General features: G+C 34.2%; 6 protein-coding genes across 8 annotated transcripts in view; 4 read left to right on the plus strand and 2 right to left on the minus strand.

The window, feature by feature from the left end:
* Positions 1 to 13,187: 13,187 nt before the first annotated feature.
* Positions 13,188 to 17,162, plus strand: LOC131620694 (uncharacterized). Its single transcript, XM_058891839.1, has 8 exons — positions 13,188 to 13,685; positions 14,643 to 14,790; positions 14,911 to 15,061; positions 15,229 to 15,354; positions 15,460 to 15,540; positions 15,738 to 15,930; positions 16,008 to 16,278; positions 16,529 to 17,162. The coding sequence occupies exons 1-8, from the start codon at positions 13,470 to 13,472 to the stop codon at positions 16,795 to 16,797; spliced, it is 1,455 nt and encodes a 484-aa protein (XP_058747822.1). The 5' UTR covers positions 13,188 to 13,469; the 3' UTR covers positions 16,798 to 17,162.
* A 736-nt stretch (positions 17,163 to 17,898) lies between these two features.
* Positions 17,899 to 22,516, minus strand: LOC131620693 (membrane protein of ER body-like protein). 2 transcript variants are annotated; one of them, XM_058891837.1, is made up of 9 exons: positions 21,893 to 22,516; positions 21,475 to 21,606; positions 20,530 to 21,159; positions 20,268 to 20,429; positions 19,841 to 20,134; positions 19,149 to 19,553; positions 18,819 to 19,070; positions 18,640 to 18,701; positions 17,899 to 18,555 (listed from the first exon to the last, which is right to left on the minus strand). In XM_058891837.1, exons 1-9 carry the CDS (start codon positions 22,389 to 22,391, stop codon positions 18,100 to 18,102), a joined length of 2,892 nt encoding a protein of 963 aa, XP_058747820.1. In that variant the 5' UTR covers positions 22,392 to 22,516; the 3' UTR covers positions 17,899 to 18,099. The 2 variants fall into 2 exon arrangements, with proteins under 2 accessions (XP_058747820.1, XP_058747821.1); XM_058891838.1 differs by lacking the exon at positions 21,475 to 21,606 and having other exon boundaries at positions 21,893 to 22,515.
* Positions 22,517 to 42,845: 20,329 nt separating this feature from the next.
* Positions 42,846 to 43,763, plus strand: LOC131619270 (uncharacterized). The gene is made up of 2 exons (XM_058890383.1): positions 42,846 to 43,319; positions 43,455 to 43,763. Exons 1-2 carry the CDS (start codon positions 42,846 to 42,848, stop codon positions 43,761 to 43,763), a joined length of 783 nt encoding a protein of 260 aa, XP_058746366.1.
* Positions 43,764 to 44,812: 1,049 nt separating this feature from the next.
* Positions 44,813 to 45,367, plus strand: LOC131619271 (uncharacterized). Its single transcript, XM_058890384.1, has one exon. The coding sequence runs from the start codon at positions 44,813 to 44,815 to the stop codon at positions 45,365 to 45,367; it is 555 nt and encodes a 184-aa protein (XP_058746367.1).
* A 10,322-nt stretch (positions 45,368 to 55,689) lies between these two features.
* LOC131617364 (uncharacterized) lies at positions 55,690 to 57,066 on the minus strand. Its single transcript, XM_058888670.1, has 2 exons — positions 56,454 to 57,066; positions 55,690 to 56,141 (listed from the first exon to the last, which is right to left on the minus strand). The coding sequence occupies exons 1-2, from the start codon at positions 56,684 to 56,686 to the stop codon at positions 55,844 to 55,846; spliced, it is 531 nt and encodes a 176-aa protein (XP_058744653.1). The 5' UTR covers positions 56,687 to 57,066; the 3' UTR covers positions 55,690 to 55,843.
* A 6,345-nt stretch (positions 57,067 to 63,411) lies between these two features.
* Positions 63,412 to 72,089, plus strand: part of LOC131620695 (uncharacterized) — a 9,436-nt gene continuing 758 nt past the window's right edge. The window contains exons 1-19 of one of the 2 annotated variants that reach the window (XM_058891840.1): positions 63,412 to 63,747; positions 64,082 to 64,210; positions 64,304 to 64,471; positions 64,718 to 64,801; positions 65,074 to 65,124; positions 65,254 to 65,310; positions 65,387 to 65,469; positions 65,557 to 65,677; positions 66,014 to 66,073; positions 66,158 to 66,391; positions 66,708 to 66,861; positions 67,678 to 67,805; positions 67,958 to 68,005; positions 68,093 to 68,223; positions 68,303 to 68,385; positions 68,535 to 68,638; positions 68,772 to 68,842; positions 69,028 to 69,335; positions 69,442 to 71,953. In XM_058891840.1, coding sequence (XP_058747823.1) covers positions 63,532 to 63,747; positions 64,082 to 64,210; positions 64,304 to 64,471; positions 64,718 to 64,801; positions 65,074 to 65,124; positions 65,254 to 65,310; positions 65,387 to 65,469; positions 65,557 to 65,677; positions 66,014 to 66,073; positions 66,158 to 66,391; positions 66,708 to 66,861; positions 67,678 to 67,805; positions 67,958 to 68,005; positions 68,093 to 68,223; positions 68,303 to 68,385; positions 68,535 to 68,638; positions 68,772 to 68,842; positions 69,028 to 69,335; positions 69,442 to 69,599 — 2,388 coding nt within the window. In that variant the 5' untranslated portion in view covers positions 63,412 to 63,531 and the 3' untranslated portion in view covers positions 69,600 to 71,953. Of the gene's footprint in view, positions 63,748 to 64,024; positions 64,211 to 64,303; positions 64,472 to 64,717; positions 64,802 to 65,073; positions 65,125 to 65,253; positions 65,311 to 65,386; positions 65,470 to 65,556; positions 65,678 to 66,013; positions 66,074 to 66,157; positions 66,392 to 66,707; positions 66,862 to 67,677; positions 67,806 to 67,957; positions 68,006 to 68,092; positions 68,224 to 68,302; positions 68,386 to 68,534; positions 68,639 to 68,771; positions 68,843 to 69,027; positions 69,336 to 69,441 lie in introns of both variants that reach the window. The other variant, XM_058891841.1, reaches the window with a different exon arrangement.

A 72,089-nucleotide genomic window follows, 5' to 3' on the forward strand; every position in this document is an offset into this window, starting at 1 on the left:
ATCATGATGAACATAATAGAATCAAGTTTCATTCAAAATAATACACAAATGCTAGAGTTCAAAATCAGAAAACTTAGAGCACTTCCATAAGTGATTGAATGATCTAGACAGTTTACTTGGACCTTGGTGAAGCTGCTTGAATGATTAAAACACTTTGAAGTGGTCTGGAATGTCCTGCCCGAATCCAACTGCAAATGATTGAAGTGAAAATGGTGGATTGCGCTTGGAGTTGTTACAAGTGCAATATGATGGATTGAACTACTTATATGGGGTGTATGGAAGGTGTTTGAGTGGTTGTTTGACACAGAAACAACTAAGAACTCAAAAATTCTAAGTTTATGCAAAGTGGAAATTTAAGGTTTCAAGGGAGGTTGTGATTAAAGCTTCTTTTCAAGAATGGAAGTTAAGCCTTTATGCCTAAAATGGAATGATCTGGTGAACAAAGTCTTAATCACTTGGATAATGGCTCAAAAGAGTGTGTAATCCTCTTATTAGAGGGAGATTTACAAGCAAGAAGGTATGTAACACAAATATTTTGCAGATTGGAATGGATTTAAAACTTGGTTCTTCATGGAAAATGACTTGTAATTTAAGAATGGAAGCCTAACTTCATTCCTTCGAAACTCCTGGCTCACAAATGCTACTAAGGAGTTCTAGTACTTTTTGGAAAGCTCTAAACATCCTCTACAACTTTCATGTTTGGTGTTTTCTCAAATTCTCAAAGAATCATAATGAAAAGTGGCCTCAAAGTCACTTACTTTTAGAGTTCAAAACTGTTTTGTAAAATTTTCTAAGTGTTGGAGAAAAAGTAGGCAACTTCATGGCTCCATAACTTAAAATTGATTCACTTCTTGGTAAAATGCTCACATTGACAAAGTTGTAGATCTTGACTTTTTCTTCAAATGAGGCTTTGGATCACAATATTTGGCACAGTATTGAGGACATTATGACCATTCAAAATTGAGTAAAAAAACATGTATTTCTCCATGAAAAAGTCAAAACCCTAATTGTTGACTTTTGGATATTTGATTGATTTTCTTGATTTTTATTGATCAAATGACTTCAATAATCATATATTCATGATCTTGATCTTAAAAAGTCCATGGTTGACCAAATTCCTCATAAGTTAAAGGTGATCTTGAACAGTTGACTTTTTCCAAATGAATTGAATTCTTCTGAGTATCAATGGAATCAAGATTTTCTAGCCAAATGGATGTTATTAGTGTATTATAATGAGGCATTGTAGATCCTTGAATCATGAATTAAGTCATGGAACCATGCAATGACCAAAAGTCAACTTCCTAGAGAATTAGGTCAAAAATTGGTAGGATCTCAGGGTCAAAAGTTGAGGCACAACAATATGGAACTTCACACATTACTCATACTTATAATTCTTTTTCAATAATACAAATGGTTCTCAAAATTTGGTCTATTGAGTGTGTTTCATTCACTTGAATAAGAAAGGAATAAATACTAGTTCATATGCAAAAGATGGTTGAAATAGGTTGGTTGTTGCTATACGAATCCATATCACACTGGCTACACTTTGTAGAAAATTGAAGTTTATGTTAGCGCGGTTCAACATAATTAAGAACTTCCTTTTCCATCTTTCCATTTATGCCTCGAAACTAGAAGGATTCCTCATTTCTCGGACGTTTATCTTCCATAAAATTTCTCCAATACCTTAGTAAATGCATCAGTCCACCATTTGCAACATGCAAAAGAAACATGTCTGGTTGTGCTATGAGCCATGTCGACGTAAACTTGACCAACGCAAAAAGACCACACAAGCCTAAAACTACCATTTCAAATCAATCTCCTTCCAGAGGAAATCCATGAACAAATATAATATATATTCCAAGCAACATCATTAATAGTGTGTAATAAACAAAGGAACCATCGATCAATAACATATGCAAAATATACCTCAAATTGATGAAACAATTCCAAAGATATCTCCTTCAAGAAATCAATCATTGTTAGGTGTGAATATGGAGTAAGAAAACAATCTAGAGGGGTTGAATAAACTTAAAAACAAAAGTCAACCGATTTTTCAGAAATGAATTATCTGAGGTTTTCAGAATTTGCGGGTGAAAGATTTTTAGAGCAAAAATATGGAAATTATACTTGTATAGAAACCGTATCACGTAAGCACTTAAACACTTCACAAATATCACAGATTCAATCGTACATAATGTATACAATTGATTCATTTGTATTCTTTACGAGGTGTGTAGATACAATGATTCAATTTTAACGAACTCTAAACTCAACAAGTTTCTAAGATTTTAATCACAACTAAAGCTCAATTAAGCTCCAATTCTAACAAAACCTAACCTTATGTAATAAATCTCTACCAATTAAATAAATGATAAACTACTTTAAGAATTATAAACCTAAGCATGCAATACTAAGAAAATTAAATGCAAGAGTTTAGATGACTTTTGATTTAAACACGATACTTCCGCTTGCCATAATTTAAATGTTTTCAAAACCTTTAAAATATAATTTTTGGAATTGGGGATCTATTCACCCCCTCTAGATAATTCGACTTCGTCTAACACATTCTTTTCCCCGAAATTTGTCAACACCAGTGATAGCATCCCTAATCTTGCAACAACCTGACAATCTTTAATCACTCTTCAAGAACGGTTAGTCTCAAGGCAATGTCTCCCTCAATCAATTAAAAATCTCTATTTATCAAGATCTAAAATCAAAACAAAGATTGAAGAAGAAAAAATTTGATTGCAACAGTTTTTTAACTTTCAAAAGTGAGAGGGTGATGATTTTGCAGAAAATCACAAATGATTATGAAATTTGTTACATGAAAAATGATGACAAAAATAATTTATATATGCTTGAGATTAACCACAAAAATGAGTGAAAAAAGATAGTTAGATTTGAGTCAAGTGCATTGCATGATTTGAGTCAAATAAGCAAGTAGAGTGAAACAAGATCTCATTGAGAAAGTGACCCTTTTTTTGTGATTTGAGTGTGATTCGAGTTACACAGATTCACGATTCGAATCACATATAAGAAATATCATTTTCCAAGTTTTTTAAAAAGGTTTGAGATTCCACTTCCCACAAGTCTAAAAAAAATAACAATTGATTCATGCATGCTAAAAACGAATAATGAAACGATTCAAACTTGATTCAAGTATGTGAAATCATTAGAGACACTCAATAAACGATAATGAACAAAAGCGATAAGACAAGAAACAAATTAATCATATTAGGAGTGCTCCCCCGGAATGTGTTAGAGACACAACATTCTCCCCCTAGGAATATGCAGCTTCATTCTCTCCCTTTTTTATGCTTGGCAACCTTTCACTTGGAATTGAGTTGACTTTGAACCAAAATAAAAAATGCTTGTGATTCCCTTGAAACATTTCACACAAAACCACAACATAAAATGCATGAAACAATTATAGACTCATTACAACTTTCTCCCTATTTGACAATATCAAAAAAAGATACCAATTGTCATAAGTCTAAAAACCCAATAACCAATCACAACAAATAATTCCTGATGAACACATGAGCTAAATAACTAAGAAGAATATACAACAACAAATATCAGATACAAAATAAAAAGATAAACATGTTACATGCAACAAAATGCAAAATAGACATGCGACACAAACATTTAACAATATTATTGTTGTAGTCGGACGTGCAAAACGTCTCCGACAACTCCCCTAAATTTTGAAGCCACGCAAGACTCTGTGGGGAATTTATTGTTTTATTTGGATTTGCAAAGCGGCTCCGACAACACCCTTGAATTTTAAAAGTGCACAAGACGCATTGGGGAACTGATTGATGTAGTTGGACGGGCAAAGCGTCTCCAACAACACCCCTAAACTTTGAAGGTGCGCAAGGCGCTGGGGGGATTTGATTGCTTTGGTCGGACATGCAAAGCGCTTCCGAAAACACCCCTGAACTTTGAAGGCGCGCAAGGCGCCAAGCGATTTTATTGCTCTAGTTGGACATGCAAAACATTTCCAACAACACCGCTAGAATCTAGAGGCACGCTCACCACTGAAGGGATTTTATTGCTTTGGTCGAACGTATATAGGGTATCCAATATCACCACGGGAATCTTTAAGGAGGGAATCAACTGCATTAGTTGTATCGCAGTTTGATGTTACATGCATTCACACTTTGGTGCCCTAAAGAGGGGACAAGAAAGATATAAGAACAACAAGAATATAATAGTAATATATGTATATATATATATATCAATAATTTATAAATACATTAATTAAATCTTGTGTTCAGCCGCAAGTGTATACCGATCGCTCTCCCTCGGATGTGCTCTTCAGGTGGCTTGGTTGTCAGTTTTTATGAAGGGATGGACCTTTGGTTTTGTATATGGTCGACTTCTATCAAACATGTTCGGGGCACCATTCTTTGCATTTTCCTATTGGCAATTACCCGGGAATCTGACCGCCCTAAGGTATACGGATCGAATCTGATTGGTGTTCTTGGGTTCTTTAAATTACCCTGCGTGACGCTTTGGTGATTGTATTTGGGCCTTATTCCTCGCAGTTAATGTAACACCCCAAATTAAAATTATGTTATTTAAAATATATATTTATTAAAATTATATAATTATTATGCTTATTTGATTATTGGTGGGGTGTAAGACCTTGAGTTAATATATATATATATATATATATATATATATATATATATATATATATATATATATATATATATATATATATTAGACTAATTAAATAATGATTTTATATTGTTAGCAATTAAAATATTAAGGAAAATAAAATAAATTAGGAGGTGTAGAGACTTTAAGGGCATTGAGGTAATTGCATGAGGATAAGTGAGGGCATATGAGGAAAAGCATAGTAAGAGTCTAGTGGTACTAGAAAAAGGGAAAAGAGAATATCATTCCGTTTGTACGTGAAATTAATAAGAAGAAAATAGCGTTAAGGCAAGAGGAGGCTTAGGGAAATAATTATCCATAGAAGTTTGGGAAGAAAAATTCTAGGACTAACAAGGTAGGGTGTATAATGATTCTCAATTATGATTGATATGTGGAAATGGTAGAATAGGGTTTTAGTTATTTTTGGATTGATAATGAATGTTATGAAATAATTGATGATGATGATGTTGTTGTTATATGATGTTTATTTGATGAATTTCGTTGTCGATATACGCGACAATTTTGCTTTTGGTTGTTGATAAGTTTCCCTCCATTGTTGAGTTAAGAGGGTTTGAGTCATAAACATGAAATTGATGATTGCATGATGTATGTATGATGTTAGGACCTCTAAATAGATGTTGTATGTTGTTATAATTGTTACATAATTGTAGTATTTTGAATTTTGAGAATTGGGCTTTCTACGGAACTGAAATCGGAGGTCCAGAAGGCCTCCAACGATAAAAAACGCAAAAAATTCTGCATTATGCAGTCACATTCGCGCTTAGGCCATGAGAGGAGCGCTCAGCGTGCTAGCTACTGTTTCCGTTTTGGTTGAAACTGTTTTGGTCATAACTTTTGATTTGTAAGTCCAAATGACGCCCCATTTGAAGCATTAGAAAGATAACACACTGAACTATAACATGATATAGATGAATTAATTGTTTGAGTATTATCTCTATGTCTCATATGTTTGGGATATTGATTGTTTATATGCTCTGTTGAAGAGTTATTACACTATTGTGATAATATTGTGTTATGATGACTTGTTATGATGATGTTGATGTTGGTGATGTTTCTATGGTGTTTATATTGATGATGATATTGTAATGATGTTTTAATGAGGTTGCATGTCCAAATATATACATGTTATGTTGATGATTATGTTGTTGATGACACACTTGACTAGCCGAGGTCGAACATATATGTGTTGTTGTTATTGTTGCATGTTGAGAGTCTATGCATCCATATTGTCAGAATTCTGATTCTAATTATGATGTGGCCTCGATCCTATAGTAGTGGTTCGAGTGCGAGTAGATAATTTCTATGATGGGAAGTTAGTGAAACGTTACCCATGATGGCGGTAACGATTTTTGTGAGGTGCTCTAGTTCAAGAGTGAACCACATCCTATGGTGGCGGATCCTCTATCCTATGGTGGTGGAACAAGGAGCGAAATGAACTTGTGTGTTCATGAATTGGCACCACATGCATTGAATCAATGTTGATGCATAACATTCTATGTGGCATTGCAAAATTTTGTTGATGCTATATGATTTGATGATACTTGTAGTTGTTATGTGATTTATATGTGAGCTTTATGATGGAAGTTGTGCATGAATTACTGTGATGATTTGGGGTGTGAGTATGTGATGTATTTTATGTTGTTGATCTACAATTTATAATTGTTACAAATTTATTCTTTCTTATATCTTTTATAATTGATTATGATTACTCACACCTTCACTTTGAATGTTGTCTCTACGTGGGTAACATGCAAATACTCAAGAGTAGCTTTCGTTGAAGTAAGTGGAAGTTAGTTGTGAAGACATTTCCTTTGTTATTGTTTTATTTAATGGTTTCTGCTCTTATCGTGTAACATTCAGCTGAGGTTGACATGTGTATTTATTAAACTACAATGTTGTTTATTTTGGAAACAATTTGTGGAACTATGTTTATTTTGTTTCGAGCTAAATGTTTTAAGACTCAAAGTGTGTTTTATTTTATAATAAAGATTAAATGACGATGATTCCGCTGCGACGTTTTCAAATGAGCATTGATGCCGTATAAGCATCATGAATGTGTATTGTTTGAGAAGTTGAATCTTAAATTGTGTAACCTGTGTTACGGAGCAAGATATTTATGTTTTTAATGAAGTGTGACACCCTTGTTTTAATTAATTTACTTGTAAATTATACATGGGATTAGAAGGGTGTTACAGTTAGGTGACCCGACATCCCTGAGCTCTGAGCTCTCTTTAGTGTGTTAGTGCTAACCAACTTTTTGTCTGAGGGATGATGGAATCCTAACTTGTTCGGCTCTTCCTCAAACAGAACATGGCATTCTGTGGTGTCAGTTAAGTTGGAGTGTTAGGAAGTGGTCGGACTTGTGTTGCTTGTTTTAATTAATTTACTTGTAAATTATACATGGGATTAGAAGGGTGTTACAGTTAAGGTGACCCGACATCCCTGAGCTCTGAGCTCTCTTTAGTGTGTTAGTGCTAACCAACTTTTTGTCTGAGGGATGATGGAATCCTAACTTGTTCGGCTCTTCCTCAAACAGAACATGGCATTCTGTGGTGTCAGTTAAGTTGGAGTGTTAGGAAGTGGTCGGATTTGGATACCAAATGATCTCCTAGCATATAGAATCCAGGATATTATTCATTAGGCGTATCCATTGGACCCCTGCTTCGTTGTTCAATTGGGTGGAGAACCCGGGTGCATCCGATGGAAAACCTATAGTATCCATAGGATGCACCTTAGTATTAGTTCGATGCCCCGATGTTAACTAAAAAATCGTGATACACGGGTGCCATTAACTATGAACTTGTGGCACCTATTTGATGCTACCCTCACGACCATCCAGACCGTGGTGGAAAACATTGGCATCTTTGCTTGGTCGGCGGGATTTATGCTCGGTCTTCTCAGAGATGGTCTTCGGAGGCTGGTGCAATCCTAGATATGTGTCTGATACCGTATTTCCACTGATACTTGGATTTTGGAGAGAAGTTTATACCTAGACGGTGGAACTGAGGCTGAGGCCGGTGACCAACCTAATTGGCGATAGTGAATCGCGTCGCTCGCTCCCAAATGTCGTTGTTTTTGAGATCTGAATATGCGGGAACAAAAAACTGAAGGGCGGGCTTAGATTTGCATAGATCGTTCAAATCAGAAGGATGCGTACGACTCCGATTCGAAGTAACGATAATGTTACACATTGGTGAGTTGAAGATAGGATCTGAAATCATGGAAATCGTAGGAATCGGAAGCCGATTCCCATATATTGCGTCATTGTTCCGTTGTAGAACCAAAAATGGAGAAGAATGCAAAAACTATGGTGGAACGAAGCTTCCCAAGTGATTATGTGATGCGGCACCGTGGATCGGAGGTTGTGATCACGATGCTTCTTGAACCGGAGACATTGATCTTGAATCGACATTGCTAATCTCCAATACGATGGATCAGAGGGGGATATCTGCATGGTTAGCACTCCAACATCTAACACATAATTTACTCTCAACCACCCCAAACTCCAGGTACACCCACACTTCTAGAGAAAATATTTAACTATATCTCACAATTGTCTAACACGAAAGAAGTGAATAAAAAAAATCAAATATAAATTTAACATGCTTTTGAAAACTTGAATCTTTTATATAATCTTAAACTCCCTCTCCCTTTAATTACAAAAACTAAATTATGAAAGAATCAATCGCACGTATATATTTTCAACCAATATCAATAATATGACATCTAAAAATTTAGAAAATTTCTTTACCCACCTCCCTATGGGGGTCACCCCCATCGAAAACCCCACTTTACCCCTGCTTCGAAAATGCATTTCCGAAAAAAAAAATTTTAAATTTTTCAGACTTCGGAAGTGCATCTCCGAAAACACCAAATGGGGGTGTTTTCGGAGATGCACTTCCGAAAACACCTTTTTTCAGATTTTGGGGGGTTTCGGAAATGCACTTCCGAATTATGCAGAAACTGTGTTTTTTTTTATTGTTTTGGAAACTCTCTCGTATTTTTAATTAAAGGAAGACGGCAAATAAAATAAGCGACATATAAACAGAAAATACTAATATGATAAAAATAGTAATATATACAAGCCGATCCGATCCAAATCCAAATAATAATAGTGTGCGAAAGATACAATCCGAAAACAAAACAAAAAAATAAACCCGGCCACTACTGGGTATGCCTAACCCTCTCTCCCTGGGACCTCCTCTGCCGCCTGTATGCCGCCGCACGGCTCGCATCAGTGACGATCATCTCCATCACGGCGACTGCCTCTGGACCGCCCTGATGAACGACACCTCGATCCAAAGCGTCCCGCCCAAGCATCTCTATCCGCTGGCAGATCGGCAGGAGATCAATGGCATGGTCATCCTCGACCTGCTGGTTCTCCAGGATCTCCTCGTGTGCTGGCCTAGGAGCGCCGGGAGCGTCGGGTGTCAGCAGAGGATGTGACACCCGATAGAACCATGTGACGTATCCCTCCACACTGTGCCAGTCCTGGGTGACCCGAATGCGACGATACTCCTCCGGTACCACATGATGCTCCCAATCCTCAAATATGGCAGTGAGCTGCACTCGGGTCACTGTGTCGGGATCAGCCTCAAAAGGTGACCTAGGTATCATCTGCACAAATCCGAACTGCCGCATGCACCGCTCAGGGAGATACCGGACCATGATGCTGGTCCCGCATGCCAACCAGCCAGAATATAAAGATATGCCGTCAAAGGGGATAACCTGAGTGTAGTCGCTGAATGGCCTCTAGGTGACGTCATCGTGCATCGTGCGGTCCAGGTACCCACGGTATGGTCCCACCGCATTGTTCCCCCTCTAGAGAACGTATCTGGCGGCCCTGGGCATGGCGTCAACGTACTCAGGATCAATGTGAAAGCCGTGGATCCGGGAGAAGTAAGAGATGATCCAGCTCTGAAACACAAACACGATAATGTAACGTATCGTAAGTAAATACGAAACATAAATAAATACGAAACATAAGTAAATACGAAACACAAATACGAAACATAAATAAATACGAAACAATTAAAATGAAACGTACCGTGAGTAGTGTGCAGGATCCGGTCAACTGCCTCGTCCTCTAGTTGGAGGCCTCATTTAGCTTCTGGTATAGGTATGCAAGAGTAGCTGCCCCTCAGTTCCACTGGTGAACGGTGGTCAAGTCCATGAAGTAGCGGAGGTAGGTCACGTCGATGTACCTCGCACTCTTGTCCACAAAGATCGCAGCACCTACCACACGCATGTACCAGCACCGGAGAGCGCAGCCACGGTGATAATGTGTAAATAGGTCGTCACCCGCATCCTCGGCTTCGGCCGCCGCCACCAGGTGGTGCTCGAAATAGCGGCTCAGTATGGTGAACCGGATATGAGGCCCAGATGTCGTGATACACTCATAGTCAGCAACTTCGGGCTCCATACCCAAATAGAGCGCCATCCACTGACTGGCTTCGACCCTCTGGATCCGGGAGTGGGTCAACAGCGTCCCCCTGATCGGCAGGTGGAGAAGACACTGCACATCATGCAAGGTGATCGTCATCTCCCCAACCGGTAAGTGGAAAGAAGACGTCTCCTTGTGCCACCGCTCCACAAAGGCCTCCTGCATGCCGTGGCTGATGGTGGAATACCCCGTCATGCAGAGCCCACTAAGCCCTGAAGCTCTCACCGCGTCGTTAAACCACTCGGCAGTCGGTTTAAACAGACTGAAAACCTTCCGGGCGTGGTTCACCATTTTCAACGGCTCTCTCTCCTGTTACAAAAAAACAAATAAAAAGTATGTTAAATAGACCGTTAAGAAAATATTGAATAAACGTCTAAATTATAAACGGTTAAATAATGTAGTCGGGAAAATTACAAAAAATACCTCTCCCTCCCAGATACGCCGAGCGACGTGCTCGCGGTAGGTAAGCAGTACGGAAGTGTCACTGGGCCCTCCCGGGTAGCCCTCCTCCTGCTCATCCTCCTCCCCGAGTGGAGGGTCAACATCCGGTACCTCCTCTGCCTCGTGGTATGACACTGCCACCTCCTCCTCCTCCTCTCGCTGGCGGGAAGAAGATACCCGAGTCAGACGACTCCTCGATCCAGATGTAGAGGTACCCTCGTCCATCTCCACGGGAACTCGCACACGTCGTCCCCGGCCCTGCCCCATCCCTGTGTCGACGCCACCTGCGCCGCCGCCCGCTCGCGTCTAGCTGTTGCAGTCTGGGTCTCTCTACCCTGTCTGATGCGTGCTTGGTTGTCTGACATGTTCCTGAAAACAATTGAAATCGATTAATATGCGAGACAACATAAAGAACTAAAAAAAATTGCACTTCTGATACAATTCGGAAGTTCATTTCCGAAACTAGGAATGGAGGTGTTTTCAGAAATGAACTTTCGAAACACCCCTGCGAGGAAGTTTTCTGCAACTTCCATGACAGACCCCCAAAACAAAGTTCAAAACTATGTTTACACATTCTAAACAACCTAAATATCAGTACCAACCTAACGTAATACATTTTTTGCTATTTGTAAACACCCTAATATGAATTTTAATCATAGATCTAAAACTCAAAATGCTTACCGATTGATGAGATTGGAGGGCTTTTGAATGTAGTATAGAAAGTTTATTGGAGCCTTTGATGTAGCCTTGGAAGTGTTTGCACAAAATTTCTCTGGGGTTGTGTTTGATGTTGAATTAGGGTAAATGAATGGGGGAGGGGGCTGTTTTGCTTAATCTGCAAAACGCGCAATATTTCGGAAATGAACTTCCGAAATGGTGTTTTCGGAAATGCATTTCCGAAATAAGTCAATTTTAAAAAAAAAAAAAGGCGCTTTCGGAGATGCATCTCCGAAAACACCTTTTTCTTGCATTTCGAAAATGCATTTCCGAAGTCAGGGGTATATGTGGTTTTTCACCAGAGGTGACCTAGAAAGTTGGGAGGTGGGCAAAGAATTTTCCAAAATTTAACCTAACTTTTTTTTATTTGTCTTGAAAATCAAATATATCTCCTTATACACTTACACTTTTGATTCTACAAGTTGCCATTTCTTATGCAAAATGACATTGCCACTAGAAAATGCACCTTTTTTTATATTTTTTTATATTTAAGTTTGACATGCAATACTTATATGGAGCTTTATTTTCACGTTTAAAATGCTTCCATACTTCATTTTGTATCTATTAACTAACTTGGTTAAATGGCCAATCTTTGTACCATACTTCAAGCCATCAAATGTTGTTTCGTGTGCTTAAATATGCATTTGTCTTTGCATTATGATTCCCGACTCAAAATTTAGCAACCTCTGCATTGACGTCGTTACTTGTTAAGTATTCCTCATCATTTTTATAATAGTAAATTATGCTTGGAAATAAATATTAGTAATTAATTACGGTAATATTTTTGGTCTATATCTATATTCTTATAATAAGGAAGGAATCTTTAAATAGACAATTAAAGTCTTTTTCTTTTTTTTAAATACACTTTAAAATTAAATAAACGATGTCACCTAAATTTGATTTGCCAAACTAATGCTCAAAATAAATACGGTTACCCAATGGATCATGGTTAACTATTTAATAAAATAGGGAGACCTTTTTATATATAATAATTTTTAAATGGGGTCCCTTATGATTCAATTATTAAAAAATATTTAAAAGTCTAAAGTTCTAAGTTTAGTAGTTTTAAGATTGAACTGACCCTGATTTGAAATTTTAAACTTGCAAGTATATTTATACAATAATTATTGATATCCTCTAATCAACACAAGTTGGTGAGATCATTCCTCATTGTTCCATACTTGTTCAAAATTCATACCAAGTTGACTCAACCCAAAATTCAATATTGGTTGATAATGCATAATATATGTTTCTTAATCTTTCATTATTAATTCTATAGTCATTCAAGAGGGGGAAGAGACATTCTTACATGTCATCAAATTTGTTGAGATAAAATTGATACAAATTTCAAGTTAGCAATTGATTATTGAATTACTCTCAACAATCAAGAATGATACATAGATATATAAAATCAAGCAGCTCTTCAAATAATTTTGGTTTAAGTTCTATATTTTTTAAATTATAAAATAAAAATAAAATCTATTTTTTGTCTATTCATATGATCAATATCAGATGACTAATATTATTATAACAACGCGATTATGTGATAACATTAACCGCAGTGGATTCAAATTCGAAATGAAGAAAGAACCATAAAATTAAAAAAGCTCTCCTAAAACAAAAATTCACACCACCAAACCCTACTTATACATATTCCTAACTTGGAATTGAAGCAAATCATGAAATCAAAATCAACAATCTTATCAAGCTAGACCCATAATAGGTCTATCCAAACAATTTCAAATTGACACATCTTATACAAAAAGCTTGGTTAAGATCTACACAAAACACATGGGCCCAAGCCCGAAAAACCATCTTAGAATGACATCATCATATCATATTACAGGTTGTAAATTGCAAAAGAACAACAACAAACAGTGTCTCTTATTAAATCACTACACAAACATTTTCATAACAACATTTCATTTTCTTACACCCTTCACATTTTTCGCATTTCATTTCATCTATTTTCCTTCTCTTTGATTCTCTCTTTTTTTCTATTTTTAATTTTTTTTTTAATTTTCATTTTCAATTTCATTTTCTCCCCCCAAAAATTTGAAAAGCTAGATCCGAATTTGAAAACTAGAATTGAAATTGAAATTGAAAATTTTAGGGTTTCTGTGAAGTTGAAATTTGAGCGGTGGCTCCTTCGCCGTTTGTTCGGGGAGGAGTTAGCCGAGAAATGGAAGGTGGTGGGAGTGGGAGGAGAATTACTGTGAGTCCGAGACCGTGCTGTGGCCGTCGTGTGGTGGCGAAGAAGAAGCAGGGTCGTGGTGGTGCCGGCGATGGGTTTATCAACAGTGTTAGGAAGCTTCAGAGGCGTGAAATTTGTACTAAAAGTATTCGTGGTTTTAGTATCACTGATGCTCAAGAACGATTCCGCAATATCCGATTGCAGGTTCCATTTCTTCAACAAAAATCTGGTTTTTTTTTTCAAATTTATTTTCGATTTTTTGTATGGTTATTTTTCCTAATAATTTTCATTTGCATGGTTAAGTAACAAATCAGTGGAATTTAGATTAATATTTGCTATTGTCATTGTCATAAAATGGAAATTTTTTGTTTTTTCTTTGAAATTTTTTGTTTGGGTTTTACTGTTTAGTGTGGTGACTTCATTTTTTGTGATAGAGAGTTTTATGTTAAGATTGAATGGGTAATGTTATTGATTTATAGATGATTTTTGTATATGTTAAAGGACTGATCTGAGTCTGCTACATGTTTGCGTCTTGATATGATTTAGCAATTGGTTTTAAATTGCTGTCTATAATAATTTTTTAGGTTTCTGGGTCAGTGACATTGATTATTGTGTGATCCTATACATGCTTTATATTTGTGTATATTTATTTAATCATGATGTGATTGCAATTGATATTCTTGCTTTGATGTTAAACAGTTATTATAATTTCGGTTGAGATGTTGGGAATAGAAAGCTTGTTTGATGCGGATCTGTGATTGGTTTGGTGTGAGTCAGTGTTACTGAGTTTAGATAAACCAAATCCTGAACTTTGATTACAGTGCTTGTGAATCACGGTTTATAAGTAAGAGGGGACGAAAAATTCTATAGTTAATGTAAGGAAGAGATTGAGATAAACCTAATCCTGAACTAATATTTAATTGATTGAGTCATTGTTGGAATGAGGCACTAAAACGCCATTGATACTTGACGTCAAGGAATGTGTGACACGTGTTAACGTCAACATCAGTTCAAATCATTCAGTGGTTGTTATTTTGTTTTGTTGCATATTACTCATAGGTTTAATATGACATTTGAATTCCCGCTATGATGAGATTGAGATGTATATTTTACTTTACTGTGCCCATTTCCCCCTCTTATGCCTGACGGGTATATTTATAGGAAGAATATGATACATATGATCCAAAAGGCCCTTCTTCCGTCGTATTGCCGTTTTTTAGAAAGAGGTCAAAGATTATCGAAATTGTAGCGGCCCAGGACATTGTTTTTGCCCTTGCACAATCTGGCGTGTGTGCAGCATTTAACCGAGGTAGTATTAAAACCTTGTTATTGGCATTTATATTTTGTTTTTTATAAATAATTTGTGAGGTTTTATCAGAATATTCTGTTCATTGATATATATGTTACATGTTTCCATTGTTTGCTGCAGAGACCAATGAAAGGATATGCTTCTTGAATGTCAGTCCCGATGAAGTGATAAGAAGTTTGTTTTATAATAAAAACAACGACTCACTTATCACAGTTTCTGTCTATGCTTCAGACAGTTACAGTTCTTTGAAATGCAGAAGCACCAGAACTGAGTAAGTATACCTCAATCTTTTTTTATCACCTCCTACGGTTGTTTTCCATACTCAACAAAAGAGAGACAGAGAATACTGAAAGAGTAAAATAAGAGCTGTAGATAGCAAGAATTGCCTGTCGAATTTTGTGTTGTTGTGTTCTATGCTAAAATATCTCTGTTTTCCAGATATATTAGGAGAGTTCAACCAGATGCCGGGTTTGCTCTTTTCGAATCCGAGTCTTTGAAATGGCCAGGTTTTGTAGAGTTTGATGATGTCAATGGGAAGGTACTGACGTACTCTGCACAGGATAGGTAAAGATTTTTGTATTCTGATATTTATATATAATTTTAATAATATTATATTTCAAAATTATTGACGGGGATATACTGATAACTTCTCTTTTTTCCCCTCTATAGCATATACAAGGTGTTTGACCTGAAAAACTATACATTGTTATACTCCGTTGCAGATAAAAATGTACAAGAGATTAAGATCAGGTAATATTATTTGTGTTTGTGAAAATTACTTTCCAATCTCTGATCAACTCACTACCTTACATATTTGTGGTAATTCACAATTTTTGTTTAGAATATCACATCATGTTTTAGTGTGATGGATAGCTTTATTTTATATTTTATTTGTTGTTAATTTATATGTCCTTATACAACTTTTCTCTTTTTCATTCTTTTATCAGTCCGGGGATCATGTTGTTGATTTATTCTAAAACAAGCAGTCATGTCCCACTAAAAATCCTCTCAATAGAAGATGGTACTGTTTTGAAGTCATTCAACCATCTGATTCATCGGAATAGTAAGGTGGACTTTATTGAACAGTTCAATGAAAAACTTCTTGTCAAGCAAGAAAACGAAAACCTCCAAATCCTTGATGTAAGTAATGCTCCCAACTAATTATGGGTTATATACATTGTTCAACACCCATGTATCTTACTTTTAATTACCTTTAGGTTCGTACTTTTGAGCTTAAAGAAGTAAGCAAAACGGAATTTATGACGCCATCTGCATTTATATTCTTATATGAGAACCAACTATTCCTGACGTTTCGAAATAGAACTGTGGCTGTGTGGAATTTCCGTGGAGAACTTGTAACTTCTTTTGAGGATCACCTTCTGTGGCATCCTGACTGCAATACAAACAACATTTATATAACCAGTGACCAGGATCTTATCATATCATACTGCAAGGCTGATTCAGATGAGTCTTTGTCTGAAGGAAATGGTACTATTTTTATTGTTTGCTCTTACTTATGTACTTTGTGTGAATGGTTGGTACGGTGGGATCAATATTTGATAAGAAGCTTGCTATCTATGGAAATATCAGTATTTTAGTTAATCTCATAAGATTACTTTCTAACCTTATATAATCTTAGAGTATCTTATGACTTCTCCTTTTTTTGTGATCAATTTATATCATTTGTTGTAAGAGAGCATGCATCAAATTACTAACAACTTTTGCCTTTTTAATGCAGCGGGATCCATCAATGTCAGCAACATTTTAACTGGTAAGTGTCTTGCAAAGATAAGAGCAAGTAATAGCTTTCCCATTACAAAGGAATGCAACTGCAGTGACGATTGCCCGAGTGGTGGCTGTAATTCAAAGAAGCGAAAACAGGCCTCCAGAATAAGAAGCACAGTCACAGAAGCCTTGGAGGACATTACTGCTCTCTTCTACGACGAAGACCGCAACGAGATTTACACAGGCAACAGACATGGTCTGGTTCATGTCTGGTCTAACTAATGTATCATTGAATATGTTCTGACTTCGCCATTTCTTATTGGCTTGTCTCCATAGTTGTTGTGATTATCCTGTCTGACTTTGCCATTTCTTATTGGCTTGTCTCCGAGGTTGTTGTGATTATCCTGTCCTCACCCCTCCCCTGCTATGAGAACTTCTGGTGGAGCTGTAACATTATGTGATCATGTATCATATTGTTTTTTTTACTTGTCACCTGCATCTTAGGCATGTTTAATCAGTAGGTGGCAACATAACATGTATGAAGTGATACTGTATGCTGGTAACTTACAATATGTATGTTTATGTTGTAACATAATATCTATATCAAATATGGGGGAGTATTGTTCGCCACCCCGTTGTTTCTGTGACATGTTACCTTTTGGTGGCATACAGTGGAGTGATCTATATGCACTTTCACATGGATTGTTAGTGCATCAGTGGCTAATGTGTGTGCTAATCGAACAAAATTAATCGCTAATCAGTAATGTGATCATAGCTTTATGATTTGCGTAGTGCTGGTACTTCAATCCTCTTTTGCTTTCTATATCATCTTAACTTTTTCTAGGCCTTGTTTACTGTCAGATGCCAAGCCTTAATAGAAAAGGTGAACTGTTCTAAAATGAATTTGTTTTCAAAATGTGATTTTCTTTAGTTTGTGTTATTAGTTTAGGTTAAGATATAAGTTTTTTGTAAAAGGCATAATTAAAAAAAGTAAGGGCTTTTCCCCCCAACATTATATACTTTTTTTCTGAACATTAATGAAAGGTTTCACAATAGCTTTTTTTTGAAAAATGTCATCAGAAAATAATTATTGGTAAAGGATGCTCAAGTGATGTGCATTGGTTACACTCACGCTTTTTTGAACAAGGAGGGTTTATGTAAGTATTAATTTACATCTAAAAGCTTGATTTGGTATGTCTAAGTATCTCTAATTTGGTAAATAGCATGGTATGCTTTTCTACGTCATTGAAAAAAGTTGATGTGATTGATCAAGGCTTTGCTTGAAAGTTGGTAGGGCATGGCTTTGGGAGTAAAGAAAAGAAAAAAAGAGAAAAGTAGGAAAATTTCTCAACATGTTAGGGAAAAAAAATTAAAGGAAAGTGGTGAAGGTGAAGAACCCTTATGATAGGAAGAAAAACGAGTCTACAAAGAAAGGCTTAAACAAGAATCCAATAAAACAAAACCTAAAACGAAACATCAAAAGAGAAAGGTTGCTTGCTACTACAAGTTTTTTTTCTAACCAAGTTTCCCTAACCCCTCTAAAATCTCAAGCTCCTTCTAAACTTCCTATTCTCTCAACTAGTTTCAGTAAGACATCCATGCTGTTTTTGTGTCTGATATAGGCATGGCAATTGCCAAACCTGACTCTGATTTGCTGAACTTATCTATAAGATCCTTGATTAGTTCTCCTGCTATGTAAGATAATCCTGAGGCTGCAACTGCCATTATGACATAGTATAACACAGTTTTGAAGTATGACTTAGGTGGTCTTTGAGTGTAAACTTTCCCAATAGTAAGCAGAATGATGCATGCAACAGAACTTGCTGCCACTATTGCAAGCTTAACTTCATCATAGTAATTCTTATTAATCAAGACGCCGTAGATAATGAGGGGGACAGAACCAAATATCAGGAACGAGAAAACGGCTATAACAGCGTGGAACACAAAGTTCGATCTTTGTCCTAGTAGTTCTTGATACCGATCTCGCGCGTTCGATTGAAGTTGTTGTCCTCTAGCGTGACTATCTTTCAGGTCTTTAAGCTGGAGAAAAGGACCAAAAGAAAAGGTGTAACTAAGATTTTTCGAATAAGTATGAGATCTCTACTGTTATGAAAAACTACTCACATTATGAGCAAGAATGAAAAGTCCACCAATCAGATTTGCGAATCCGAGTACAATTATATTCACTGCAATAAACACAAGACATGGATTTGTCACTAAAGTACTTAACATACTGAAACAGATTTATTTTGATGAATTAACCGATCATCACTCGTAGAGGGAGGGAGAGAGAGAACACTTACATGGGGTAGCACCAGAACTAACTGCAGATGACACAATTCCAAGACTTGTGATTGACTCAACTAAACCACCATACACAATGCTTTTAACTATTTCCCACTTTTTCGGTTCGACAATTTCATCTTTACGTTGTTCGGCAATACCTACTTGAGTTTGAGGTTCTGTCGCAATAGCACCATCAACTGGAACATTATCTTCTGTCTGCAATGTTGTGATCTCATTTGCTTCTCTGTCGACATCAACAATCACATCACCTGCACGATAATAACAACTATGCTTATTATACAATCTGAGAAGAAAATTTACTGAAGATAATAATTTCATGAGCATACCTTTATTTTCTTGCATAAAATTATCGATATCCTGCCGAACTTTATTAACCAGTGAAATATTCGTTTTCGATGGAAATAAAGCATCTATTGCAGAACTTGTGCTGTCAAACGATTGAACTGGTGGTTGTGCTCCGCCTTGCCACAAAGAGGAATCGGTATTCTTAACAATTTCAGGCGTCTTGTTAACATCTTTTGGTGAATTCTCAATAACTAGAGACCCTACTGTTACACTTGCAGGAACAATAAATTCCGCTTTCTCTTGATATTTATTCAGAATAGTGCCTTTTGTAGTTTCTCTAGAACTAACAAATGTTTCACTAGAAGTTGTAGTTACCGAGTTTACACTCTTGTACTCGGATACTGTCCCGTTAGAATAGTTCATTGAGGACGTAACTTCAACAGTATCTGCATCAGAGTGATATAGTGAAGTCAGCACCGTCACTTCAAACAAAATGAATCAATACAATGAATAATATAGGATAATATGAAAAATGTAGATTATTGTGCACTAAAGTTTTATATTTTCGTATAACCTTGTATGCGTTTGAAGGTACACATGAATAATGCAGTAAGAAACTTGAGACTCAATTATGCAGGTTTTAGAATTCTAATGCTCAATTTATCGGTATGATTTGACTTGATTTGTTTAATAGAAAACAGATGAAACTATTAACTTTAAATCTAAAGCATACTTGTTTTTGTTGTATCCACTGAAGTCTGCTTTCTCTCTTTGTCATCGGTCCTTGGTTTTCTGATCAGCGATTGTTCTTTTTCTGAAAAATCTATGAAATCCTGCTCAATACTCTTCCATTCATTTCCATGATTAACATCTGACATTGGTTTTTCATTCTTAATCGGATCTGCAACAGCAAGTGGACCTTCTGGATGACCAGTATCCGAGGAGGATAGTATAGTTGAAGTAACTGTCGACTGATTCTGCTCAGCAGGAGCGATTCTAGAAGGCTCATGGGAAGAAGTTTCGCTTGCTATACAGAAAAATGAAAAGCGTAGACACAATTTGAAATACTTCATTAAATTTTCAAATAAGCTTCATCATCATGCAAGTGAATTCACATAGAAGTACGAATCTAATAACTAATAAAAGAATAAACGAAAAACCTTGCTCGGTAGATGTTTTTCTCTTATAAGTAAATAACGAGATGAACCAATTCGGATTGGAAACTTGAATGTTAGAAGAATTTTGCAAACTGCTTGCAGGATTTTGCAAAGTTTCATGCTTGCTGGAACCACCAAAATTACGGAACAGATTGAAATCTTTTGCTGTCAAAATTAACGAGATGATTAGGTTCGTATATTGCAGGAAGTGCATGAATCAAAGACAAAATTGTGCTTTGCAATATAGAAAAAATAACCGACTTACCACTAGGAATAAAGATGCTGAAGCATGACAAACATCTGAATCCTTCTACTTCTTTCTCAGGACGATCGTCATCATCACGATCATGATCATCAGCAGCAGCAGAAACAGGAAGTGGATCCAGGTTTGTAATTTCAGATATTACATTTGCACGATCGCCTTGGTTGACTTCACGTGCAGCACTACTATCAACCACGTTATTTTCCACTACCGGTTCTAACCTATCGCGTTTTCCTTTGTTGTCTCCTTTGTTGTCTAATACATGAATCTTCCTTTTTCTTTTCTTGAGGATAACTCTTTTAGTAATGCAAGATTTGCAATTAGGACAAAACAAATCATGTGTCTCTTGTTTTGCAATTACTAGCTCAACATCAAACTCTTTCTCTTGCTGATCAATTTCGTTTATGGAGTTACTTTCCGTTTTAGTTTCTTCATGAAAATCCACAGCAGGTGTAGCTTTTATATCAGATGAGTTACGTAAAACCGAGAATTCTGAACCATTAGGAAACTTGTCGAGTTCGCTGCGTAAACTACTTTGAATGGCTGAATTTTCCACTTGTACATAAAACTTACTCTCCTCGTGATTTTCAGTATCGCCATTTTCATCTCTTTTAAGTCCAATCACTGCATCGCCTGCAAACACGAAACAAATTCCAATTTGAGTTCAAACATTTTAAATAAGATTGTTCAAGGATATAGAAATAACTTATACACATAAGCAATTATATGATAAGTGTTTATAATATAAGTTATTAATTAAGCTGCTTTTCCAAATAGGGCCTAAAATTTTGAAGCTGACTGAGAAAAATCAACTGTGACAATATCATCCGACAAATTTAACAACTGAGGTAAGTAACTTCAGAATCCAATTCGTTGAAAAGCGATTGAACTACGCCGATCAGAACAGCAATTGTGTATGCTTCTGAAATCTTAGCATCTACCACTGACCTTTAGTTTCCCAAACAAAACAAGGTCCATGTTGAATCAAAATTTTGACATTCAGCAGCAGGTGAGGGTAGTATCCCTTAAGACTGTCAAATCGCTTTGTCGACCACGCGCAATGGCGACATTTCCACACTCCTTCATCCATAAAAAGTAATTTATTTTCATTCATAGCACCACAATGGATCTAATAATGTCTTTAACTACACAGACTCAGTTGAACTAATGCTGATAGAAAAAAGCTCAAAAAACACAAGAACTTCAGAAATCATCACAAAGAATTTACACTAAACATGAGTAATTAGAGTCATGCATCAACAAAACAAATACAAAAAGTTAAAAAGCAAAAATAGTGTTAATCCTCTAAATTAGTATGCTATAGTACATAATAATAATTAAGAAAACAAAAGAAAGTGGTTTTTACCTTGTTGTTTGTCAAAGTAAACACTGTTGTTACTATTCTTCACTATATCATCAACACCAAAAGTAGCATCAGTTACAGCTTCTCCATTTGTTGGTTCTTCTCCAACAAACTCAGCTACAGGTACAGGTACACAATCTTCTTTATCATCTTCACCATCATCAAAATCATTGTTAAAACCACCAACATTTCCTTTCTCTTCAACTTCTTCTTCCTCTTTCTGCAAAGAAGATCCATCTGTGTCTTTCACAGCTGCAGAACCTCCATTGCTATGACCATCACCAGTACCACCATTGCTGACAGTAACAGAAGAATAAGAAGATGAAGAAGAAGATGATGAAGAAGAAGAAGAAGAAGATGATGAAGATGAAGAAGAGGATGTTACAACCACATCTTTAACAGTATTTCTTTTCAAAGAAAAATCATCCACTACTTGATCTTGGTTTTCTTCATTATCATCATGCAAAATCATCATGACTTGATGTTGGTTTTCTTGATCCATTGTTTTTCAGAAGGACAAAGACAAAAAATCTGTGACAAGATTGGTCTGTTATGGGATTAGCATGGACATTATATTGAGTGGAGTTTAATGTTGTTGCTATGTTTGGTTTTTCTTTCAAGGTTTTGCACTTATGTCACCTCACCTACTCATGTTTAGTTAGGCATGGACAAATGAATCAGATGTGGGGCCCATATTTTTTTTGGCAAGGAATCTATTTGATTTTCGCGGGTTTTAATCCGCATTTTTAACTGATATCAATGCACAACTATCAATTGAACTCATTTAATAGTACAAAATTCAAAATTTAGAATAAAAATAAATAAAAGTTTTTACTTTAATAGATTTCAAATATGTCAAAGCTGAATTCGTATCCAAAATCTTAGGATGATATTTTTAAATTATTTTTTATCAAAAAAAATATTATTATTACATTAAAAAAAGAAATAAAACATAATAATTCTTTAAATATATAAATGAATTTTCGCCTTCGCTTCTTCCAATAAAAACTAAGAACTGCACACATTCTTTTTCTTCCTTAATTATTTTTTGTTCTACTGTACTAACTTCCAAAATGAAGTTTATGTTTTGTTCTACTGTACTAACTACCAAAATGAAGTTGCATGATCGAGAACTTTGAAATTAATAATATCCACCCAAAAGATTTAACTTAAGTAAATAAATATCCTTTAAACTATTGTTGTCCCCAGCACAATAAATACTAATTAAGCCGAATTCTATTTTTTTACTTATAAATCTTCTACTTGTGTTTAATTAGGCATGGACACATGAATCAGAGATGGGGCCCATATCTTATTGTTTAAAGAAAACACACTTGGGTTATGTAATGATGATATTATTTTAATTAAAAAATAAAAAATAAAAAATCATACTTAATTAAAAACAAAAATAGAAATGTTAAGTTCAAACGCTTACAATAGAATGTTTTGATTAACTATTTATTACATTTGAGAGGTCGTAGATTTAAGTTCCACTGGTGGTGGTGATGTTTTTTTTTTAATAAGTAAAATTATATTAAATCAAGTATTAGGAGTACTCAACCGAATACAAAGAGAACCATCTTAGCCATAGTCTTATATATTGTTCAAAAAATTTAAAGGAGAATGCATCCAATTGTATAAATTTGTGACATGCTTTCCTCTGCTAAAGGCTTTCCGGTTCCAAGACACAATCTTAACATTCATCGCTAAATCTTCAAGGATACAGCTGCCATTGTCAAAAATAATGATGCTTCTTGTAATCCAAATGGACCAAAGCACAACTAACCATATCATGACCATGTTCCTCCTCTTAATTTTACCATCCAAAGCAGTAGTAAATTAAATATAGTGACTTCCCCCAACATACTCTTCACCCATGTATATTTCCAGCCAAGCACAAATTCGACCCCACACTCTTAATGTAACGACACACTTGAAGAATAAATGTTCCAAATCTTCGAAATGGTTCCCGCATAAAAGGCACACCTTGTCCTTTTTATCGTGAATGATCTCTCTAGTTGCCAATCTATTTATCATCACTCTCCACCTGAAGATTTTGATTTATAAGGGAATTCTACTCTTCCATAATCGTTGCAGAATCGCGTTTGTGTTAATATGTAGCACAACTTCAAGTTCCTTCTCTCAAGCCCTTGTAACAACTCTTTACGAGTGATTTATAAATATGTTTATAAAAGTATTCACATATATCTAGTTTTTTTATTTTTTTTTATTTCGTCATTTTAGTGCGTCGTTGTTTGTTTTGATTTTTCATCTTTGTGTGATGTATTTTGTTTTTTTTTTTATCTTCGTGTGATGTTCATTTGTTTCAGGTTGAAAGATGAGTTTTAATCTAGTACAGATTCAATCTATGATTTTGGTGCCATTATAGTTAGTTATATTTTTAGGCATATGCAGTTTGCTGTTTTATGCTATTAACAGAAATGTTGTGAGTTTATTTACAGATTCCATTTTTTTTATTTTTGACGGTTTTTAATTTATATTGTAATAATATCCTCTATTAATCGGAATGGATGAGTATTTTTTAATTAAAAAACTCACCTAAACCATTAGATAAAAGGAAATCCAATCAAATTTTTTTGATCAACTACTTTTTTTATTAAGGAAGTGATATAATCAGAGATTAAGACTAAATAGAGAATTAAGTGTGAATTCTTTTTTTATTAATAAAAACGTGTGTATGAACTCTAAAGTGGACGAGAGCACGGAACCACACCCATATTTTTTTTCAACAGAACTATTAATAGAAATTAATTCACACACAAAAACAAATCTCACTTTCTTCTTCCTTAATTATTTTTTGTTATACTCTATTACCAAAATGTAGTTGCGTGCTCGAGAATTCGAGACGCACAAGTTGAAACCAGTAACATCCACCTAAAAGTATTAATTAAGAGTTCAAATATCTTTGAATTAAAATTTTGCATTTGAAATAATAAGCGAGTAATTATTGCAATAATTAAGTTGATAACGAACCATTAAACTATGTAATCATATTACAATATATTATATTAAAATATAAAATTTCATGTAATCACATTACAATAAATTATTTTTTAAAAGAATTACGAACAACTCAAAAGAAAGAATTATAAAGAAAGGGAATATTGAGTGAAATAAATTAATCTTTACTTTTTTTTTACTCAAAATTAATCTTTACTAAGATACGCCGATTCAAACTTTAATTTGGTAGAAGTGTGACAGCTAGAAACGTGAAAGTAAGTACAATATAAATAATAATTCATAGAAAAGAAAGTATAACAAAAATACAAAATAAATGATGTAGGTATGGGCGGGAGTGGGGTTCACGTGGTCCACGTTCTAAGCATACTTTTAAAATATAAATATTCAAGTGAAATGGACAGATGTGAACTTGACTTTATTATGTTTATTTAAAAAATTAATATTCAATTTAAAGGGAATAAATTAGTTTAATTGATAGAGAGCTATGAACTTGACTTTATTTGATTTACTTTGAATATTTTAAATTAAAATTTTAATTCTCAAAATATTTACTTCACTCAATAATTTTTAGGACTTACGCAAGCTTGCTCACAGTTACCAACCGGATATTATTATTCTTTCTGAAACGCTTTCTAAGACCCGCAAATTGGAAACAATCAGAGTTTCGTTAAAATTCTCAGCCTGTTTGGTTATTGATGTCGAAGGAAGAAGTGGCGGTTTGGCGGTTCTCTGGAAAGACGCAGCTCAGTGCAGTGTACAGAACTTTTCTCGAAATTTTATTAACATTCACATTAAGGATGAGAGCAAAGGAGAATGGAGATTAACATGCTATTATGGATATCCTGAGCGAAACAAAAGAAGACAGGCATGGGAAATGCTGCGTGAGACCAATACCATGTCTACTCTTCCTTGGTGTATTATCGGAGATTTTAATGACATGCTATCCCAACAAGATAAGCAAGGAATTCACCCACATCCTAATTGGCTTTACAATGGATTTCGTGACACTGTCAGTGATTGCAATCTTGTTGACATCCCTTTGGAAGGACATCAATATACATGGGTTAAGAGCCGAGGAACTGACCGGATGATCGAAGAGAGGTTGGACCGTGCTCTCACGACGCCATCCTAGATGGAGTTATTCCCTTCTCCTAAGTTGGCTAATCTCATCGCAACGCATTCGGACCACTCCCCCATTCTTCTCTCATGTGAGCCGGCAGTTCAACGTCCTCGGTACAGTGCATTTAGATTCGAGAATTATTGGTTGAAGGAAGAGGACATAGATGATGTAGTCCGGTTTGGATGGCAACAAGAGAGTCCTTGTGATGTTATGCATCAAATCTCTTCATGTGCTAAGGAACTGGTGGCTGGGACAGTAGAAATAAAAAGAAAAAGAAGGAGGAACTGGAATGTCACAAATCAATTATGGAAGCTTACCGTAGCTGCCATGATCCCGAAGCGACTTCTCGTTTTTTGAAGCCCACAGAGAATATGAGAAGGCTCTGTTAAAGGAAGACATTTACTGGCGTCAACGAGCTATGGTGCATTGGTATCGCGACGATGATCGTAACACCCGTTTCTTCCATCAGTCAGCTACGGTGCGCAGAAAATTTAAGCAAATTAATTTTTTGAGACAAGAGGATGGTATAGCGGTCACGAAACAGCAAGATCTAAGCATGATGGCCAAGAGGTACTTTGAAACATTATTCACAGCAACAACTCGAAATGATGATGATGTTCTCAGTTTGTTCCACCAAGTAATTACTGAAGATGAGAACATGAAGCTTATCCGCCCTATTACGCAAGAAGAACTGTATGATTCTCTTTGTGATATGCATTCTAATAAATCACCAGGACCTGACGGATTCAACCCGGCGTTTTACAAAAAAATTTGGGAACTCTGTGGTAAAGATATATGGCTGGCAGTAACTAATTGGTTATCCAGGGGTTACTTCCCACCGACTCTGAACGACACCAATATCTGTTTGATCCCGAAATGCACTAACCTGAAGAATATGAAAGATTACCGTCCCATCTCCCTCTGCAATGTTGTGTATAAATTGGTGTCAAAAACTCTAGCTAATAGAATGAAACATTTATTGGAGAAATGTGTCGCGGAGGAACGGTCTGATTTTATTGAAGGAAGATCGATTCTCGATAATGATATGATCGCTTTTGAGGTCATTCATACCCTCAAAAGACAGACGCGAGGAAATAGATTGAATTTGGCTCTAAAAATAGACATCAGCAAAGCATATGACAAGGTGGATTGGGGTTTCTTAAGAGGTGTGCTATCCCGCTTGGGTTTTGATGAGAGATGGATCCATTAGATTGTGATGTGCATTACTTCGGTACACTATACTGTTCTTGTAAATTCGGATCAAGCAGGACCAATAGAACCAGGAAGAGGACTTAGACAAGGAGACCCACTGTCTCCTTATTTGTTTATCCTTGTAACTGAAGGACTTTCCAAACTCATGACAGCTTCGGTAGCACGTGGTGATGTCCAAGGGATACAAATTTGTAGAGGGTCACCTACAGTGTCCCATCTACTTTTTGCTGACGATTTTTTTTGTTTTGCAGGGCAAACTTAACTGAAGTGAGAAATATTATGAAGGTGATTCAGATTTATGCGGAGGCTTCAGGCCATGAGATTAATCTGACTAAATTGAAGGTGTTTTTTAGTCGGAATTTATCCAAACCAGCTCAGGAGGATCTTGCTGGTATTATGGGAGTGCGCCATGTGTTAGGAACAAGAACATATCTTGGGTTACCCTCTATGATTGGTAGAAGTAAGAAGGCTACTTTATCTTATATTAAGGATCAAATCTGGAATAGGATTAACTCTTGGAAAGGAAGATCTCTCTCTAAAGCGGGAAAAGAAATTATGATCAAATCTGTCCTTCAGGCTATTCCATCATACATTATGAGCCTTTTCATTCTTCCAGCGTCGATTATCCAGGATATTGAAAGAATGTTGAATGCGTTTTGGTGGGGTGGTGGTAAGGAGGGCGCGGGAATTCGTTGGATGGCGTGGGATAGATTAGCATGCCCTAAGGAATATGGAGGTTTAGGCTTCCGGGATTTTAATGCCTTTAACATGGCTATGGTGGCAAAACAAGGTTGGGCCTTAACTTCGAATCCAGAAGCACTTGTTTCTAGAATTTTTAAAGCAAGGTACTTTCCTAATAACTCCTTCATTGATTCTCATATGGGTTATAATTCGAGTTTTATTTAGAGGAGTATTTGGAAATCTCGCGAGGTCCTAACATTAGGGTGCAGGTGGAGTATTGGTGATGGTAGTAATATTAATGTCATGCAGGAACCTTGGATTCGGGGAAGTAGTGAAGGTAATTTAGGAGGTCCTCAAAAACAAGAGGTTTACCATCTGTCAGTTAATAATCTTATGATGGCTAATGAGAAGAAATGGGATATAGAAGTTGTTAGAGATCTTTTTGATGCGGAGGATTCAGAAAAAATTCCCAAAGTCCCACAGTTGGAAGAGGTTAATCAGGATATATTGATTTGGAATGAAAAGCAGGATGGTATCTATAGTGTGAAATCTGGCTACAATCTTTGGTATTAAGTAGTTAGAAGTAATAAGGAGGTGGGAGGATCGGAGAATTGGGGTAGCATTTGGAAGATTAAGGCACCTCCGAGAGTTAAGCACCTTCTTTGGAGAATTTGTGCGGGGTGCCTCCCTACTCGCAAGAGACTTAGACAGCGTTCTGTCATGTTCCCGAAAGTTTGTCCGTTCTGTGAGAATACTATCGAGGATGAATGGCATTTGTTTCTTGATTGCACAACCACTAATCAGTGCTGGCGGGCAGCAGGTCTTTTTCATCTTATTGAGTCTCGTTTGCAGGTTTTTCAGGATATTAAGCCTCTTTTTCTTGATATTTGCTCAAAGGAAGAAAAGGAAATTTCAGGCAGATTTGCGGTTATGGTAGATGTTATTTGGAAGAACAGAAATGATTATGTCTGGCAGAATGAGAAAGAAGACGCGACAATTTTGGGAGTCAAAGCGTTCCATATTTGGAACGAATGGTTTCAAGCTCAAGAAAATTCAACAAACAATGTTCGTGCTCAACAAGCTTTAGTTTGGAGTGCTCCACCTATGGGCGGGCTTAAATGCAATGTGGATGCAACTTTTAATAACAATAACGACACTACTAACAGGGGGTGGTGTGTCCGTAACCACATTGGTAACTTTATCTATGTAGGTACTTCATGGGATCCTGGAACTCTCCCCGTTTTTGAAGCTGAAGCTTTGGCTCTTAAAGAGGCTATCCTTGGAGCTATTTCATCGCATCTGGAGTTTGTTATTTTCAAGAGTGATTTCCAAATTGTGACACATGATATCCATTCCAATAGGAAGGGTGATTCTGAGTTTTATGTTATTATTGAGTCCATTCGTAGTTTATTGCTTTCTTTTCCAAACTTTGAGGTGAAGTTTGTCAAAAGTCAAGTGAATTCGGTTGCTCACTCTCTTGCAAGGGCGGCCAATTCTTGGGCTCGACGTAATATGTAAGAGTCGGCTCCTCTTTGTATTGAACACTTTTTGATTAATGAATTACATTGAGTTTGTTGTGATAAAAAAAGATTAAATATGTTTTTTGTCTCTATAAAATTATTAAATTTTATTTTTAGTTTTGATTAAAAATTGATATGTTTTGGTTTCTATTACAATATTATGCACGTAATTTTAATTTTTGTTTTTAAATCAATGTGTACTTTTGAATGATTATTTTGCAGACATATTTAGAACTTTATACAAAATTCCTTGGAAAAAAACTCAAAATTTGATTCCTAAGTTGAAATTTTTATTATTTTTTTCATTATCTTTTAAAATTTTAAAAATTCATATTTAATTATTTTCATTTTTAAAAAGGGAAATAAGTTCGGTCTGTACAAAATTATCAACTTTTGCTTTTGATTCCTATAAAAAATGGCATATTTTGGTTCATACAGATTATTATGCACGTAATTTTAGTCCTATTGTTAAACCAATGTGTATTTTTGAATTATTATTTTGCAGACATGTTTAGAACATTATAAAAAATGTCTTGAAAAAAAACTCAAAATTTAATTTTTAAGTTGAAATTTTCATTACTTTTATCATTATCTTTTAAAATTTTAAAATTTCATATTTAATTCTTCTCATTTTGAAAAATTCTAAAATTTCGTAAATAAACATTTTATAGTATTTTAAACATGTATGAAAAAAATTATTCAAAAAATTAAAAGTTAAAGGGAAATTAAACACTTTTCAAAACTTTAGAAAATAGTAGGAACTAAAACTACATGCATAAAAAATTTAGGACCAAAATATGTTATTTTTTTAATAGGGATTAAAAATAAAATTTGAGATATTTATAAGGACCAAAAACATATTTAATCCTTTAAAAAAATTTAAAATTTGATAGATAAACATTTTAAAGTATTCTAAACATGTATGAAAAAAATTATTCAAAAATTTAAAAGTTAAAGGGCAATTGAACAATTTTCAAAATTTTAGAAAATAGTAGAAACTAAAACTCCCTGTTGAAAAAACATGAGAGAGAAATAGGAGAGAGAAAGAGAGGAAATTGAGGTGAGAGGAAAGGTGGGTTGGAAGGTGGTCACAAAGAAGCAATGGAAACTAATAGTAAGAAGAGAAAATAGGTGGGATCTTTGTAGAGGAAAAGGAAACGCCGAAAGAGAGGATATCATAAATTTCTTCTCTGAGTTCCCATAGGATTATGGTGCGAAGGAAATGTTTGACATTTTCGTGGACTTTGGATTAGTTACAGAGGTGGTGATACCATCTAAGAGAGATAAAAGAGGTAATAGATACGGGTTCGTAAGATTTAGGAAGGTGGTGGATGCAAGGTGGCTTGAGGCGGAGTTGGATAACATATTCATCATAGGTAGAAATTACATGCAAATGTACCGAGGTTCCAAAGAGGCATTGAACCGCAAGGCATTATGCAGAGTAAGGGATTTATGCAATGTAACCGAACTGTGCAGAATAAGGAGCTCCCAGAGAAACGTGTAGAAAGATTGTATAAAAGGAACGTTATACAACATCAAATACCCAAGGGTAAGGATTCGTATGCACAAGTTATGAAGAAAATGGGTGGGTTGCAAAACAAGCGGGAGGAAGGTTGGAATAGGAGAGAACGAAGACCCAAGTTTATACACATGCAATTTGATGTGGAGAAGGAAGATTTCAAGAGGTTTGAGGAGGCATTTGTTGGTGTGATGGAGGAACCAAGAATGACTTATAATGTGCAGAGGGTTACTTCAGGATCAAAGCAACTCCTTTGGGTGCAAACTTGTGCCTACAAGAAGAAATGGAGGTTGGGAGTTAAACCTGTTGATCAAGGAAGATGAAGCATGGGTTAGCAAATGGTTTTTGAATATTCATCTGTGGTCTCTGACGGATGTAGACAATGAAAAAATGACATGGATGCACTATTATGGGCTACCGTGCTAGGTATGGAGTAAACAGTTCTTTGAGTTTATATCAAAGCCGGTGGGGGAATTCATTTGCATGGATCAAGAAACTAGGGAGCCTAATAAGATGGATGTAGCAAGATTCTTAATTAGAACCAAATATACCATGGTTCTGAATGAAAGCATTAATATAGGCGTGAATGATAATGCTTATAGTATTAAATTGGTGGAATACATGCATGGACCCAAGAGGCTTACGATGCCAAAATCTTAGAGTGGTGGTGTTCTGAACGGTGGACCATCGGAGTCCGAGGAGGGTGACGGTGATGGCAGCGGTGAGGAGGATGAGTGGGAAGACAATGGGGATACCATGAGTTTTTCAGGTGAAAAGGAGATGTCAAAACCAAGGGTAATGGAGGCAGGGACACAGAGAAGTAGGGGGAGGCAGAAGTCCAAAATAACATGGAGGCGCATATACAACCTTTGACGGAAAAGGTGGTGGACTATATGGATAATCAGAGAAATAAAAAGGAAATCGCTATAAAGCATGTACAACAAATGCTTTTGGTTGTGTCTACATTTAATGCTGATGGGGAGGGAGCAGCAAATGTGATACAAGGTGATATGTTCCTCATGCTGAGAAAGTGACAACACTTAATGAGGGATATGTGGGGTCGTCAAGTAGAATGTCAAAACGTATTTCCAATATATGTGGGGGTGAAGACATGGGTCACTTGGATGGGGGGTGTGATGGGGCTGACATGGACCAACAAGGATCGGATTCAATTTCATTTACTGGGCCGGTGGGACTAAATAGGCCCAAGAAGAAAAAACCAATTTAGGAGATTTATCAGAGTATCAAAATTCCATTTGCGCCGTCTTATTTTTTCTGCACTTTTACACTCCCGGGGAAACCCTAATTTCCAATTGTCTCTCAATACGTCTCCGGCGAGAGGTGATATAGTAAGATCGAACTCCATAAGCTCAAATGGGTCTTTCTTATGCGGTGATTCTATCGCTGATTCAGGTGTGAACCAAGGCAATCAACATATTTAGAAATCTATTGAAGGGATGCCAACAAAGGTATGGAAATCAATTAAATATTTAGGGATTGAAGGAGAAGAAGATGACAAAGTGTTTGAAGGAATTGTTCGAGATATTGAAGCACATGAACATTCTTTCTTCGAAGCAAGGAAGTCAAAAAATAATAGTATCTAATGAATCTTGGAATGTTTAACATTATAGGTGGAGGAAATTCTGCTAAAAGAAAGAGAGTTGGTCAGATATTAGTAAGGGCAAAGGCAAATTTATGCTTTATACAGGAGACGAAAATGAAGAAGATGGAGGAGCAAACTGTTAAAAGCTTATGGGGATTGGCGGATTGTGAATGGTCTGAGGTAGGGTTGGATGTGCGGTTGGGGGGGTGCTAACTATCTGGAGAAAAGGAGTCATTGATCCTACATTTAGCTTTAAGTCAAAAGGTTTTATGGGTGTTAATACGTTATGGAAAGGTACGAACTATTATTTCATCAATGTTTATTCCTCTTGTTGTATTGCTGAAAAGAGAGCCCTATGGAGCCTTCTGTTGGAGTAGAAACAGAAATTGCATGTTGGGGAATGGATAATTGGGGTCGATTTTAATGCAGTTAAAGTTGGGGAGAAAATAAGGGGGAAAGTGCCATCAAATAGGGTAGAAATGGAGGAATTTGCTAAGTTCATAGATCTTACAAAGGTGGTGGATCTACTGGTATTAAGGAATAAATTTACTTGGATGAACTCTAATGGTAAAGCCAGAAGTAGGATTGATGGAATTCTGCTCTCGGAGGGTATTATTAATCAATGGAAGATTGTGGCTTAAGTATCGGGGAATAGGGACATATCAGATCATTGGCTGATTTGGGTTAAAGCAAGCAATTTGGATTGGGGACCTAAACCATTTAAGGTGTTTCATTGTTGGTACGAGCATGAGGAGTTTATCAACTTTGTGAAGCATGAATGGAACTCATTTGAAGTAAAGGGTAGCAGTGTGTTTGTTCTCAAAGAAAAATTTAAAAGGCTTAGAGAGAGACCGAGGTGGTGGAATAAAAGCGTTTTTGGGTGGTTGGATTTGAAGATTAAGGAAGATGTGGAAGAGTTGAATGGTTTAGAAGATGAAGACTTGAACACTTCTACACATGTAAGTCAAGATGTTAGGGAAATAAGGAGGCATACACAAGATAACTTTCGGAGGAATATATATCTTAAAGAAAGCATGATAAAACAGAAGGCAAAACTGAAATGGATTAAGGAAAGGGATAACAACACTAAGTATTTCCACTCAATGTTGAAAGTAAGAGCTAGAAAAAATACTTTAGTTTCGGTTTAGGGGACTCAAGGGGTATTGGAAGGCACCGAGGAGATTAAAAAGCGGTGAAGAATTATGTTGAGGAGAGGTTCAAAAGTAAGGAAATGCCAAGAACTAGGTTGGGGGGGATTGAATTTAACAAACTTTCTGAAGAAGATAAGATGGCTTTGGAGGAGGAATTTTCAACGGAGGAAATAAAGGAGGTGGTTTTTAGGTGCGAATGAGATAGAAGTCTAGGGCCTGATGGATTTAATATTGAATTCATTAAAAAGTTTTGGTATGGTGTGGGGAATGAGAAAGTGCAATGCGTCCAAGATTTTCATTTGAAAGCATCTCTGCCGAGAGCAATGACAGCGGCTTTCATAGCCCTTATTCCAAAGGTGGAGCATTCTTAAGGCTTGGAGGAGTACAGACCAATATGTTTGATTGGAAGCATCTATAAGATCATTTCTAAGTTGCTAGCGGTAAGGTTAGGGAAGGTGATCGGGAAATTAATATCAAAGTTTCAAAATGCATTCGTACCGTAATACAAATATTAGATGGTGTGTTGGTCACAAATGAGATTATTGATTTGGCTAAGAGAATGAAGACGAGTTGTCTACTTTTGAAAGTAGATTTTGCACAGGCCTGTGATTGTGTAGATTGGGGGTTCCTAAGGGAGATTTGTCAAAAATGGGGTTTGGGCATAAATGGATGAGTTGGATGGAAGTAGGAGTATTTAATAGTAACATGTCGATTTTGGTGAATGGCAGTCCCACAGAAGAATTCAAAGTTCAAAGAGGTTTGCGGCAAGGCGACCCGTTGTCCCCATTTTTGTATACAATAGTGGCAGAAGGTCTTGCGGGAATAGTACGACAATCAAGATTGAGAGGTGAATTCAAAGGATTTAAAATCAATGATGGAGAGGCGTATGACTTATTACAATTTGCATAATACCATTATGGTGGGGGAGTGTTCATGGAGAAATCCGTGGGCGATCAAAGTGATTCTTCGAGGCTTTGATATGGTGTCAGGATTAAGAGTGAATATGTGGAAGATTAAGTTGTACGGGGTCGAATCTGATCAATACTTATTACAAGTGGCAAGTCAATTTTTATGTTGTAAATTGGATAGTATTCCTTTTAAATTTCTTAGTGTAACAATTAGAGGTAATTCGAGAAGGGTAAAGTTCTGGGATTTGGTTCTTGAGAATAAAAGGGCTAAGTTGTCACCTTGGATAGGGAGCTTTCTATCCATTGGAGTATGAGTTTCTCTTATAAAGTCTATGGTCACGAACCCGCCGGTTTACTATATGTCCTTTTTCAAATTACCTAACAAAGTGGTGGAAGCTATGGTTAAAATACAAAGAATTTTTTTGTGGTACAATTCAATGGAAAAGAGTGGCGTGGATTGGATTAGTTGGAGCACAATATGCAAACAACAAGAAAAGGGTGGCTTAGGAGTCAAAGACGTGGCGGTGTTCGACAAGGCTCTCCTAACAAAGTGGCTTTGGAGATTTTTAAATGAAGATGGTCCAATTTGGAAAGAAACTTTGGATGAAAGATACAGTTTACTTCACTGTAGAATTGTGTTCAAGAAGAAGGTGGGTAAGCATGCTTTAGAGTCTACATGGTGGAGAGATCTGATGAAAATTGGAGATGATACGCAAGTAGGAGGTTTCACGCAAATTCTATCAATGAAATTAGCGAATGATAGCAAGGTGTCATTTTGGAAAAGTAGATGGTTGGGCCAATGAACTCTGTGTAGTGTATTTCCACTCTTTTCTAGGTGTGTGCAAACGAAAGTAGTAGCATACAAGATATGTTTGTCTGGGAGGAAAATGAATGGCACTGGATGTTGATGATTCTGTCTAGAACCAGGTGTCAATTAAAATGAAAAGAGATTAAGTACAATAATTTAAGAAATGTCACCCTCAACCGTTTTCAGCCCAAAACCTTAATTTATATCCCTCTCGAATCAGTTATCACCATTAACACTCAACTTCATCCCTAGACAGTATTCTCAATACATTTAAAACCCTTGATGCATTAAACATTAAAAACTTAATTTCGATTGAAAGTTGCGGATATTGAAAGATGAAATTTGTGGTCACTTTGAAGCCTCGAGCTTGATCGGAAAAATAGCAAGTGTACTATTTTCACCGATGTAGTAATAATGGGTTTTAACCCAAATATCGATCTCGAGGACTACGTAGGAAATACTGCTTCTTAATCTTAATTCAATTGAACAAAAACAATAGTTTGTGGAATATGGAATAAATCCGTACACATAAATAAAAGCGGAATAATAAAGTTGGTTCTTTTTATTGTAAAAAACATGCTAGGGTAAGTGGTTGCTTTGGCTTGCAACAACCCTGAATTCAGATCTCTTCAACAAGTTCATGGTATTCTATTACCAAACCTCTAGGATGTTTTCCCCTAAGTCCTTAGTGGGAAAACCTTTGGTCTTTCAACCTAATACATAAGTCCTTAGGGAAATAAGCTGAAACCAAGCCTTTATTTTATCAAGATTTAATTGGTGATTATAGGGTATCCCTAGTCCTAGGTGATATCTACTATAATCAAATTATGCACAAACCCTAACAACTACAGTCCTGTACTTGTTAGCCGTAGATTAATTCTTATTTGACAGATAAATAAAACATTAAGAACATTGCATAATTTAACTGAATGACATAAACCAATATATTGATGAAATCAAGAATTCAGAGTCATTACATAAACCAAATCAGGACCACCCCCCTAGCATTGGGTGGTTTAGCCTCTCATAATATTCAAGAAACACAAAGCAAAGAATTTAGACATTACAAAGATAACTGGGAACTTTGATCTTCAATGGTGTCCACCGTTGAATCTCTCCGTCTCTGAAACCCTTGATGAAGCTATCTTCTCCTCTTTCTGGAATTCTATCGTACGATGCAAAAAAGTGTCTCTCCTCTTGTCTCAATATAACTTTTAATCTGTTCTAGGTTTTCAGGTCCAAGACAGAACACCCAAAATGCCCCTGGTGCTTTAAAAATAACAAAATAGAAAAATTCAGAATTTCTGTCCGCACCAGCTGACACGGCCGTGTCACTTGACATGGGCTGACCGTGTCAACTTCTGCCACTTTTGCGGAGAATTCTTCAGCAGGTTGGACACGGCCGTGTCATCTGACACTGGCAGCCCGTGTCAGCCTCTGACTTCATAATTTGGCTTTGACTTCAACATCAAAGTTGTAGCCCTTTTCGTTAGCGAAATGTTGCCATCGGAACCGCGTCATTCTGAGTTACGAAGCTCTAGTTATGATCAAAATACTACACGCTTGTCACGATTTTCATCTTCTTTTACACCAACACTTGTGAAATTTCCATCTGATCCAGAATTAACCTACAACCACCAAGTAGAGAGATCAAAGGCACCTAATAGACAAAGATAAATGGCACAAAAACAAAATGCACACAAATTAACTAGAACTAGATGAATCAAAGAAAAACACTTAAAAATAACCACAAAGTGTTACCAAGTATGACGATCTTATGCCGAATTTATGACGAAATTAAGTAGAAATGGTGACCAATCTGAGCTGAACGTGGTGGTCCCTCAAGCTGGTGAAAGCATTGCAAGTTGCAGTTTGTGATGCCATTGAAGCCTCAAGTTAAAAGTGGCGATCCCTCAAGTTGGCGAGAGTCTTGCAATCTGCGGTTTATGGTTCCATTGAAGCCTTACCAAGACATACAATGGTTAGGATTCAAATTTTTGGTCCTATTTTGAGGTTTGTGACTTAATTAAGAAGATTGACTCTAAGTTTGAAGAAGATGTTGTGAAACTAAGGTGGAAACATAAGTGGTGGAGTTTTGGAATAAGACCTAAAGCCATTCAAAAATGACGATGGTGTATGTCAAATGTCTAAATTTGTAGAAGATAACAAGTGTGATATATAATATGTGTCGAATCCAAAGACTTTGTAGGAAATTCAACATTTGTGGATCAAGCTAGAGAGAAAAATAAGGGAAAAGAATATTGTTTTTGATGATGTTGATCACATGAGTGACAATACAGGAGAAAAATCGAGTAATGAATCAGTCATAGGCATACACTTTGATGATATTGAAGAAGACGAGATGAATGAGTTTGATATTATTTTCACAGTTGCTAAAGATGTAGGTCAAATAGTAATACACATAATGTTGATCGTAATACGACCATAACTGAACCATCATCATCTATGGCTTTATTACACCAGATGGAAAAGGAATGTGTTATCTAAGATGATTACATCACCGATGAACTTGACAAATGTGCATAGGGTGATAATAGTGAAAACAAGTCTAACATGATTAGGTTCAATGAAGATGATGGCATAGTTAAGAATTTCAATTTTAAGATTGGAATAAAATTTTCTCCATTGAGGTTGTTCAAAGATGCATTACTCGAACATAATATGTTGAACAATATGAAAGTTAGATTTGCAAAAAGAAAAAAATTATACAAGGAGGTGTAGGGTGGTACGCTAAAATAATAAGATGTGTGACTACATTGTGTTATGTAATAGGGTAGTAAGAACAACAAAATTCAAAGTGAAGACATTGTTTCCCATGTACAAATGTAATTCTCTTTGAATTTGAATTAAACAATTAAACAAATAAAATGGAAGTTAGATTTCTCTTAATGAGGAATGCTAGTAACACTCTGTTTTCAACTCTCGCTCTCTTATTGGTTAAAACATGTATGAGTCCCTCACTTTGGAAATAAGTCTCACATAAAGTGGTAGGACCCATACATGTTTCAACCAAGAAAAGAGAAAATGTTTAAGAGAGTGTTGAAAAGAGGGTGTTCTTAGCATTTATCTTAACATAATTTAAGTTGACCTCTGAATGTCTACTTAGTTAACGTCCAACATGTAAAAAAACGACACTTGTCCCGCCACATTAGCTATTGTTAGTGAAAGTTGATTTAAGGGATCATTAGAACGAATGAAAAAAATTTAAGGAGACACTTATTTGGAAAAATATTTTGAAGGATTAAAAATAAAATTTATAATATTTAAGGGAACAATGAATATACTTAGAGAATTTCTCAATTATGCCCCTATTTATGCCCCACGTGAAATTTCAATTATGCCCCTACTTTCGTAGATGCACATCCGGAAGCACATTTTTTTAAAAAAAATTTGTCACCTTCCGTAGGTACATATATGAAAGTATAACAAACTAGTACAAATGGGGATAAAATACACATAAATTCAGTTCAGGGATTGTTCCGTAGGTGCATCTACGGAATGGCTTAGCGCCACATTATTCCGTAGATGCATCTTCGAAAGTATCTGATATAGTTTGAACCATCTTGATCACTCCCCCATTGTTACATTTCTTCATCAACACTCACTCTCCACAACATAAAAATCCTACTTCTCCAATACCATTTTTGTAACGACCGGATATTTGATTAATTATTTACTTACATCATTTTGGAATGTATTCGTTGATGCTGTGAATTATTGGATGATTAAATTGAAGAAATAGTATTAGAATAATACTATAATTATTATTATTATTATTATGGACTTTGAATGGTTAGAAGTAGCATTGTTGGAGGTGTGGATATTAGGCTCAATGAAAATAAGAAAAAGATAGTATTATTATATTGATTAAGTAGAATTATAATAAAAGAAGAAAAAAGAGAGAAGTATCAGTAAGTTTTTCTTTTGGGAAGTGCTAGCAGAGGAAAAGGGAACGAGGGTTTGGAAGAGGAAAAGTTGTTGTCAAGAGGCAAAGAAATTGGAATCTACGGCGAAGCTCGGATTCGATCGGAAATTGTAGAGCGGTCTCCAATCCAAGGTAAGGGGTGGGGTTCTAGCTCTATAAACGGGAATATGATCGATAATATGTGGGGTTTGGGTTATAAAATTATCTCTGTGTTTTTGTGTGTTTTTGGTGTTTTGCTGTTATGTGGTTTTAAGATTTATGATGAAATTGTTTTTGTTGATGAATATCGAAGGAATTGTGTTGATTTATATTTTGTAAAAGTTATTGTTCCTTTGATTTCATATATTTGATGTTCATGTAATTTCTGTTGTTGGGTGTATCACTGAATTGCTCATAGAAATTGAGTGTGGGACGATTATGGAAATTACTCTGGAAATTATTGGTGAATTAGAAGTATGAAGAGGAATCATAGAGGATGAAGGAAAGAATAGTGGCGGGGGGCCCATAGCTAAAGGGTGGGCGCCCCATGTTTCTATTAAAAAAAAGATAAGAGACGGGGGCCACACATGTGAGGTGGGCACCCCAAAAGTTGAGATGGGGGCCATGAAAACGCGGGTGGGTGCCCTGTATCCTAAGGTGGGGGCCACCATAATTTTCATGTGGTGTTAATTAATCCTAATTACACCATGGTTCAAGGGGCGGGGGCCACTAAGTTTCACTTGTAGTATTTTATTTAATTCTTTTAGTGAATGATCATGTGACTTACCATTGTTATAATTTCCACCTAATTTAGTATCGGCATAATAGCATAATATAATTAACAGAGGTAATTGATATAGCTATAGGAATGTCTTAGCATGATTGCATAAACTGTATGTTAATAGAAGAATAGTAATGTGAAACAGATTCAACAAATAACAAAAGCAGTATAAATAATAGAATGTAGTATATCAGTAGCAGCAGAAAATAAATTAGTGTAGCAACATAATTGCTTTATGACAGAAGAATAATGGTAGAGACTGGTATTGTTGCAGAAACAATTATGATAATAGAGAGTTAGTAGTGATAATAAGAATTGATGAAATCAGTGCCGAATAGGGGTATTAGTTATTTTAACTGATAAGAATTAATTAACCGGTTGAATAAAAAATTGTCTGAATAATTACGGAACGCGTGTGGATTGTTTTGGTTGGATTGTTGAGTTGGATATTCCGTTGAAAATATGGGAATTTGCAGGTGGTGATGAATTAATGTAATTGCCTCTAATTAATGGAAAGATAAAGTCGTAGGCTTTATAGCCAGTGTTAATTACCGTTGTATTATTTATGATGATTTGTTGTTGTTGAGTTGTTGTCGTTAATTTGTTGTTGTGATGTGTTGATACAAAGTTGTAGGTCTATGTCTAGTGACGATGTGATGCTATTATTCTGTTGATATTGCGAAGTGCAGGAACTATTGTGACGATGAATTACCTCTATTTATTGGTAATAACAGTGATATAGGTGTATGCCTCATGACGAGCTTGTTGTGATTTTGTATGTGATGTTGCATTCATCGAGTCACATACATTTGCATTTTTGTGACAGCCTAGATTGGCAAACAGTGACGAAGGCTTATGCCTGTTGGATGCCTCTATTAATTGGCAATTGGCGATGGGGGCTGAAGCCCTGGGTACCACATACATGTGCATTATTAGTGTCTCATTTTACGATGCATAATTGTGATTCTGATGTGAATTGTTGTGACTTAAATTGTGACTTGAATTGGTTGTCGAATATAATTATGCGAAGTATTGTGACTTGTAACTGTGAATTGTATCGTTTGTCGAATATAATGATGTGTAGTGAATTGTGACTTATATGCCGCGATGTAGTAATTTTGATGATCTAACTCTAATATATTATTTATCATAATCCTATTTATATTGATATATATTTCACCATTTTCTTGTTGGACGTTGCCTTTATACTTGTAACGTGCAGGTGATCCGCTGTGAGTGAAGAATTAATTGTTGTGATAGTTCGAGTCGATGATGTCTCTCTGATACGTAACACTCAAGGGGATGAACGCTATCATTATGCTATTTGTTTCTTTGTTGAATTTTTAATTGCTTATTGAAGTATGTTCACAGCTTGAAGCTGATTTTGTTGGATTAAGATGCCATGACATTTCCAAGATTGAATATGTTGAATTCCGCTGCGTAATTGAAAGTTGTTTCTCTTGGAAAGTATATTGTTTTTGAAAATGTTCATCCGTTTATATGTGTTATGTATCTGTTAATATAATGAGCAACTGTTTGGGTTATGAAGTAAATGTGACATTTTGATTGTGATGAATTGTTTTAAATGATGAATTTTATACTCTGATTTATTTATATTACGCGGGGTAAATCGGGATGTTACAATTTTCACTCCAAAATTCAAACTTTTTGGTGCAACGAATCAAAGGGAGCAAGAGAAGACTGAATTTCAGGTAAACATTCATCTTCAACCATTGCATTGCTCACATTATGCATTAAATTTTTGTTAAAAAAAGTAACGTTACTCCCATAGATGTATCTACGGAAGTGTTCCGTATGTGCATCTACGGAACGTTTTCACGCAAATATTAAAAAAATGTGCTTCTGAAGATGCATCTACGGATGCTGGAGGACATTTTTACCAATTCGGTAGTGCGTGAGAGATGTATGGAGTGAGGTTAAAAATTCTCATATACTTAACCTTATTGTTTTGGTTAAGTAGTCTAATAACTACATAAGATATCCTGAATTTGAATTTATGAGAATAATATTCAATATTTATTAATTTATGTATCTACTTTATGTGTTTTAAATAATATTTTAAAAATCGGATCGGAGATCGAATCAGTGAAATTTCTGATTTAAAATTTAATTGGTTCAATAAACTTATTGACGAACTTTTTATTATATGAAACTAATTTTTGATAAATATGTCACACATAGATGCATATTTTCAAAAATAATTACAAACTTAATACAACAATATCGATAATACAGATAATAACTCAACATAGTTGTACACTTCATTTTAATCTTCATTTAAGAATAATTTGAACAAATTTAAAAATTACAACAAAATAAGTTAAATTAATTCAAACCAAAAGTAAAATAATAAAGAGGAAGCGTTTCATATCTAAATATTGTTACTGGAGAGCATGGTGGGGAGGATACTGAAGGGGAGGAAGAAGAAACTGAGATGTCGGAACAAGAAGAAGCTGATGGAATAGCCTGTGTGACTGAAGGAATTACTGTGAAAAAAAGGTAGGAGAGGAGAATATGAATGTCCCCAAATATGAAGAGAAAAGAATACAGAGGCCATGGAGAAGGGGTGTGATTGTTAAATTACTGGGGAAAAAAAATTGGATACAAGGCTTTGGAAAACAGATTGAAATAGATGTGGGTGAGGAAAGGGATCATTCGTATCATTGATCTAGGGCATGACTATTATTTGGTGTGCTTTACACATGATGATGATAAGAACGCGGCCATGTCGGATAGACCTTGGTTCATCTATGATCATTACTTGACTGTTAAAGAGTGGACTCCAGATTTTCATCCGGAGAATGATTCTATCGTGAATGTCGCAGTGTGGATCAGAATCTCCGGTCTTTCAGTGGAGTATTATGACCCGAAAGTTTTGCATGTTATAGGGAATTTGGTTGGTCGAACAGTCAAAGTTGATAAAAATACTCTTCAAAGTGAACGAGGAAAGTGCGCAAGGATCTGTGTCGAAGTCGATATTTCGAAGCCCCTCCTTGCTATGTTTGAGTTGAAGAATAAGAGCTACAGAATTGAATTTGAAGGATTGCATTTGTTATGCATTACATGTGGCAAGTTTGGACATTATAAAGAGGGATGTCCAATGAAGAAGAATGTGGATGACAAGATGGTAAACTCAGATAGTCAGAAGCAAAATGTTGACATGGCTTTAACCATGAGAAATACGACAGAGGAAGGAAAGGTGAGCGAGGATGGTCCGTGGTATGTAGTTCAGAAGCAAAGAAGAATGAAAAAACCAATGGAGATGAAGAAAAAAGTTCCGGCGATGGCGGCGGCGGCATGATCATGGTTGGCCAAGGTGGGGTCCAGATTTCAGGCTTTGGGAGATGATGGAGGAGAAACGAGTGGGATTGAAAAGGAAAGCATTAATGGAGATGCACCGGTAAAGGAAAATTATTCTGCTCATAATGGAGTAGATATGAGTAATGATGTGGAAATAATGGAAAAGGTAAGCAATGATAAGGCAATTAATAAGGAGACAGTAGGGACAAAAACAAATGGTGCTTTCAAGGCATTAATGGATGATGGCCGACAGGATGTGACAAATGGCAATGATAGAGAAATATCTGTGGAGAGACAGAAAACAGTAACTAAAAAACCTAAAAAAAAAAGGGAAAACAGCTAGATCCGAAAGGTAGAAATAAAAAGACGGTTCGATTGGCGACACGTGGGATTACTGGTTTTAAGGATAAAAATAATAATGAGGGACCCATGAAGAGAACTATGGAAAGCATATTTGAGAAGAATCAACAGATAGATTTCTTGGAGACTACACACGTGAACATGCAAAAGAAAAATAGTAGGAAGCAAGTCATAATGCATAATATGACTACGGTTTTGGAACCAATTGAAAACGACAAATGCATGGCAGAAAGTGATAAAAGAAGTCAAACACAGGATGGCTTGCATGGGTTGCATGGGAAAGGTGCAACTACACTAACTCTAAATTATGCTGCAAGACCCCCATATATAAGGAGTGATGGACATGGGAATCTCATTCCGGCGATACATTTTCTTGAGGAAACAGATGCTGAAGTTTTGATAAGCAAAGAAGGTGAGCCACTTCAAGATAAAAGTTGTGATATGGAAGAGGAAAAAGTTCCGGAAACCCCTGGACTCTCGTAGAATTTCTTGTGATGTTGGAAATTTGATAATTGTTTTTCAATGATGAATGCAAGTATTAAATTAATATTGTGGAATTGTCGAGGAGCTGCTGGAAAGGACTTTTTCAGATTCAGTAAATATTTTTGTGAAATGTACAAGCCTGCAAATTTTGTACTCATGGAAACTAGGTGCAACCCTTTGAAACTTCATAAACCATTGAAGAAGTTAGGGTTTACTCAATTCTTTTCGGTGGATAATGAAGGTTTTGCTGGTGGTATTATTGTTGCTTGTAAAGATGAGAAGCTGAAAGTTACTTTATGTGCTCATGAGGACCAATTGATTCATCTAAACATTTGTAATGCTAATGGAACAGTTTGGAGATTTACTTCAGTTTATGCAAGCCCAGCTGAACAGAAAAGGAAGAAGATGTGGGAGACACTGCAAACTATAGCTAACACTGAAAAGTTTCCCTAGATTATTGTTGGGGATTTTAATGATATAGCTCATGCTAATGAAAAAAAGGGAGTCGCTCCAGCATCTAATAGAAGATGCTCTATTTTTAGAGAAAATATGGAAGGGTGTAAGCTTCATGACATGGGAGTTAGTGGCCCACAGTTTACTTGGAGAGGAGGAATGTACCATGGTGGTCAACGAATATATGAAAGGCTGGACAGAGTTATAGGAAATGAAGATTGGAAGTTTATGTTCCCCGATAGTTATATCAAAGTTCTTACTAGAGTGAGCTTTAGTGATCACCATCCTATAATGCTTGCACTATCAAATACATTCCAGGTTGATAGAGGTAGACAGTTTCGTTTTGAGAGTGCGTGGTTGGTGGATCATAATTATGATAGTCGAGTTAAAGGATTTTGGAGAAATGGTGATGATATAATTTCAAATCTTAAAAGAATTCAATGTGATGTCCAGGAGTGGAAATTGTGGAATGTTAACCATGTGCAAAATACAAAGAAGAGGTTGATGGCCAGGCTGAATGGTATTCAAGAAAGAATGCAGAAGAGACATGATGTGCAAGGGGATGATACAGTTAGAAAAAAAGCTACATGCAGAACTGAATATCATATTAAAACAGGAAGAGCTTATGTGGTTTCAGAGATCGAGGGCTAAGTGGTTGACTGATGGTGATCGCAATACTAAATACTATCACCTTAAAACAGTCAATAGGAGAAGAAAGAACAGAATTGTGATGCTTAAAAACAATGAGGGCAGGTGGATTGAGAAGGAAGAAGATCTTAAAGAGTTAGTTAATAGCTTTTATAAAGATCTTTTCAAGTTAGGAAATAATGATATGCATTGGTATCAAACAAAGTTCACGTTTCCGCCCTTGCATGAAGAGGATATTAGAAAATTGGATGAAACAGTTACTGCAAATGAAGTCAGGAATGCAATGTTCAGCATGAAGCCGTGGAAAGCCCCCGGACCAGATGGGTTTCCGGCAGGGTTTTATCAAAGGTCGTGGAGCATAGTTGGCGAGACTGTTTGTAACTTTGTAAATAAAGTTTGGGAGAAGCCTGACACTATTGCTCAGGTAAATCAAACAAACATTTGTTTGATTCCGAAGCTGGACAAGCCTGTTCTTGTTGCTCAGTTCCGCCCCATTTCTCTATGCAATACTTTGTATAAGGTCGTTACCAAGATCATTGTGAGTAGACTCAAGCATCACATGAACACTCTAATATCACCTTATCAGAAAGGTTTCGTTCCGGGGAGACTTATCCATGAGAATATTATTATTGCAAGAGAAGCTATGCATACTATGGATAAAATGAAAGGGAAGACAGGTTATTTTGCCATAAAGGTTGATTTGTCAAAAGCTTACGACAAACTCAGGTGGGAATTTATCTGGAGAATAATGCAAGAAGCAAAGTTTCCTACAAAGATTTGTAATATCATCATGCATGCTATAACCAGTGTGGAAACTAATGTAAATTGGTATGGCGCGCAAAATGAGTTCTTTTGTCCGCAACGAGGCATCCAGCAGGGGGACCCAATTTCGCCATACTTATTTGTATTGTGTATGGATAAGCTCTCGCATCTCATCGAAGGGGCAGTTGAAGATAAAAAGTGGAAGAGTTTGAAGCTTGGGAAGAATGGCGTGAAAATTTCGCATTTAATGTTCGTAGATGACCTATTATTATTTGGGGAGGCTACGGAGCAGCAAATTAAGTGTGTCATGCAAACTCTAGAGATCTTTTCTAAGCTATCGGGGCAGGAGGTTAGTGAAGAAAAGACTAGCATCTTATTCTCAAAGAATGTGGCAAGAAGTATGCAGTTGAAGATTCTTCAAATTTCGAAGTTTTGACAAACGAGATGCTTTGGAAAATATCTGGGAGTGCCGCTCAATGGTAAGAGATTACGGCGAGCTGATTTCCAGTATATTATTGAGAAAGTGGAGGGCAAACTGAACAGCTGGAAAAGAGATAATTTATCGCTAGCAGGTAGATTAACTCTTGCCAAAAGTGTGATTGAGACAATACCTTTGTATCCAATGATGACTAACAGATTACCTAGGACGTGTCTCGATGAAATTCAGCGACTACAAAGGAGATTCATTTGGGGGGACTCTGATGAAAAAAAAGAATGCATGCTATAGCCTGGGACACGATGACGAAACCCAAGCAGCAAGGGGGGGTGGGGCTGAGAAAACTTGATACTCTTAATGATGCGTGTTTGATGAAACTAGGGTGGAAGTTGTTAAGTAGCGATACAGATTTGTGGTGCCAAGTTTTGCGTAAAAAATATGGTGTTATGGATGATCAGGTTTGTTTGTCAACCAGGCCCACTGATTCTAGTTTATGGAAGGATATTATTACGACTATGCCTGGTATGATGAACAAAGGGAGATGGATTGTGGGAGATGGCAATCATATTAAGGCCTGGGAAGACAACTGGTTAGGAGAAGAGTTATGTTTGAGCAATTTTGACGTTACTGTTCCTGAAAACCTTAAAGGAGCTACAGTGCGTGACTTACTCAATGAGAATGGAGAGTGGAATTTTAGCTTGCTTACTATGTGGCTTCCGTCACGGTGGACAAACAAGCTACTTTCGTGTGCGCCTCCAAGCACAAATTTTATTGCTTACTAATTTTGTTTTGTAGGTACTTCACAAGATACTTTTTCTATTAAAATCATGTATCAAGAGATTGAGGACAACGATGGTGAGATTGAGGATGCGGATTGGATAAAAATTTGGAAGGCCGTTGTTCCTGAAAGATGCAAAACTTTTATCTGGTTGTTAAAACACGATAGGCTTCTTACAAATATGAGTAAGCATAAGAAAGGCCTTGGGAATGCTGGATGTTTGTTATGTGGTAATGTTTATGAGACAACCCTCCATGCCCTTCGAGACTGCACGAAGTGTTTTCAGATTTGGAAGAGCTTGGTTCCAAGTACACTAATGGTGGAATTCTTCACAGTGGACATCAATGAGTGGGTTACCTTGAATCTTAACTATAAGAGTGTGCGAAATAAAGGGTGGAAAGAGTTATGGATCATAACTTGCCATACATTATGGTTTTGGAGGAATTTAGAGGAGCATGATCATAATTTTGTTAGACCCCATAATCCCATTTGTCATATCCTGGAGAAGAAGAAAGACTATGAGAATGCTATAATATCGATGAAGGATTGGTTGGGTGAAGGAAGTAGCAATGCTTACATGGGGTGGAAACCACCTACAGTTGGAATGTGGAAACTTAATACAGATGGAGCCAGTAAAAGAGGTCAGGAGGCTGGTTGTGGAGGAATTGTTCGAGATCACAATGGAGATTGGAGAGGAAGCTTTTCTAAATATTTAGGTAGATGTAGTGCCATGACTGCTGAATTTTGGGGGGTCCTTGAGGGCTTGAAGCCGACTCTCGCTTTGGGCATTAGGAAGGTGGAGTTAAATGTTGACTCCATGGTGGTAGTTAACGCAATTAAGGAAGGTGTTACGGTGCAGTTGGATTGTATCTCCCTTTTGAGACAGATTAAAGAGAGGATAACCGCTCATGAGTTGGTTGTTATTTCGTATGCTCCTAGATCTACGAATATGTGTGCTGACGCACTTGCTAGTAAAGGTTGTATGGACAAAAGTGATTTAGTTCATCCCATTGCTCCGGAATTTCTCTGGCCGCTCATAGCGGCAGATTCGTTAGGCATTAGTAGTTTCTTTGTTGATCCGTTGTAGTTTTCTTTTTTTTCGGGCGTATGCCCTCCATTGTATAAAAAAAAAGTAAAATAATAAAACATATTACTTAAAGTAAAGTTCAAATAATTAAGAATACCTAAATTAAAAGATAGAATACAAAATATAAACCATACAATACACTTAATTAAACAACAAAAAGCAAATTCAAATTGAACTACGACAAACATATGATGGAGTGTTGTTGAAAGAAAAACTATAACGGAGTGGTAAAACTTAAAAATTGGTATGTTTATAATAAACACACAAAATTCTTTTTTGGAATTGGAGAATGCATGTTAAGTTTTGATATTTACATATTAAACTATTTAAAAAAAATATCAATTTGATGCATTACACTTAATTAAACAACAAAAAGCAAATTCAAGTTGAAATACGACAATTATATGATGCAATGTGGTTAAAAGAAAAACTATAACAGAATGACAATACTTAAAAATTTGTATCTTTGTAATACACATAAAATTCTTTTTTGTGATTGGAGAATGTATAAGTTTTGATATTTACATATTAAATTTTTTTTAAAATATGATAAATTTGATGCAATTTTTTGAAACGAACGGTTTTACAAAATTGGCTCAAGTTCTATGGTTCGAATGATTTTAAACGGTTCAATTATATTTTTTTATTTTACTCCAATTTTAACCCACTAACAATTTTAAAAAATTAACCCGATCAAATTTATCTCCAGTTCACGATCCAACCGAGTGAAGAGACCAATTCAATTAGGTTTTTAAAACATTGAACGGACTCCCCTTTGATCAAAATTTATGATAATTTTAAATATTAATAATGATGAACTATTTATGAAGGTGGTTAGTAGAGCTCATCATCTTTTGAGAATGAGAAATAAGAAAAGTCAAGCACATATAAATATCTTTATGGAATTATTAATTGAATATAGTTTTGAAAGTGGCGGATCACGTTGTTCGCCTACCAAGATAAATGCAAGATAAGATGATCCGTATAATTAATTACACGTGATATATGTGTACATGTCCTATATTTGGAAATAAAATAAGGTTTCATTGGATTTTAAATGGGAGGTGAGAAAATGACTAGAGAATGGGAGGTGAGAAATAAACACTTTATTTTAAGATAATCTTATAAGAGAGAATAAAAATTCTTATAATTTATGATTGTTTTGTTTTCATAGTATTATAAAATCAAAAAATGATATGAAAAATCTGTCAAAACTCAAAACATTCTTTCCATATTTTTTGTTTTTGTTTTTAATGTAGAAGAGATTTAACTTTATGGAAATAATTACTTATATGCCACTTAACATGCAATTGAACTAAATTTGTCCAGCACAAGTTGACTTTTTATTATTTTTTAAAGGATTAATAGTTAATATAATTATTGTATGTTTATTTTAATTAATAAATTTTTTCACACTTATCATGCCAAAAAAGTAAATAATATTTAAGTATCCAACTTCTATCTTAGACATTAATTTATAGATATTTTTGAAACATATAAGAGAAAAAAGGGAGGAGAAAGTTTGAAAGAATATGAGGGATGAAAAAGGGTGGAAACCTCACTTGGTTGATGCTGTTAGCGTACGTGATATCTAATGATTAATAATAATTAAGGGGTATATTTGGATTGACGGTTAATATAATTAATTTTAATAGAATTGAATTTAGTATGATTAATTTTAATAGAATTGGGATTAGAAGAATTGAATTATGTCTGAATATATTTATATAAAAGTGAGTAGAGTAATAAATTTTAGTGTAAAAATAATTCAAAATCAATTTTGGAACTAATAACTATTAACTACAAATTTTAATTTCAAATAAAGTCAATTGTATAGACAAAATCAATTCTATTTTTAAAAAATAAAAAATTTCAAAATCACCAAAAAAAAATTATACATCTCTAAAATTGATTACAAGTTTTTGGAAAAATATAATAGACTAATATTTATGTCACTAGAGTGAAGTAGATCATCTGTAACAATAATTATTGTGTGGCTAGAATATGATGAAACCACCAATAATTATTGTGTGGCTAGAATATGATGAAACCACCAATCGTTAGTTGGTCCAGTGGTGATTGGCGCTGGATTTGGTAGGGAGAGCCACGGTTCGATCCCCCGCAACTGCGATCGGGAGGAGATGGAACCACTTGATGCCAGAACTCGCCCCCGAACCGGACTAAACCGGTGGTATAAAGCCAAAGAATATGATGAAACCAGAGTTAAAGGGAGGGAAGAAAGGTGGCGACAATAGTGGCTTATCTTGCCCAAAATATTAAGAGTGTGGCAAATCTTTTCTAAAACTCATTACAATTTTTTTTTTAATGTTTGTTATTTAAAAAATCAATTTTCTTGTGTTCAATTATTATATCACTTTCAAAATAATACATAAATCAATAATTAATAAATAAATACAAAATTTTATATAAAATTGATGATATATTTCCAAATTTACTATCATATTTTTTTATTTTAAAATATGTTCAACTTTATAAAATCAAATTAGTCTAACACCAATACAACTAATTATTTAATATCATGACAAACATCAAAAGACTAAAATTAAATTAATCAAATTAGTCTGACACCAATAACTAGGGGTGGGAATAGGCTAGGTTAGGCTAGGCTTTATAAGGCCTGGGCCTGACCTACGATAAACTTACAAGGCCTGAGCCTGGCCTATGACCTACTATAGACTCATTTTTTCAGCCTGACCTGGCCTTTTTAAAAGCCTGGCCTGTCCTGAAAGCCTATTTAAAAGTCTCTTTCTTATTAATGTTTTCAATTAATTCATATTACTTAAGAAGTCTTATAGGTCGCATATATATGAACATTTAGACCGACCTATTTAACATTTTTTTCTAATATATATGCATATATAGACCAATCTATTTAACACTTTTTCTAATATATATGCATATATAGGCCAACCTATTTAAACTATTTTAATATATATGAAAATATAGGCCGACCTACAAGGTTTTATAGGCTTTTTTAATAGCCTAGGCCTGGCCTATTTTATTAAATAGATTTTTTAAAAAGCTCAAGCCTGACCTTTTTATCAAATAGGTCTGGCCTTAAGTAGGCTAGGCTATAGGCCCCTGTAGGCCGGCCTGGCCTATTCCCACCCCTACCAACAACGCAAAATATACAATAGTTTAAAAAAATATAAAAATCTACAAAATTATGTAATCCACATAATCAATCTATCATATAAGAAGAGTCTACCATTTTCTTATCATTTGGGCTGTCCACATCGCAACCCTCACCACAATTTTCCACATCATCTTCTTTCAAATTATACTCTTTCATCAATTCAATTCACGTTAAAAACCTCCAGCAGTTACTATCTCTATCTAACTTCCCATGTTCAATGGAGGTTAACAAATTGAAAGCACCGTTACAACAATTTTCTACTGTCCATATTCCATTAATTGCAGAAGTTGAAAAACAAACCATGGAGTTTCCCTCAACTTCACAACTAACCTCATCAAACCTCATCACAACCATCACCACAAACTACCTTCAGATCCAAACAATTACACCAAATTCATCATTGGACCACAACAAATTCACAAGGCGGGAACTTCCGACTCGCGACACACCTTCATCGTCATCTCGTGAGAACAACATCTTCAGCCACGCGATTGTAACCTGATATACAACGACATCACCAGAAAAGCACGGTTGCGACATCAGATTCACCAACAACAATTTGCGGATCCGTCAACAAGCTTCCATTCGCACCCTGATCGAAGCAATTATTGGGTTTTGTTTGAATTTTCAGATAAGGTTTGTTTTTTGATGCAGATTAGATAGATTCTTTTCATGTGCATTTTATGATCGATTTTGCTCTGCTTTTGTTTTTTTAAAGATTTGGTTTTTACGATTGTGGTTGATTGTTTTGCATTTAGATTGATTCCTTATCTGAATTGTGACCGACATTGATTGATCAGTGATTTGTTTGTGGTTCTTTGATTTGAACTGAATGAGAATTTTGAGTTCAAGTGAGTGTTTGTTGAAGTAGTTTTGTTTTTCTACTTCAGGAAGATTGTTGCTGCAAGAATTGGAGACTGGGATAACTAGTTTTGTTGATATGGGATCAGAGAGTATTGCTCCGATGAGGTGGGTCGCTGTGTTTCATAGGTTACAAAAAATGTCGAAACTTCTCCCGATTCTTCCTTCTTTCTCTTTTACTCATGTTTGTTCATTTTCGTTATTTAGTTTCAAATTGCTTCGATTTTTTTATTTAAGATTTGTTGTTTCAGGTGTGGTGATGTTGGTAAATGGTAGACATATCAGTACTGTGTCAACGGTGGATAGCGGTAAATCATAGCTTACATTTTTTGTACCGATATCTTTAGAAATCATAGCTTATTATCCCTCTCTCACACAGACACACACCCTTCCTTACAAATACATGTAAGTATTATCTTTCTTCTTTTTAAATAGTCACCTCTGCTACCACTCAAACTGCGGATGGAAAAATGAAAGACAGAAGAACCCAGTCGCTTCATTAGCACGTTTTTGGAAGCGAATATGTGGTGATCGTGTTGATTCAGTTTTGCGGTTCTCACTGTAAGTGTGTGCATTTTAATTCTGTCACGTCTACTTAGATTCATAAACTATATGCTTACATCTCAAACTCCCAAAATAAAATTCCATTCAGAGTCCTTCACCCCAAAAGATCTTTGAAACTTTCCCGGATCTCAATGTCATACTAATACTATTGTACTGTTTTGTCACAATGTTTACAGGGTATCATTGGACACATATGTAGTTCTGAAGGTATGAAGCATTGTTATATATATATATATATATATATATATATATATATATATATATATATATATATATATATATATATATATATATATATATATATATATATATATATATATATATGTATATATGTATATATATATATATATATAAGGTCTGACAATTTATTGCAGTAAGATGAGTAACACGAAGAAAGGGCATAAGCATTAAGCAACATCTCCACTTCTTGGCTGAGTTGATTTTTCCTAATTTGTCGGGCTGTTGTGATCGGTGTAGGAATAGGAATTGTTCCGGCTTTACTTCGATTATGGTTTGTTGATTTGCTCTGCAGTTATGGTGTTGCTTGTGGCCATTATGTATTGCCTCTTGGCTGTTACTTCTACTATATTTTTAATTGTAACTTTAGTTTTGCATAGGATAGTCATTTTGTTACTGGTGTATATTTGAGTTGTTTCTGCATCATCTGTTTGTACAGGATAATGACATCTCTTATGCCAGCTTCAATATATATTACTTTTACCTTCCAAAAAAATTACCATTTTTGAGTGAGTAATTCAATTTAATTTTGTAAATTGATGCAAAGAATGCATTTTTCTGTTGATTTCGAAATAAGCGCTTTTCTAACAAATCTCCCATTTATTTCCCAGATATTCTATTTTTCTCTTTTCGTAATTTATTGCTTTTATTAGTTTTTTCTTCACGATCAATTCATAATTTATTGCATTTATTAGTTTTTTCTTCACAATCAAAAACGGTTCGGTGAGATCACCAGGGTTATTAAATATTATTTATTTTAGATACCGTATAAATTATTCAAAAATAAGTATGTGTTTTATAGGATATTATTGATGTTTTTAAAATTTCATAATGACATAATATTTTTTTATGATAAAGAAAACGAAACTCAATTTTTTATGCACTTATATGTTATCATATAAAAATGTTTGAATAGGGAGTATTTTCAAAGAACCAAAAAAACATACATAATTATTTTAAATTAATGCTTTGATTTTATGTTTTAATGATTTTTATTTGTGTTTTAAATATTCTAAATAAGTTCTTTATTGAATTAAATTATTTAATTTATTGATATTTAATGTCAAGTTTTTATTTTTTTATTAATGGAAGATAATGATAAACTAAATTGTTAGTAATTTAAAAAAAAATCTTGATGATGATACGTAGTGCACCAATAATGTCACATAAATATGTGTTAAATTCAATCATTAAATGGTTAGTAATTAGAAATAAATGGACAGACAATATACTTTTTATTCTATGAAAGTAAATAAAATAAAATAAAATAATTATAAAAATATTAAATTATGTGCTACAATTTGCAAATCTCATTGTCAATTAAAATACGAAAGTTGAAAAAAAATAGGACGCACATGTCTTTTTTTTCAAACCACATTTAAATATATGTTGTATTCCGGTCAAAATTTTATAATTAAAGTAACAATTAGAATAATATTTTAAACTATGCTTCTATTTTAAAAAATAATAAATTTTTTTGGTTAAATAACTTCTAGGTCAAATAAAATGTAATTTATTTATGACCAAAAATTGAATAATATTATTTTTTTTAAAGAATCGTTTTAATTATTAAATGATCATTTATAACTATTAAATTACAATAATGTCATAGATTAAAAAAAGGTTTTTTCTTCACCCACCTCCTAACCTTCTTGCCCACCCCTGGTGAATTTACCACAATACCCCTTGTTTCGGAAGTTCATTTTCGAAACTGTACTTTTTTTCTTAAAAAAGGTGTTTTCGGAAATGTATCTCCGAAAACGTGTTTTTTTTAATATAAAATATTGATTTCGGAGATGCATCTCCGAAATAAAGTTACTTTTCAGAAAATGTGGTGTTTCGGAAGTTCATCTCCGAACGCACCCCCTTGGAGAATTCGGAAATGAACTTCCGAAAATATGTCTGGACAGAATAAAATGAAAAACAACAACAATTCGCTTTATTTAATCGGGTGAAGATTACAACGATAATATTACATAAAATTAAAGTTACATATTGTTGAACACGGGTAGGTGGGGATGAGAGAGTGGTGGGGAGAAAAAAAGGCTTCCAAATTTCAAAAGGTTTTTTTATTCTTTTAATAAAAACACGTACTACTGTAAGTAACAAATGACGGAGGAGGTGTAACCGGGGCCGGAACATATGACGGAGGAGGTGGATGTCCAGAGGAAGAAGAACCGGAGGTACGTCCACCGCGAGACAAAGGAGCCAATCAATGTAAACTATAGTTTATCATTATCATCAGGGGACGTCATTACAAAAAATTGGGAAAAAAATCTTATTATTTTTAATCTTGATTTTTTAGAAATGACGTCCCCAGATGATAATGATAAACTATAGCTTACATTGATTGGCTCCTTTGTCTCGCGGTGGACGTACCTCCGGTTCTTCTTCCTCCGAACATCCACCTCCTCCGTCATATGTTCCGACCCCGGTTACCACTTCCAAAAACTAACATGATAAATCCAATACAAAAACACTGTGCGATACAATCCGAAATCAGAACAAAACAAAACAAAACACGTCAAACAAAACAAAAACATGTTATTCTGCCCGACGAGCGTTACAGAATACACATCAAACAAAATAAAAACACGTTATTCTTCCCGACGAGCGAACTCCTCCGAATGAAGATAATTATACCAATCCTCATCCCACTCAGTATCAGAACCATCAGCGTTGATCACGCCTGAAGGCTGAGCCTGCACGTCCGAGCCATGGACCCCCAGGGGACGAGAAGCAGAACCAGTCAAAAGCTTCTTCTTCTCCTTCACCTCCTTCACCTCCTTCACCTCCTTCACCTCTTTCACCTCCTTCTTTGAAGAACCCTTTCTTCCCTTAGCGCCCTCTTTAGAAGACGCAGTCCTGCGAGCTGGTTGGTTGCCAGACATGTTCCTGTAAACAATTGAAAACGATTAATATGCTAGACAAAATAAAAAACAAAAAAAATTTGAACTTCTGATACATTTCGGAAGTTCATTTCCGAAAACTAGGATGGAGGTGTTTTCGGAAATGAACTTCCGAAACACCCCTGCGATGGAGTTTTCTGCAACTTCCATGACAGACCCCTAAACCAAACTTCAAACCAAATCAAAATGCTTCTAAACAACATAAATACTACTAACAACCTAACCATATATCATTTATGCAATTAAAACCCTAAATAACGTGCATTTGAATAATAGATCTAAAAATTTCAAAACTTACAAAGTGTTAGGATTGAGGGCTTTTGAATGTTGTTTAGCAGTGTGATTGGAGCCTTGATGCAGCTTTGGAATTCTGTTTGCACAAATTTTCGCCTTTGCCACTTTTTGTTTTGATTTAGGGTAAATGATTGGGGGAGGGGGAGTGTTTTGATAAATCTGCAGAAATCGCAGTATTTCGGAAATGAACTTCCGAAGCAGGGGTATTTTGGAATTTTCGCTGGGGGTGACCCCCATAGGGAGGTGGCCAAAGAAATTTTCTAAAAAAATGTAGAATTTATGGTGCAATTTAATCTCTCCTCACAAAAGAATTAAACTAACAAAAAAAATATAGAATGTAATAAAATATTACAAATTAAAAATGTATACATAATTTTAAAATGTATATGTAAATAGAATCAAAGAATAAAGAAAAAATCTGTATATTAAACATTTAATGGTAACATAAATGACAATATAAATGATAAAATAAAAGAAAATAACTATGGTTAGAAATTACTTATATTACTACTAACACAAAATAACCAATAGATCAAAAATAAGATAAAAGACAAGTTTTTTTAAAAAAAAAAACTAAGATATAGACCAAATATCTCTTATTTTATGCCGCCAATATAAACAAATCATACGAAAAACCATCAAGCAATTTAATATCATCATTCCTCATTGGAATATTTGCTATGAGTTTTTTCAACAAATTTTTATAACATTAATATCAAAAGATCAATTTACATTAATGTGTTGCTATATATATATATATATATATATATATATATATATATATATATATATATATATATATATATATATATATATATATATTAGTTATAAAATAGAAATCAGTTACAATCAATTAATTTAATTATTATAAATATTACTCTACATTTTTATTTATGTCTTTTAATATTCTTTAAGTACTTATTTAATTCTATATGTTATATTAAGAGTCACAAATATTCTTTAATATTATTTATGATATATTAAGAGTCATAAATATTTATTAATTTAAATCTCCTACACTCTTTTCTTACCTAACACCCACTATTAATTTAAAACGTGAATATAGTAATATTAATTTGATAAATATTTGCTACTAATATATATGGTTGTATTAAAAAAATAAAAATAAAAATAAATATAATTCCGTATAAACTAAAATTATTAATATAAATATATAATACTAATATATAGTTATATTAAGGATTGTGACTATTATATAGTTATATTAAATTTTTTATTATTATATAATTATAATAAAAATGATAATTTATATAAAAATATATCATTTTTTATTTTTTGAATACAAGAAGATATAGTGGTAGAAAATATTTTTTCAATAAATATAGAGCCATATTATTAATTTTATCGAAGGTGTTAATTATTTACAATAATAACAAATGATTATATTAACAAAAAGCATTGATAAAATATTTTATGATAAAAAATATATAATAATAATAATAATAATAGAATAGAAAAAAAATATTTGTTTCATTTTATTTAACTATTAATATAGTTATTTAGTAATTCGAAAAATATTTTTATAGGCTTTAATTTGTATATTAATAATTAATTAAAAAAAATACAAAGCACTAGCAATAAAATTACTTTATGTTAAAAAACTCTATTAAAATTATTTAATTGGTAATCAAAATTCATTAGATCGAAAATTAATCTTATCCATTAATTGAATCATAAAATAAAATAAATATAAATCAGTTACAATCAATTAAATTAATCATCATAAATATTAATTTAAATTTTTGTTTATGTCTTTTAATATTCTTTAAGTATTTATTTAATTGTATATGTTATATTAAGAGTCACAAATATTCTTTATGTTATATTAAGAGTCATAAATATTTATTAATTTAAATCTCCTCCACTATTTTCTAGACGCAACACCCATATTACTTTATACCGTGAATATAGTTATATTTATTTGATAAATATTTGATACAAACATATATGGTTGTTTTAAAAATAATAAAAAATAAATTAATTAATATAATTTCGTATTAATTAAAATGATTAATATAAATATATCATAATAATATATAGTTGTATTAAGGATTGTGACTATTATATAGTTATATTAAATTTTTTATTATTATATAATTATAATAAAGATTATAATTTATATAAAAATATTTTATTTTTTTAATACAAGAAGATATAGTAATCGAAAATAATTTTTGGAATAAATATAGAGCCATATTAGTAGTATGATAATAAATAATTATACTTTAGTTATAAAATAACAAAAAGCATTAATAAAATATTTTATGATAAAAAATCTATAATAATAATAGTAATATAATAGAAAAAATATTTGTTGCATTTTAAAGATAATAACAATGAATATATTATTCTAACTGTTAACAAAATTTGAGTATTAACGGGAACACGAAGTTACTGATGATTTTTTTTGAATATTAACATAAACATTAAGTTACTGATAAATTTTTTGAACATTAACGAGAACACGAAGTTATTTATCAAAATATTGAATATTAACGGGAAAACCAAGTTATTGATCAAACTATATTGAATATTAACGGGAACATGAAGTTATTAATCAAAATATTGAATATTAACGAGAAGATGAGGTTAGTAATCAAAATATTGAATATTAACGTGAGTATTAAATTACAGAGCAAAGTATATAATATTAACAGGAACATGGAGTTACTGCTAAAAATATTGAATAATAACGGAAACATGACGTTATTAATCAAACTATTGAATATTAACAGGAACAAATTTGGAGTATTAACGGAAACACGAAGTTAGTGATCAAAATAATGAATATTAGTGATAACATGAAGTTACTGATCAAAATATTGAATTTTAACGGGAACATGAAGTTACTGAACAAAATATTAAATATCAACGAGAACACGAAGTTACTGATCAAAATATTAAATATCAAGGGGAACATGAAGTTATTGGTTAAAATATTGAATATTAACGGGAAATGAAGTTTATTGATCAAAATATTGAATATTATTGGGAACACGGAGTTACTGATCAAAATATTGAATATTAACGGAAACACGGAGTTATTGATTAAAATATTAAATATTTACGGGAGCACAAAGTTAATCATCAAAATTGTGAATATTATCGAAAACATTCAGTTAATGATCCAAATTTTAAAAATTAACGGGAACAAATTTTGAATATTAACGGGAACACGAAGTTACTGATCAAAATAATAAATGTTGACGGGAACACGGAGTTATTGACAAAATATTGAATATTAACAGAAACACGAAGTTACTGATAAATTTTTGAATATTAACAGAAACATTAAGTTACTGATAAATTTTTTGAATATGAACGGAAACGAATTCGGAATATTAAGAGGAACATGAACTTATTGATCAAAATAATGAATATTAACGGGAGCAAGGAGTTACTGATCAAAATAATGAATATTAACAAGAACATGAAGTTACTGATCAAAATAATGAAAATTAACGGGAAGAAATTTGAAATATTAACGGGAATACGAAGTTACTTATCAAAATAACGAATATTAACGGGAAAATGAAGTAACTGGCCAAAGTATTTTTCTATTAATTATGTATTTTGAATGAATCATTATTATAAATGGAGTTTGTAGTGGTTTCTCATTAGCCTACAAGAGAGAGCTGATCGTTTGAGATTGGGTTGATAGTTTGTAGTTATAATTGAGCCAAAATAACTAATTTTCTCCTTAGCTAGCCAAAAATAATCGATTCTCATCGGCTGATAGTTTGAGATTGGGCTAATAGTTTGTAGTTTAATCAATTATATTAAATAGTTATCACTAATTGAATTATAGAATTTGATTGAATATTTCTTCGTTATAATTTATGAATTTGCGATTTTAAAACTTTTCCTTCATTATAATTTGTCAAATAAAATATTATTATTTTTATAACTTTTTCAATTTTACCCAAAATTTAATCTTTTACTAATATCTTTTATTTTTCTCAATCACAATGCGCGAAAACGACGGGTACCCGTGCGAACGCACGGGTAAGACACTAGTTTGAAATAAAAACTTAAGAATATCAATTGACAAGAAAATGAGAAAAAACCATTTACAATCTAACCCCTTTCAATTTAAATATGATTGATTTTGGATTTTCTTACTCAAATTTATTTAAATAATTTATAGTTAAAAGATAATTTATAAATTAATTTTATAAATAAAATAAGTAATTTAATATAGTTATAAAATATTTTAATTTTATTTATTATTACTTAATAAACTTATTCTTAGACCTTTAGTAATAAAACATCCAAAATCTAATGTTAGTAATATACTAAATAATAATAGTAAAAATAAGGATTAATAGTAGCTCACCCCCTGTAATCCCTGTAATGTTATCGAATTTTGCTTTTTCTCCTCCCTACCTTTTGGCAACGATTTTTTCAAAAAAACCGTTGCCAAAAGCTGCCCTTTGGCAACGGTGGGGGTAAACCGAAACACGCTCATATTAAACTACTATTAACCCTAAAAATAAAATACTACTATATATTAAAATATTTCTTGCTTTTGACGGGTGTAAGGGCCCATGTTTCTTTGCCATTTATGATGATAAGTAGAGATGGAAATATGTCGGACTCATGAAAAGTCTATAATCTCACATATTTAATAAAAGAGATAGATTTATGTTTTTCTAAAAGTATATTTAATTAAATAAAATAGACTTAAACTATTAAAAAAGTCTATGAATATATATATATATATATATATATATATATATATATATATATATATATATATATATATATATATATATATATATATATAAAAGCCTTTATAGGTCAAATGACATGTTTGAAAGCCTTAATGTGAAATAGGCTTTTAAATAGGTTTTTAAGTCAGGTTAGACTTAAAAAGTCAGATAAGGCAAAAGAAATAGCATATAATAGACCATCACTACTACGAAAAATACATATAACGATTGTGAAACACCTAAAATTACAGTTGACGGTCCGTTGTTACTTAACATGTGGTTGTAAGTGAGTTATTTATGATCATTGTCTATTGTCCTTTGTGGTAAATTGGATAACATGCTACATAGTAAACAATTGTTATTGTAGGTGTTTTAATAAAATAAAAAAATGCAGCAGTAGAACAAGAACAACAACGACAAGAAAGGCCACAACAACAATAATAATAACACCAACAACAAGAACAACAAAAAATCAATAAAATCGTTAAACAATAAATCTCAACAACAAAACATTAAACATTTTACCTAACACAACAACTAACATTGCTAACTTGAATCCACACTTTCCTTGTCTCATTCAAGTTGGAGAAGAGATGACATATTTCTAAATTTTGTTAATGAAAGAAATGGTATTTCCGAGTTTTGTTTATGGAAGAAATGATGTTTTCGAGCTTGGTTTAGTGGAGAAATAGAGTCTTGTAAATGGAAGATGACGTTTGAAGGTAGAAGATGAAGTTCATCTAACTTTGTCTAGGACAAAAAGAATGAACGAATAGAGTTATATATATTAGAAAAACAAATCTGGGCGACTTTTCACCACGATTGGAATTGTAACCGTTGTGAAAGTGACTTAAAATAAATAAAAAAACAAAATTATAAGTAGTAGGATTAAAACTCATGACTCTGAGTGACTTTTCACCACAATTGAAATTATAACCGTTGTGAAAAGTAACTTGAAGTAAATAAAAAATAAAATTGAAGGAAGGACTATTCTTTAACAATTTTTTTTACTGAGACTAAAGGTTAAAATAGCTAACTTTATGATGATGTGGAGTACAAAGACAAAAGGTTAAATTGGTGTTTTCAGAGCCATTAATTTTCTTATATTATATATTTGAGGAGTTACTATAATTTCAAAACACATCGTAATAATTAATACATTAGTACATATACAGGGCCGTCTCAAGATGTTTGGAGGCCCTGTTCTAATATTAAAGTCGGGATTTAATAAGAGAACACAAAAACTTAAAAAAATATTTTTTATTTAAATTATAAAAATAAAACTTTTAAATTCCATCAATAACATCAAATATATATATATATATATATATATATATATATATATATATATATATATATATATATATATATATATATATATATATATATATATATATATATATATATATATATATATATATATATATATATATATAATCTTATTAATAACATAAAAAATACAAGTTTAAGTTAATTTAATCTCATAACCACTTAAAAGTATTATTCTAACAAATCGAATTGATCAACAAGTAAGTGAAAAGTGTTGGAAACATAATAAATATATATTTTTTATTTATATAATATGTGATTTTAATTAGGTCAAAAAATCATTAAAATTTTAAAACCTTTTAAAATTTTAGATTAATCAAAATGGTATATAAAATTTTGTATTAACATATACTCATTATATCAAAGAATCGTATGAGAATTAAAAAGAGTTGTTAATATTTAAAAAAAAGATAATTAGCTAATTTAATTAATATAAGAATAGTGTACATTATTTTTTTTAAACTATTAGTCACCCAATTTCATTATTTTCATACCAATTTTCAAAATAGAGAAAATAAATTTATAATTCTTATATATAAAATTATTAAAAACATTTAATAAAAAATAGTGAGTATCATAAACAATTTTAAGGAAATTTAATATAAATAAATTAATAAATTAAAATTTAAAAATATCTTATATTTAGAGAAGTAAATAGAGTAGTTATCAAGTTAATTTCAGACTTTAAAAATGTTATGCATATAGAAAGTATATTTAAAGTAGTGATAATAGCATTTGCTCATTTGCCTAAAATGTAAGTTAAAAAAATAGTAATAGTAACGTCAACCTAGTAATTTCAATAGCCTCTATTTAATTATTAAATATATGCAAGGATGTCATTTTAATAATATTACTATCATTAATTAATAGAAGATATAGAGAAAGTGAAAATTTGAGGCCCCATTAAAGCTGAGGCCCTGTGCAACTGGTCTGTTTGCACAGCCTCTTAACCGGCTCTGTACATATATCAAACATAGTTTTGTGCAATTTCCAGAACCTAACAGTGGAAAACCGAAGAAAATGTTATCTTGTTACAATTCCAATACAATCTCACTCTCTTTCCTTTTCCCTCTAACAACCATTAACAAACTCAAACATACACAACAACATAGACATAAACAAACCTTGGTCCTAGCTTCCATTCACCACGACAGCCTCAGGGTCCTCGAATGGGACAAACTCTCCGATTTGGTCTCTTCCTTCACCACCACTTCCTTGGGCCGTCGCGCCCTCAAGGTTCCCCTCTCTTTCTCTTTTTCTATTCAATCTCATATCAAAATAATTAAGAATTTATATTGTGGGTGTTCGAGATATTAGCATTAGTTACAAATTAGTTTCAAGTTAGTTACAAACTGGTTACCAGTTAGTTATCAGTTGCAAGTTAGTTATAAATTGGTTACAGTAGATGAGTGTTAGTCTATTTATATGTCATTTTATCACTTTAATGGTTCATGCTCTCATTTTTATCTATACAAATTTTATTACACTTTTTCATATTTTCTCTCTTCTATAGTTTCTTTAGATTCTATCAAGCAAGCAAGAATCTTTACTATGGGTGTTCATGGAACAGGATCAATTATGGTCCCAGAATCGAACTTATGAAGAAAGTCTCAAACTTCTCGAAGAAACCAATGCTGCTGTTCAAATGCACAATCATGGCTCTTGCAGGTTGCACTTTGGTCACATTGATGCTATGCTGGTTGGTACCTAGTTTATAAAAACGGGTTCTTTTTTTCATGGATAATTATTCTGTTTGCTTTGATGCCAAGTGTTTGATTTAAGGTTTCTGTAGGTGCAAACTGCGATTCAAAATGCACGGAGAACCATACCGGTTACTGGCTATGAGGCGAGAGCTGTTTTGGCTCTTCTTCAGAGTTCTGATACATTGCAGGGTGATTTAAAGACTACAATTAAGCAAGATAAAGATTGGTATAGTCGTTTCATGCCTCTTACAGAAGTGGTAATTAATGAAATGAGATTTTGAATATATATGTAAATCATGTTATGTGATTAAAACTTTTCTTTCAATTTTATGTGTTTTATAGTAGTTGTAAAGAGGTTGCTTTCTTTTTAGGTTTCAAACATTAAAATAGTTTCTAATACTAAACATAGGTTTATAAAAGTCAGTGGTTGCAATCTTGACCGTGACACTAGGAGTTATGATATTTTTGCAACTCTGATTGAGGCCTCAATTGTATGTTTGCAGATAATGGAGTTTGTCGTTAATCGATCTTTAGTTAAAGAGATAGAACAAGTTATTGACGAAGATGGCTCTATCAAGGACTCTGCGGTTTGTTCCATATCTCGTACAAGTTTCCTTCATCTAATTTCTACATGTTGTTTGTGACTGACAGCTATTACCTACTTTTATTTTTGTTATTTGAAATGGCATGGCATTTGTTGCATCTTGTCTTTTTTTGACATTCCTCATTACAGTATTTGCTAAGAGAAAAAACTTTAAAGATGCATCTATCCTTTGTTGATCCTATAATTCTAGCTTACCTTCAATTGGTTTTCTTATCGCAAACACATGTATAACTTTAACTTACATCCTTTTTATAGAGTCCAGAGTTGAAAAAGTCACGTCAACAAGTGCAAGTGCTTGAGAGAAAGGTAACTCCTGCTTACTTTACCATAATTTGTAATATGGTTTCTGGAGAGTTTATAATTTGTAATGTGGTAATAGAATTTGTAGTTTGTTTTCCAAAGACACGTTGTGATGATCAGACACACTTTGTTCAGGTACAACAATTAATGGAAAGCTTAGTCAGAAATGAAAGGAGTGAAACATCAATGCTTGTAAGATACACCTTACTGTACATGCATTTTTCCCCTGATGTTTCTTTCTTTCCTGATAGTGTGACAATTCAAACAGGAAGTGAATAACATTGATGGTAGGTGGTGCATAAGAGTGGATTCTGGACAGAAAACAAGTTTTAAGGGTCTATTGTTATCCAGGTTTATAAAATTTCTCAACTTCACTTCAATTATTCATTAATGACTTAAAATCCATCGCTTTAATATAGTAAGTTTTCTTGGCAATAGTTCAGGAGTAGGAAGTACTGTAGAACCACTTTCTGCTGTTCCCTTAAATGATGAGTTGCAGCGAGCAAGAGGTTTGGTTGCAAAGGCCGAAGCAGAAGTGCTCTTGACATTAACCAAAAAGGTTAGAACTCACATCATAATCTGACAAATTTTTCTCTCTGAATTTACAAAATAGTAATTTTCGTTCATTTTGGATAATACGTCAATGGTTGAGCTTAGCAATATACCCGAGAAGCCTAAACGGAAAAGGAAATTGTCAGGTGAATCGCATGATTTGTGGAATGTCCTAATTGACTAAAGAATACAGTTAAATGAGCCTAAATCTACGGATATACTTTGTATCTACCATAAAAGATTTCCTAAAATAGGTTATTGACTACACAAGGTCTTCCACAGACTGTTCTGTCCATGTTCTCTTATTCTCTTTCTCTTATGTTGTCATAATTTATGTGTGCAGATTCAGCTGGATGTTGATGATATTGAAAATATACTAAACAGTTTGGTTCAGCTAGACGTGGTAAATACCCTTTAATTTTTGTCAAAATCGTAAACACATGCTTTTAAGTGAAAAATAATCAGTAATGTTGTTCATATTATGCAGATTAATGCCCGTGCTACGTATGGTCTTTCATTTGGAGGATCAAATCCTCATATATTTCTGCCTGATAGTAATAGCTCTTCTACTGCTCAATCCTTAACAAGAAATGACAATTCCAATGGACCGTTATCCAGCAATAGGGAATGGATATTGCATCTTCCCAAAGCTTATCATCCTTTATTGCTCCAGAGCCACAGGGAAAAATCAAAGAAGGCCAAAGAAGATGTCGCTACTTCAGTTAAGTCACATATAACACAAGACTACTGTTTCTTCTCCATTCCTTCCTTGTTTTTCCCCTTTTCTCTCTCTATTATTCATTTGGGAAAACATCACGAAATAAGTGAGTGAGAAGAATGCTTCTTCAAGAGGAGAAACTTAACATTGGGGGTTAGGAGGAGCGCTCGGGATCTTTCATTTAGACTAGTGATATGAGAAAATATTTTTTATTTTCTTAGATATTTGTTATTATTTGTGAATTTAAGGCTTTCTACTGCTTGCTTATCATGCATCTGATGATCATCTAGACTCATGATAAAGCACTTTTGATAGGCAGGTTGCTGCTCTGGACAAAGGCCAACCACAGCCAGTACCGGTTGACATTTTGGTATCTAATAAAACTCGTGTTATAGTTATAACGGGCCCTAATACTGGTGGTAAAACGATATGTTTAAAGACTGTAGGATTGGCTGCTATGATGGCAAAATCAGGTGTTCAACGTTTCCTCTTTCTTACTCAATGTCTACCATTATTACATGCTCATTAATAGAATCAATGTTGTATTTTTCTCAAGTAAAAGTTCATTTAGTTTAATTTATCGTCATAATGAGCCTCTAGATATTTAACCTTTGGGGCTTGAGATTTAAATGGAATATCTTTCTTGTTATACTTATTTGCGTTCCTGATGTCTAGTCTTGTGTGGGAGGTTTGCTTCCTTCAACACAGCCACACACACTTATTATTATTATTATTATTAAAAGACTATAGTATTTTTTACCTCACCTATTTCTCGTCTTTTCCTTCTTCTCCTCGAATTAGTTTTTGGGGTGGAGTTAACTCAATAGTTAAATGGTATTAGAGCCCTTCTTAGATCTGTTATTGGGTTGCTTGCATTTATCCTCACTTCATATGTCCTGTTCTGGATTTGAGGGTGTGTGTTGGAAACCCTTGTGGCCTTCATTGTGATCACATTGGGCTGTCATCACCGTGTAGGGCATGAGAGGGAGTGTTAAGATTCCTCATTGACCAGAGATACGAAAAAATAGTCTTAAAATCATTGAAAGACTTGGATAATCCTCACCCTTACCCTAACATTTAGGGTTGAGTTAGTTCTGGCACAAATTCTTAGAAATACTAACCGGTTAATGATGACAGAATATTCATTTCATTTTTAGTTCACCACTGTCTTTCATGAATAACCTATGTGGGATTGATGAGTGAAGCAAAACATATGCAGATTTTTTTTCTGCTTACTTGTGTTTAAAATACTCATAGGATTTTAATGCTCTGAACATGTCATGGTGCAGGTCTCTATGTTATTGCTTCAGAATCTGTGCAAATTCCTTGGTTTGATTCTGTTTTTGCTGACATCGGTGATGAGCAGTCCTTATCACAGTCTCTGTCTACGTTCTCTGGTCACCTGAAACAGATAAGTGTAAGGAAAATATTTTGTCAGTTGAGCTTGATTAACATTTTAAATGCTGAATGTTACAGATTACACTCACGAGTGACGCATAATTTTCTTTTATCATGTCTCAAGTACATGAGTGTTTTTTTTTTTTATTTGCTTATAATTTTATCTTGCAGAATATTAAATTACAATCAACAAGACAGTCACTGGTGCTACTAGATGAGGTATATATTGGTTGAACTTATTTAACAGTTCAAATATGTAATTTCATTTAAGTGCACGACGGAAAGAGCAATGTTTGCGATTATTAGGTAGGTGCAGGAACAAACCCCCTTGAAGGAGCAGCACTAGGAATGTCATTATTGGAATCTTTTGCGCAAGACGGTTGTTTATTGACAATAGCAACGACTCATCACGGTGAACTTAAAACCCTAAAATACAGGTAGTCAATACTAATGATGAAAGCAAAACATTTTCTGTTACCTCGAGTTCTGGTTTCATGGTTTTCATTTCATGAGCAGTAATGACGCCTTTGAAAACGCATGTATGGAGTTTGATGAAGTAAATTTGAAGCCAACTTACAAAATTCTCTGGGGCATACCTGGTAAGCACTCTAACTCATGAATATAGTAAACGATGTTTTAAATCACGTGGCCTTAACAAAGAGAATGCCGGTTTCATGAATAACTTGATTGAGAATCAAGCATAATACATACTTTTCAATGGACAGAGCTCATGAGATTTTCATTGTAGGGCGCTCAAATGCAATCAATATAGCCGAGAGGCTGGGACTGCCATCTGCTGTTATAGATACTGCTCGTAAGTTATATGGTTCTTCTAGTGCGGAGATTGATGAGGTATTTTTATCATATCATAATTATATTTATTATTTGTTTGAAGTAAATAATCTCACCTTTAGAGATTAAGTGATGATGGATTTTTCCATCACAAATATTTCAGCAGTCTTGACGTTGTTTACTTTCAACGCAGGTGATTACTGATATGGAGAAGTTAAAACAAGATTACCACCAGCGATTAACTGAAGCACATTATTATCTGATGTGAGACTCTTGTTTCCTCAAAAACCAAATTTACCGAATTCCTCATCCTCCATATCTTTGCATTTCTGTACAAGTTAAAACAAGATTACCCCGAGCAATTAACTGAAGCACATAACTGAACTCTACCATTACTTTTTGGAATATTTGTCAGTTTTTAGTTGAGTTTTTTATGTTTGCAATTACAGACAATCCAGAAGACTTCACAGTAGTCTATTGAACACCAGGAGAAAGATCACGGAACATAGTACTAGTCTTCAGCTTAAAAAACTTAGAGATGTATCTGAGTCTGCAGCGATGGCAAGATCCATTCTTCACAAGAACGTCAGGGAGCTGGGTGCATCAGCTAAGAAATCTTCTCAGCACAATAAAACCATTAAGAGCTCTCATGTATCAACAACAACAAACAACCTCCATACTGCATCAGATAACAACAAATCTACTATTACAGATAGAAGTCCATCTGATGTTAAAAAAATTGACAAATCGTCAGAAGGTACAGTCCTACCTGCTTTTCACATAGTGATTGTTCTATCTAGTTTTATACGAGTTATACCGTGAGAGTATGTATGTAGTTCTCACTCACCTTGTTAATCTTACAGATAGGTTTGCTGTTCCTAAAGTTGGTGATACAGTGCATGTCTCTTCCCTTGGGAAAAAAGTGACCATTTTGAAAGTGGATTCATCCAAAGGAGAAATTGTAGTTCGAGCTGGAATCATGAAGTTGAAGCTAAAAGTAACTGACATTCAAAGATCATAAATGGGTAAGTGTTTTTTTGTGCAATTGAATTGAGTTTGATCATAAATTCTGCTCATTAAGACGGAGTGTAAATAGTAATTAGTTGAAGTTTTTTTATATCATATTTAGAATTAGCATTCATAATTTTCTACTGAATTGGTGCTCTGATTACTGCCACTTGTATTCTTTAAATACATCTTATTAATTATTTTACTAAATATGAAATACAGAGTATATTTCTACGAATGATGTTGTATGTCACGAAATTTTCTTCACAGCTATGTCACGACGATGGCAGTTATATAGATGTGAAATAATATTCTTCTGTATGTCACACTATACCCTCTGTGTTTTCAGGCAAAGACCCTAGTTTAATTGGTTGTTGAATTATTTGTGGAGCTTTCGCGATTAAGTCAGTCGTGCTAAATAGATTTGATGTATTTCTATATGGTATCATTCACATCAAGAATTCCAATGGTTTTTGCTTCCGTTCTGTTTTTCTTTCATTCCATATAATGTTTGACTTCGTGTATTCAGTTCCAACAATCACTTGGAACATTTCTCATCCAAAATTGAAATATCTCAACCAGTTCAAGTATACCGTGAAAACCACCATGTTCAAATCACAACAATGTGACTGAGCAATGCTAACTATTTTTGATGGTCGCACTCCGTTTGTTGTATCTCAGAAGGATATGGTGGGTGCAGACTGCATTGGATGTTGGAACATGGTTAGTCAATTCCGTGACGGAAGGGGTAAGTGTAAATTATGTGTTAAGCTACTCCAAAATACATTGGGATTCTGAAATGTACTTTGATATGAAAAATCAATCTCAAATTTATGAATTAACACTAATTTGAAGAAAATCAGAAAGCTGAAGATTCACCCACAATGATTTTTTAATGGATATGAGTGGAAGCCACCTGAAGACAACAAACATTACATGAAAATGATGAATGTTAGTCGTCTCTTCAAGTTTCTTGTAGGTTTGATTGTGGAATTCAATGAGGTTCATCGCCAAATGCTAGGCAAAAATCCAATCCCTCTATTTATTGAAGTCTTTGCAAAATAACTTCTCAAAGAGAGTCGTCGGAAAACTGTGCTTGAAAGAAAGACAATTGTTGTTCCTCCACCTATAGAAGGATTTGTCTTAGCCCTTTCTCGTGTTAATCACAAACTGCTTCCTAATCAACAATGTGGGGACAAGACTTATTTATTTTGTGACTATTGTGGTCGCAATCATCTCACTTGAGAAACTTGCTTTAAACTACAAGAGAGGCCAAACAATGAAAACCATCTTATGTCTACGAGCAAATGAGGCTGACATTTGTCTCTGTTTACGAAGGAGCATATGGATCACCTTCTTAAGTTTCTAAAGTTTAATTCATCCTTTAGTGTTCATGTTGGAATTGTGGCATAAACATATAAGGATCCAGGGGGCTCAGAACACATGGTTAATTGCTCTCATCTATCCGGTTCTTATTTTCCTAGTTCAAGTTTTGAAAAAGTTGGGATAGATGATGATAGTTATTATAGTATGGCTTACAAAGACATCATAAATTTTTTAGAGCAAATCACTTTGCAATATGTTTTACATGTTTTTAAATTTGTTTGCAATCTTCTTTCTGTTCATAATCTGTCTAAGAAACTAATTGTTTTGTTCTTCTATTTAGTTTTTTAGAACTACAATTCATGGAAAATGATGGGAATTTTTAGAGAGATAAATAAGTTGTACTTAGGCACAAGAAGTGCCAAAGGACAACAAAAAACCCAACAACAAAAGCAACCAAGCTATAACTCAAAACTACTGCTCCACCAACAAAAGAACAAGGAACAGGAGGCAAAAATCAAACCATTTCAGCATAATGTCACGAATTTCCCTCTATTCAATGGGAGAGGGGTGTGGAAATGGTGTCCTGAACCAAGCAGGTCCACATTGTTGAATGGCAAATGGTGCCATGGTCGAGACAAGTTTTTTACAGTTGAAAAACATATCAAAGTAGGTCTCAAAAGCTTCCTTAGACGCATCTTTGCCATCATCTGGAGTAAGTTGAGCAAGCCTCAGACCTTCGATACCACCTCTAGTTTAGGCAATATGCTGGATTTCAGAGAATGTTCGAAAGTGACATTAAGTCACAACTGTAGGAGCCAGATGGGGCCACCCACCTGGCAACTTTTAGGATTTTTTTCATTCCTTGAGGTCACGAGATGCTAACCCCAAAGATTCATAGAGGCCACATAAGATCAGTTTGTTGAGGCAAATATTCCTCCCCTCACAAAGTTGGGTGGCCAGAGGTACAAATATTTTGGCCAATAAGATGGAGCGGGAACAGAAAACATAACGAGAAAGCCAATAAGAAAAGCTATGTGTTCATGATCTCTCACATTATGCGTCGAAGCATAATGCTCGTCGTTGAATGTGCTATAGTCTGTTTTGGTAAATAAAAATTCGGGTTTGGTCTTAGTGATTGCTGAAGGTTCAAAGGGTACTCCAGTTGGTCGAAGACCAA

Source organism: Vicia villosa, linkage group LG7 (genome assembly GCF_029867415.1).
Source record: "Vicia villosa cultivar HV-30 ecotype Madison, WI linkage group LG7, Vvil1.0, whole genome shotgun sequence".
Lineage (NCBI taxonomy): Eukaryota > Viridiplantae > Streptophyta > Magnoliopsida > Fabales > Fabaceae > Vicia > Vicia villosa.

Excerpts from the sequence above, each read along its gene's own strand:
- LOC131620694 (XM_058891839.1), top strand. The coding sequence starts at position 13,470 with ATGGAAGGTGGTGGGAGTGGGAGGAGAATTACTGTGAGTCCGAGACCG. Across the intron at positions 15,931-16,007 it reads AAAACCTCCAAATCCTTGAT|GTTCGTACTTTTGAGCTTAA; the intron begins GTAAGTAATGCT and ends AATTACCTTTAG. Across the intron at positions 16,279-16,528 it reads GTCTTTGTCTGAAGGAAATG|CGGGATCCATCAATGTCAGC; the intron begins GTACTATTTTTA and ends TTTTTAATGCAG.
- LOC131620693 (XM_058891837.1), bottom strand. The coding sequence starts at position 22,391 with ATGGATCAAGAAAACCAACATCAAGTCATGATGATTTTGCATGATGAT. Across the intron at positions 20,430-20,529 it reads CAGCATCTTTATTCCTAGTG|CAAAAGATTTCAATCTGTTC; the intron begins GTAAGTCGGTTA and ends TAATTTTGACAG. Across the intron at positions 18,702-18,818 it reads TAGTTCTGGTGCTACCCCAT|TGAATATAATTGTACTCGGA; the intron begins GTAAGTGTTCTC and ends TGTTTATTGCAG.
- LOC131619270 (XM_058890383.1), top strand. The coding sequence starts at position 42,846 with ATGTCGGATAGACCTTGGTTCATCTATGATCATTACTTGACTGTTAAA. Across the intron at positions 43,320-43,454 it reads ATACGACAGAGGAAGGAAAG|GCTTTGGGAGATGATGGAGG; the intron begins GTGAGCGAGGAT and ends TCCAGATTTCAG.
- LOC131619271 (XM_058890384.1), top strand. The coding sequence starts at position 44,813 with ATGGAAGGGTGTAAGCTTCATGACATGGGAGTTAGTGGCCCACAGTTT.
- LOC131617364 (XM_058888670.1), bottom strand. The coding sequence starts at position 56,686 with ATGGGGGTCACCCCCAGCGAAAATTCCAAAATACCCCTGCTTCGGAAG. Across the intron at positions 56,142-56,453 it reads GCCCTCAATCCTAACACTTT|GAACATGTCTGGCAACCAAC; the intron begins GTAAGTTTTGAA and ends AATTGTTTACAG.